General features: G+C 37.3%; 1 protein-coding gene across 1 annotated transcript; it reads right to left on the reverse strand.

Moving 5' to 3' along the window:
- Window positions 1-6,002: 6,002 nt before the first annotated feature.
- On the reverse strand, window positions 6,003-51,956 carry TMEM26 (transmembrane protein 26). The gene is made up of 6 exons (XM_049646129.1): window positions 51,175-51,956; window positions 35,605-35,683; window positions 29,728-29,841; window positions 27,587-27,807; window positions 10,549-10,625; window positions 6,003-7,794 (listed from the first exon to the last, which is right to left on the reverse strand). Exons 1-6 carry the CDS (start codon window positions 51,363-51,365, stop codon window positions 7,370-7,372), a joined length of 1,107 nt encoding a protein of 368 aa, XP_049502086.1. The 5' UTR covers window positions 51,366-51,956; the 3' UTR covers window positions 6,003-7,369.
- Between the last annotated feature and the right edge of the window lie 20,133 nt (window positions 51,957-72,089).

Raw genomic sequence — 72,089 nt, forward strand, 5'->3', positions numbered from 1 at the left:
ACAAGTTATAGAAGTTAGTTGAAACCAAGAGACCTGATGAAATAATTACAGCTTTTGACCCAGCTGTTAGCTGTCACTCAGGTCATTTGGGAACGTTTGAATAATAGGGAAGAACATTCTTTGCCAGAAGGTAGAAACAATCCCCAAGATCCCAGAACCACAACCATCTGAATTCTCCAGCTATGCACTTGGCAGACGCTGAAAATCAGCATCCACAGAGAAAACATATTTTGTCTTGTAGATTCAAGTTTCCTTGCCCGAAATTCTTAGTTTGGATACAAAGACTATATGATATCTGACATATGGTTGGTTTAGGAATTTTCGTTTTCCTCAATAATATGATCAGACTTGTATATGATCCATTTGATCACTCAGCACAATCAATTTTAAGCTGAGTAAATATTTGACAAAACCCTAAACAGCTTTACATACACAAGTTAGATGGACTATGAATATGGACTTGTAAACATATGCAAAGATTCTTTCCGAGTTTTCTTTCAGGGCTCTTCAGTTCTCTATCTCTCCTGGGGAAATCAGTTTGACTCTGTAATTCAATGTGAAATAACTCTGTGGTTTGTTTTGGTGGCTTCATAAATGTCAGGAGGTGTGAAAGTGTCAGACTGGCCATTTCAAAGTTTCTCCATGGTATGCATCAAGAGCCATTGAATTGTTTTGGTTGGTTTGATTTTTCTGTGGTCTTATAGATCTATTCATTATTTAATTTCCCAAGGTTTCAAGCTTCATAAGGCAAGCAGAGTTTCACATGGTTTAAACCTTTGATTCATCTAAAGCGTCTAAAGATCATTCTTAGTTATAATGGCAAAGTCTATATTTTCTTGAGTGAAAATGATTGATGTGCTTTTGCTTTATTTGCAGAATGATATTAGAGTGTCTATACGTGGCAGAAGGCTCTGTAAGCTGGTGAGGTTTGTTTTTTATTAATAATTGTTTTTAAAATCACTAAAATAGGGGTGCCTGATTGGCTCAGTCAGTTAAGCGTCTGACTTCGGCTCAGGTCATGATCTCACAGCTCGTGGGTTCGAGCCCCATATCGGGCTCTGTGCTGACAGCTTGGAGCCTGGAGCCTGCTTCGGATTCCATGTCTCCCTCTCTCTCTGCCCCTCCTATGTTCACACTCTGTCTCTCTCTCTCCTTCAAAAATAAATAAATATTTAAAAAAAGCTCACGGATGTGCAAGTGTTGTTAAAAAAATAAAATCACTAAAATAATGAATACTTAAGACTTTCAAATTGTAAAAAGTAAAGCAGCCAAAAAAAAAAAAAAAAGAATAGAAAAGGTGGGAACATCTATGATCATCAGAAACTTGGGGATCATTTTGTAGGTTTACCAGTCACTTGTAAAGATGAATAACATTTATAAAAAGAGTGACATACTAACCTCATGGTTTGTTCCCGTAGTTTGACCTAGCAAAATATTGAAGTGATTGTTCCTTAGCAGCACTTATGCATCTGCTTTATTCCTTTAAAAAGCTTCACAGTATTATGTAGTATAGCTATTTCATAATTTAATAATGATCCTATGGATGGACACTATGCTACTGCTATAGAAAATACTGCTTTGAATGGCTTTATACCTACATTTTTGTGCACATTATCTGTAGGATACTTCCTTGGAAAGCTGAGTTGCTGGGTCAGATAACAAATGTATTTTTAACTCTGACTAATATTGCCAAATCATCTTCCAAAGAAGTTATACCAATTTATATCCTCACTTGCAATGAGTAAGAACGCCCATTTCCCTTGAGTCCTTCTAATACAACATCCTAAAACATTTTTGAATCTTGGCCAACCTGATAATTGAAAAATGGTATCTTGTGGTTTCGTCTGCATTTGAAAAATGGTATTTCATTGTGGTTTGATTTGCATTTCCTTAACTATTCCTTTTGCATTGAATCATATATCTTTTGCTTATTTTTCCAAAGGATTTGTTTCTCTTATTTGTAAGAGCTGTTTGCTCATTATGAGAAAAATAACAATTTGTTACATTTGTTGCAAGAGTATTTACCTAGTTCATTATTCAATTTTTGAATTCACTTACGGTTTTTTCATGATGCTAAATTTTTTTAATTTTTTTTTTTTTTTGAGAGAGAGAGAGAGAGAGAGAGAGAGAGAGAATGAGTGGGGTTGGGTCAGAGAGAGAGGGAAACAGAATCTGAAGCAGGCTCCAGGCTCCAAGCTGTCAGCACAGATCCAACGCAGGGCTTGAGCCCATGAACTGTGAGATCATGATCTGAGCTGAAGTCAGAGGCTTAAGTGACTGAACCACCCAGGTGCCCCTATGATGCTAAAATTTTTAATTTTACAAGTGGAAATTTATTATTTGCCTATGGTTTCTAGTTTTATATGTAACTTAGAAAACATTCTCACAATTGCAATTATAATATATTCTTAAAATTTGTAATGTTTAACTCTTTGATCCATCTGGAAATATTTTGGACATAAGGGTTGAGATAGGTATTCAATTTGATATTTTAAAAACCTTAAACCACATACAATACTTTGTCACCCCTCTACTCATGATTTATCATATATCAAAACCCTTATGTATTTCAACCTATTTCTTGACCTTATTCTGTTCCTTTTTTTCTGCCTGACAGAACTGAATTCTCTTGGTTATTGTAGCTGTATAATATATTTAAATATACTGAAAGCTCTTTCTCATTTTTTTTCTTACTTTCAGTATTTTCCAGGCTTTCTTTCATCCTTTATCAAAAAGTCTTTAGGATTAGCTTGGGTAATCATTAAAAAGTAAAATCTTATTGCTGTCATTATGGTGGTTGTGTTAAATTTATAGATCAATTTAGGAGAAATTCTTTAAAATATCAAGGCAGCTAACTGTTCTCTAATAGAAATGTAACTTATGATGTTAAATTATCCACTGAGGTCTTCAAAATCATTTTTGAAGTTTTCTTTACATAAATCTTGTACCAAGTTTACTGAGTTTATTCCTATGTACTTTATGGTTCTAGTTTATATTGTAATGGAAATCTCTCATTCAAATACATATTTTATGTGATGTATGTTTATACAGAGAAAAGCATTGGTTTTTGCATGATGTTAGATTATTATTTTTAATACTACCATATTTTTGCATGTTTTTGCATGTTTTGCATGTTTTGCATGTTTTTCTTGGATGTTCAAGACTCAATCTTCTAGAATTAAATAGTAAACTTGACTTCTTTCTAATTTCTATATCTCTCATTTCTCTTGTATAACTGCACTGACATCATTCCCCAGAAAATGATAGTGATGTATTTCTGACATCTTTGGCCATTCAGAAATTTTAAACCTTTACTGATCTGTCAATCTTTTCTCTCATAGCTTCTGGGTTTCATGTCTTGCTTTGAAAGACTTTCCCATTCCCCAATGCTAAAGACACATTCCATATTTTCTTCTAATATTTTATAGTTTTCACTTTTACATTTAGTTCTTTAATCCATCTGGAATTTATTTCTATATATTGCGTGAGATAAAAATCTCACTTTATTTTTTCCAGATGGTTCACAAAATTTCCCAACATCATTTATAAAATTGGTCAGTCTTTCCTCGCTAGTTTGAAATGCCACTTTAGTCACATTCTAAATAGATGTGTTTTTTTTAAATCCAAGTTTAAAAATTAAATGAAACTAATGACAGTAGACAACAAAGACAAGAAATGCAGACAGATAACAGACATCAAGATAAGGTTCTACACAAACTATTTAATGTGTATAATAAAATACAAAGGTCATTCATAGCAAAATAGTATAAATATAAATAATTCAGAGAAAATATTCTCACAAAATATTCTAGAAAGAAGGATTTAGAGGAGGGACATGTGTAAAATATAAGGCTGCAACAGTTGATTATTCGAACATTGTTTAAAGTTCCTCCCATCATAGGGAAAGTTATTTGAAGCCTCAAGGCTATAAATGTTCTCCAGCTGCCTTGTATCAGATATTAGCAAGAGTGGATAAGAATGTCCAGTAAGTAAAAAGAAGTTAGAAAAAACAAGAACAACAAAAGGAACAGTCTCTTCTTATAATTCAAGATTTTTTTTTTATGTGCATCTTTAAGGCCCTGCAGTATATTTCAACATTCCACTTTCCTAGAGCTGAAGTAGAGTGAAGGTGGACAGAGGCTTGGCCTTTTGCCGCTCTATCTCTCTTTTAACAGGAGAATGGATCCCGAATCATTGAAATTAAATGCCAAAGAGAATAGAAAAAAGTCAACGTTGAACTCTGAAACTTGGGAGGAAACCCTAAACCATGTGAACAGACAATGCATGCCTTTCCGGGGCTTTGGAAACTTTCCAATAAATAAAAAATTCACAATTAGTATTATAATAGTGAATCCTGGTACTTCTTGGCTCTTTCTGATCTTACAAGGCCTGAAATGTTGCCGCATGTGAATGGAAGCACTGCAGAGCCAACCGCTAGATCTGCAAGATTTTTCGTTTTGGAAGATTAGAGAGGATGTTATTGGCCCATACGAATTTTTATTTTTTTATGTTAGTTCCAGTTTATGTTATCTGTAAATAAAAATTAACAGAATGATGAAAGACAAAGACAGCTAGACATCTTGCACTATGAAGTCACGTCCTTTGAGACCTATCTTACTAAGGTGAAAAGTAAACCCACGAGATGGTTATAAGGTTTGTTTGCACGCAGCGTTGTTGAAACACGTACACTGTTTTCTCACAAGGAGAATATGTTTTTATGGAGGACGTTTGATCGGTCTTCAATCAAGCCATTCAGGAACAACTACCACAACAATAACCACAGCACCACAAACAAGCCACTCTCTTAGGTGGCCGGGGATTAGTGTGTCACGTGTCTTGTGCAAGGCTGTAGAGAGGGATGGCTTACAACACATTGTACAGTAGGTCCAAATCGTTATCTGATTAGAAATAAAATGGAAGCAAGTCCCAGGCTGTCAATCAATATATGGGCGGTAACTACTGACCTAGCCACTTTACATAGCAAAGGCTGGGATGTTTTCAAACACTCCAACGTTTAGCAATCTGCAATAAAAGTATACAATTAAATGAATACAATTCTAACTCTTGCCATCAGGGGTCCTAGGGATACAACCTGGATTTAGGTTTTGTTTTTAAATAAACGAAATGAATATAGGTTTTTTTCTGCTATAAAAACAGTCGAAAAGAGTGAGCGTACTGGCAGTTAGGTTAACAAATGCTGCCCTTAGCAGATTTTCCTGGAAAACCTTGTACAGCGTGTGTCTATTTTTGCCACTATTCATTGCAGAGTCGGTCCTCTGTGCTCTCTGCCATCCTGGCACTCTAAGGAAAGCAAGACTCTGGACTTCCCATTTCCCAGGCCTTTGGAGGAGTGCTAATTACAAAATACTTTACTTAAACACTAGGAATTCATTCACGAAGCCCAGCCAAGTCTCATTTTTGAAAGCATTTAAAAATATCCTTGCAACAGCTCGTACTACTTTATAGTTTATCTATTTTTAGATGTTCAATGTTTGTTTTGCTGGGAGAAAAAAAATTAAAACATGAAAAGTATGCCATGAGCAACTCTGCAGTAATAAGCAGCACATACATGTTGTGGAGGAAAACATTCAACATAAAACAGTCAACATAAAAACAGATTCCGCGAGGCACTCTTATAAATAGTAGCAGTTATTATTTTGCTTCCAATTGCTAAGCATTTTAAATAACACGCCCTTAAAAGTTGTCAAGTTCTTTATATAAATATAATTTCCTGATCTTAAGGTTCACAAAATTATTATGAAAATTACAAATGTACTCTGTTAGTTTCACATGTAAGTTCTATAATCATCACCTTGTTAAAATTAGAAACACAAGGAAGAAAAGGAAGAAACAGAAACGCGTTATGAGGCACCAAAGCCATGAAGTGGAAAATACCAATTTCTCTGTATAAAAACAGAATTTGCCTAGGAAACTTTTTACCCAGTGCTTTGAGCAGATATCATTCACACAGATTTATAGATAAAATTGTTCTGATTGGTTGTCACACAGCCACACCCAACTTAAGGTCATACTGTGTCTTATCTTTCATGTCCCTTTGAATTCCTCAGCATACTAACAAGCAGGAATTGTGCCTTGAACCCTAAAAGAAGAGTTTTTGGAACTGCTTGCCTCACATGTAATTACTGCTATATAGTCAGGTAACTTTCCACACTGCATCTTAAAAGCAAAAATCATTTCAAAAGGTTCTGAATGACCTCCATCTAGAAAGTACAGATGTGTATAAAGGGTAACGTATGGCTATTTCAACACTGGGGAAGTGAAGTCGTTAATGCAGGCAAGAAAAGCGAATTTGCTGACATCCACAATGCTGTGGCATCTTCTGAGCCCTGTCACTAATCAAGGGCTGTTGGCTGTGTGTAGGGCTGATGCCAGCCTCCAGCCCCAGTACCTTCCCTGAGACCAAAGGCAGGCTGGGCTCCATAGTGGCATCTCAGAGGAGTTCTGCCTACCACTGGCGGACTCCAGAAACTATGGTAACACTTAAAGGGACTGAAACACCTTTATTCACTGCTTCAGTGCTTCCTTGCTTCAACCCACATAATTCGACTTGGCAATGGAGAAAACGGTAAAGTAGAGTTAAGAAAAATACTGACGAATACCGCAAATCATGTTTCAGGGTGGAAATTGTGACTTTGCTAGCATTACCAGTATTTCCTGCCTCACAACCGAAATGGCTTGCTGTGAATTTCGCAGTGCCCAAGCCAAAAGCAATAAAATTTCTGTAAGAGCATATGCGCCATGACAGAATACCACATCAGCCCAGAAAAATGATTTTCCTGGGAAGGTCTGTGCAGCGATGAAGAGAGCTCTCAATGCCATGGAAGCTGGGCAGAGATTTTCACTGCTTCCAGCTCACAGTGAGGTAATTTTAAAAGCACTTTTCCCTTCATTTGTTCTGCATTCACTGAATGTACATTTTTTGATGTCAGGGACATTGCAGAAAAGATCAGATGAGATAGTCTGACAATGGAGCCAAAGTTCAAAGCTTCTCTATTTTCAGGTAACAGCCATGACAGTTTGTCTGCACTAAATCTTTTTGAGGGCATGTCACTGTAACCCTGTCCATAGCTTTTCAAACAGTTCAAGACAAACAAATCACTTAGTCGTTGAACAACTATAACATCTGATACCATCACACAGAAGTTGTAGCGATAGCCACTAATCAAAGTTCTTTCCATTCAGTCGAAAAAAGAAAATTCCTCGGCTTTGGCTTAAGATCGCTTTTTATGTTGTTCCTTTGAAAATTATTACATGCCAAAGTTAAAAAAGAAGGGGGGGGGGTAGATTCTGTCTGTAAGAGGAACCAGAAAGTCGAACGTTCTAGCTGCATGCTGCTATCAGTAAGGAACTACGGTGTGGGGTGAGAGTGCTGAGGGGTGACAGGCAAGGCCTGCAAGGGGGTACCCAAGCCCCCATTAGAGCCACTCGCCCAATCTCCAGGTGAGATCCCACTCACAGCTGGCTCACACGGGCAGCTGTGCTCTGCTTTCAGTCTTCCTGGCCGATTTCGCAAGGAAGCACGGACATCCAGCCCCAGCACCACCAAGCGATAGAGTTGTAACACCACCACAAGGAAATTCTTTGCGGCAAAGAACACCAGCATCTGGTTTATCACTTTGAAATAGGTCATCAATATGAGACGCACGACAAGGAAGGGACCATCTTGTATGAAGATGCTGATTCCAATGTTCCACAGATCGGCACTGTACTGGCAAAAAAACAGACTGGGGAACCCCCTCATTGCCACAGACAAGGGGCAGACGACATGCTGTACTGAGAACACAAGATAGACCAATTAGCACATCCCTGAAATGTATAAGGCAGAATGAAATGGGGAAGAGTCATTAACAATGGGTGCTGTGCTAGTTAACAATTGGGAGTGATTCTATAATTTAATTCTCGGGGGGAAAGGTGACACCACCCTTTACATTTAACACCACCCTTAGTCACCCCTTAACTATTTAATATCCTTAGTAATTTTATATTTAAAATCAAGAATCTGTTATAATTTCAATAAAACACCAAAGAAAGCCAGTCATCATGTTTCTATCCATGTAACAAATTTTAGATCACCTTTTAGTCTGAATCCTGGGGAAAGCACAATTAGGCTAGCAAGAATATAGAACAAGACAAACTGCTGGGTCTGGTCCTTGGGATCTACTGCATAAGGAGACAGCACAGCCGGGCACTCTAGGCCTCAAGCCAGATAGACTGGCTGCCTCGTTTTTTTTAGCAAGATTCTGGCCAAGTTACTTAACCTTCCTGGGCCCACTTCTTCCTGTGAAAACTGAGGTAACAATGATGTCTGTGAGGAGAGGGGCCCCTACTCACCAGTTCTTTTTGTTTCCACTAGCTCCTCTCTGATTTCTCACTTCTCTCTTTCCCTTTGGATAATGAATGACTTATCTGACTGCTGAGTTTGGGAGACAGAACAGAGTATAGATACAAGGCCCAGATCCTTCTGTATCCTCCCTTTGGGATCTACCTGTTTCCTGGTTGACTTAGTCAGCCATATGTATAAACTATGTTGTGGAAATTCGAGTGTTTATAATTCAAATTGAAACTCAATTCATGTTGAACATATTTTTCTAACGGTGGGGGGACAAAAGCCCAAAATAAATGCCATTCTTATTTCACTTTGTCTAATGCCTTATGGTTTTGTTTCACAGTTTACAAGAAACACTGGATATAATTACTGATTTTCCAGTTGAACAAAAGGAGGCCCAATCAACAGATGAACCTTTTTGTTTTAATTTCTAAAATGCTAATTTAATTCAAGGTCAAGGGCATAATATAATCCTTTATAATAATGAAGCCTTCCATTTGGAATTTTCAAACAAAGAATGCCTTCGTCTACTGGAGCCTGCAAATATTATGAAGCTGCTTTGATATGGGTGAACATAATGTACTGTTTGTTGGAAAATACAATAGTGATTTAGTCAGAAGTAACATTTGGTCTTTGTTTTTCAAACAGCTGCATAACATTATCACCCCCGAAAGTTTATAGAATTTCTTTCCCAAATAAAAATTTTCTTAGCAAGTCTATAAACCACAAGATAGGGAAGGGTGAGGATCAGCAGAGTGAATGACAAAAGAAAAACCAACATAAGATCAATAGTGGCCTCTCCTATGATGTTAAGGTCAGGAAATGGTTCTGAAGGGACCTCCTAAGACTGTTATTCAACATCTAAAGTGATGGTACCTTATATTCTGTTGGGAAACACCACTTGATCAATAAGTATAGACTGGGCACATTATGACAAAATGTGTGTGTGTGTGTGTGTGTGAGAGAGAGAGAGATGTGTGTTACTGGCAAAAATTTGTTTGTAATTATTAATTAGTAATGAGATTTGGGGTATTTTTAAAAAGCCACAGTCATTCTTTCCATCTACTCTGGTGACAATTTTGTTTCATAAAGTGGTTGCTAAATTCTAAAATTACCTCTGAAAGTTCTGGGCCTATTAACATAAGCCAAAAAAAGATGCAGAGAAAATTAAAAATCCCTATTTTAGATTAATTCTAATCCTGATGCCAGTGGGTAGGGTGCCATAAAAAAGAAGTTAGGTTTAAGGAAAATGTAATTACTAAATCCTAGAATTTCTTCAGAGTAAAGTGGCATCCTGGAGAATTCTCAAGTCAGAATTCCAGGGATCCTTCCTAGAAGTTAAGGGATGACTCCAGATCAATGCTGTCCAATTGAAACTTCTGTGATGGTAAAAATGTTCTGCTTAATCCACTGCCTACCACAGCAGCCACATGTGGCAGTGGAGCACTTGAAATGAGGCTAGTGTGACTGAGGAACCGAACTTTGGATTTTGTTTAATTTTAATTAATTTTCATTTAAATTTCAATAGCCACATGTAGCTAGCAGGTACCATATTGGACAATGCAACTCTAGGCTAGTATGATATACTTAGAAAACAGTTTCTTCTTGCAAAGTCTCAGGAGTTTATGTATTTATTAAAATAAGGCCAATGGAATTCCAAGGACTACTTCTAAGAAGAATTTTAATTTTCCATGAGACCCCAGAACTGCTCTTACTCCCTTGTGATGTTCTGACAAAGGGACAAAAATGAGCTCCTAAAATATCAAGAAGGAATATTTATATTCCAGCAAATGCGCTAAGCATTTTACAAACCATACCTTATTTAGTCATCACAAGAACCTTCAATCCTAGCTACTATGATTATCAGCCCCATTTCATCGGTGAGAAACTGAGGCACAGATGTCTTAACTAACTTGAGGGAGATTTTCCAACTCATACATGATAGAACCACTTTTGAAGAGAATGTAAACCTGTGCTCTGGTAACGTTCAGTTATCTCCCGCTCACCATGTAACAGGGTGGATCCACTAGTGTATTTCCTGAGTTTCAGTTGACTTTTCTTCTAAACTGAACTGGAATTAACATTGGGATATCAAAATGATTAAAATGATAATCCTCTCAGATGCCTCCTTAGCTTTTTTACAGTTTTTAATTGAGAGTTAATCGTTTTCTGTTTCTTTGAGCAAACATCAAGACATTCACCTGCCAGGTCAAGTGGAAACTGCAGCATGCTCCAGGTCCATATAACAAGGATGGCATAGACTAGGGCAGGGCTATTCCTAAAATGCAGACATAATTTTAAATTAGTAATAAAAATATGATCATTTTTAAGAAATAATTTATCTTTTTTTCCATATTTGAGTATGCACTAATAAACCTCTTGAGACTTGTCAAAACATCTTGGTGATATAAGAAACCCATGAAACTCCATGCATGATTATAATGGAATAATGAGGAAGTAAAAAAAAAAACAAAACACACAAAGCAAAACTGACACTTAAAATCCAACTCCCACATGTGCCAACATCTGTGTAAATTATGGCAAAGCCTCTTTGTCCCATATTGTTGTCTTTAGTTTTACAAAATCATGGAAACATTATTGGAGATAAATGCTAAGAATAATGTTAGACATCGACTCACAAATTCAGAGGGCTGATTTCAAGAATTCTCAAGAAAAAGTGAGAAATTTTTTGGTAAGATCATGAGACTCTAACTTAAAAATATATCTCACAAGGACTGGATGATGATCAACAATGAAAAGCTCAGCATATAAAAGAAAACTATCTTCAGGTCAGAAAAAAGTGGAAAGATAAATCCAATAATCAAAAATTTACACTAGAATATGTAAGTCAAGGAATATGAGAGTTTCTTTCACTATTGTATCCCCAGGGCCTAAAACAGTGGCTGGAAAATAATAGACTCTCAACAAATATTTGTGGAAGGAATTGTTGAATGTACAGAAGAAGGATCCATACTTGGCAAATATACAAATGTCATCGACCTAAAAGAATGGTCTTGAATACTGAAGTCAGAAAGAATAGATGTTATAAAAATACAAAGGATACTATAGAAATGTCAAAGTCGATTTTTTTTAGTGAAAATACAAAGGAAGTTATCAATTTGAGATTAGTGGTATTATAGCAGATTTGATTGCCAACTTCTCTGTCAGGAGGGATTTTAATGTTGGAGAGGAATAGAAAGGCATCAGGGAAGAGTAGTTGAAACCAAAAGAAATGAGGTGATTGTAAAAGATATCTTTAAATGCTTCAAGTATTGAGGCCCTGAAAAATTAGATCTCAAAAACTATGAGCCATCATTATCTTGGCAGTTAATGGCAGAGACAAGGGTGGAGACAAAAAAAATAATAAAGTCTTAATTTTCAAAATGAAGCAGAAGTGTATCTTAAAATACAAAAGGCACACTTACTATTAATCCCTAGTTAGGTTATAAAAGTGATTATTTAGAAGATTTCTGAAAGCCCTTATGGAAGACAGTAATTACTAGGAATTAGCACAGCTTCCTTGAGAACAATTGCACTCAGTAAATACTAAGATCATTCTCTCTCTTTCTCTCTTCAATAGAGTTAGGATTACCAAAGAAGTAATGATAAATAAATCAATATCAGACATTTGGGTTTAAATAAGGCTTGTAAAAAAAGCCTCCCACAGTGTTCTTATTAACAAGATTAAGAAATGTTCTGGGTGTGAGCACAATTAGGTGGATTTCTAAATCTGTAAATGACTCCCCAAAGGGAGCTCTCTGAGGGTTGCTGCAGGCTCTGTCTTTGATTCTGTTCTACTTCACATTTCACCAATGACTTGGTTGCACATTGATGGAAGGCTTCTCATATACACATAAGACATGGAGGTTGGATGGGAAACCATTTCCCCAGAAGACACAATCAGGATCCTAAAAGATCTTGTCAAGTTGTAACTGGATGACCTAGAATAGGATAGAAGAGATACCATTTCACAGCAGCCACCATAAAGAAAGCTCAAGGATTTTCCCTTACTATTATCTAATTATAAGTCCACAGTGTGAGATTATCAGTGATTTTCCAAGATCAAATGCAATCATAGGTCTCTTCATAAGAAGTATAAAGTCTAGAATTTTAAGTGGAGATACCTAGGGAATGGAGTCTATAACTTTTCCATCTTTGCAATGTCAATGTCTATATATAAGAGACCTCCAATAAGTTCCTGAAGTTTTAAACAATTTTGCCACAGTTTCTGAAGCTCATACTATTTCAGGAAGTTTTCTAAGGGTTTCTAAGGGTCACACTCATATCAATTCTACAAAATAGTTACACTTATTCCTATTAGACCAGTGAGGAAACTGAGGCACAGAATTGTAGAAATTTGTCCAAAGTAATGTGGTTATAAGTGTTGGAAGCAGAAATCAAAACTAGACAGCTGGTTTCAGCATCCGCCCTTTTAACCATTGTGCTAAACTTATTTACATAAAGGAAACAGAAAGTTTTAGCCTGCTATATTCTATAATGTTCAGAATATATCTGAAATATTAGGTATTGTGCTTCATGGTTTAGGAGGAAAGTTTATAAAGTTTTTGGTCCAAAGGAGAGAGACTAGGATGGTGAGAGATCTTAGAGCCATGTTCTATGTGGGATAGTTCAAGAAACTAAAAACAAGACAAGAGTCCCTAAAAACTTTATTTCACATACTTAAAGGCTATCATGTGGAAAAGGAATTAAACATTTCTTGTGACTTCAGAGGGCCAATTCAGATTCAAAGGATTTTAGTGGCACCTATAAGAATCCAAATTTTATCACAATAGAGAAAAGTACTTTCTAATAATATCAAGTCAAAATGGAATGAGATGGCCTGGGGTTAGTATATTCTCTATTAGTGAAGATTTTCAAAGAAAGTCTGGACAAAAACTTGTTGAGAAAAAATTCTGGAGAGGATTTTGCAACAGATGTAAAATAGATTGTTCAATAGACGACAACTTTTGAAGTTTCTTCTAATCCCAAACTTCAATAATTCTACCAAAAACTCATGTGCAATTTGTCTGCCAGACAGCAGAAAGCAATGGTGAAGCATGAGGTCTGGTGTTGGGTTGCTGGAGTTCAAGCACCAGCTCCAGCCCTCACTAGAGAGATAGGATGTGGGCCTCCAATCCCAGAATATTTACTGACTACATGAACATGAACAAGTAATTTCACATCTATATGCTTTAGTTTACCTGTCTTCAATATGAAGATAACAATAATAATAACTACTGGATTTTACAGCATAATTTCATTAAGTATGTTGTTAAAATATGTTAAACATGTAAAGCTCTTAGAACAGCACTTGAAACAGACTAATTATGCAGGCATTATTTTTTTATTTTTTATTATCTTATAACCTTGAGACTTTCTCAACTTCTCTCGCCTGCCACAGTTCAGCTTATAAATGGTGATAATGATAGTATCCCCCTCATAGTCTATTATAAAGACTAACTTATCACAATTAAAACCCTTAAAACAGTACTTGGGTCACAGCAAGAGATAAATAAACATTATCTAGTAGTAGTAGCAGTAGTAGTAGTAGTAGTAATACTAGCAGTAGTAGTAGCAGTAGCAGCAGTAGTAGCAGTAGCAGCAGTAGTAGCAGTAATACTAGCAGTAATAGTAGCTGTAGTAGTAGTAGTACTAGTAGTAGTAGTAGCAGCAGTAGTAGTACTAGCAGTAGTAGTAGCAGTAGTATCAACAGCAGTAACAGCAATGGTAGCAGTAGTATTTTTATTATGTTGAACATATTTCTTAAACTCTGTGTTTTAATTCTATCATTTCACAAACTAGGGATAAATAATAAATAAATCCTCGCCCTATGTAAGCCAAATTCTAACCTTACAATAATAAACATATATCTTGCATATACAAGTATCTGAGTATACACAAAATATGGGGAAATGTGAGTGTTGAGAAACATATTAGTAAATTTATGAAAAATAACTTTGGAAAAAATGGCCAGAAAAATTTTGAAGCAGATAAATTTGTATTAAGTCAGATAGTAAAAGTTACTCAGAAAGGTTAAAAGGAAAGTAAATAAATCATTGAGCTTAAATGGCAATCACTCAAAATTTGTAAAGGAATTTTGGAGTGAATTTATCCAACATCATCTCCATTGTCTAACTGTCTCCCCTAATTGTCTCACCTCATTTTCTCATGTGTAATGTCTTCATAAATGTCAACTGAGAAGCTTGTAAGCAGACACTGAACTCTATTCATGAAGAGACAAAAGATCTTGACAAATATAATTATAGATGTGAGTATCACTTCTCCACCTGGAAAGTTAGGGGGATAAAAGACTGGACTTTGGTAGATCAGTGCACCAAATCTACTGGATGAAAAGTAAAAACAGAGTCATACATTGCTAATTTGTTTAACGATTTCTTTTTGGAAGTGTAAATGTTCCTGTAGATAAGAGATCAATGGATAGAATTCACCTAGTTTTTAGAAAAGCATCCAACAAACCTCTTCAGAAAAGGAAAACAAAAATAAAGGAGAGAGAGAAAAATAAGGTGAGAAAATTAAGTATTAACCTAGCCCAGAAAAAATATTTTACCAAGCAAAAAGAGCTAAATGGGCAGAAAACACAGTGTAAAAATAGGAAAATTCTCCTTTGTGTGGTCAAATATAGTGAAATAACTGTAATGTTATGAGAATAGAGTTTTTCTCTTTAAAACTGATCTGTGTTCAAAAAAAGACTGTACATTAAAGATTATTTCTAAATGTGTGAATAACCAGTTAACTCTTCCTGGCAATGATATTGAAATTCAGAATTGTTAAAAATGTTGGAGGATGGCTATAGCAGAGTGAAAAGGTCAGCAAAACCTCTCTACAACAAACATACATACTAGACAAATTGTCAAAAACAACCACTTCAGATCTCTGGAAATCAACCAAAGGCAAACAACAAATTGAGTAACATTTATTTATGAAAAACTGGTGGAGCTTCGGTTAAGAATAGTGAGAGTCTGAGGTATTCTTGTCCATGGATTTTCACACCCCTCCAGCTTGGATATATCAATGAAAAATTGCACTAGACAGAGTTAAACAGGCGAGGAAGACTTTATTCAACTCTGTTGAAATAAGAGAGAAATATTGAGTTCACCCCTACTGAAACAAAAGGCAAGAGAGATTTTAAGCACTGACGCGAGTTAGTGCAAAAGTACTAGAGGACATTAGAAGGGGAGATTGGTCAACATTAGACTATTTGTGTTTGCTAATTGGCTACTAACAAAACTGATTTCTAACTTCTAACCAAGTTAGGCTTCTAACACCCCAAAGAGACCAAGAGATAGGGGTGCTATCTTTTTTGATGATCACATTTCAAAGGGACATCTTCTACATCCATTACAAAGATATTCCTGGATAGTAAAACATGAAAGAGGCTAGGAGAAGACTTAATCTCAAAGGAGCAGAAAAAGAATTGATAATTGCAAGTTTTCTAAAGTAAATGCTATAAGGAAAGGAAGGCCAGAAGTATATACTCAACAACAGACCTTTTTAAAGTTTAGTCAAAAGGAGGGGAATGTCAATGGTGTCTTGGTCAGTCAGAATAGTAGTTTTACCAGAGAGGTCTTGACAATGAAAACCAGAGGTCCCTCATGGTCACATTGTGCTGACTTGGCTTGGAGTGATTTGTGAAATCTTATGCTTAGAGGTGTGGTCAGTAAGAGTAATGAACTTAGTTGGAAATGAATGAGAAAACCTACAGCCTTGCTACTCTGAGGTTGCAATCTCAGTTGGGGTGACTGGCAGACTAACTTGAATTTTAATGGAGAAATTTTGAAAATAAGAGCCTTAGAAGGGCTAGATAAGGTCTCTGTGTATGCCAGACATGTGCCAGGAAGATCCAAGAAAACCCAGGGGAATTAAAAGCTGAATATATATGAAAACTTTCTGAATTTAAATGTGCTATCCAACACACATACATATCCATTGGCAGAGGGTGGAGGTCATAATGGCTTGAAAGTGTTTGATCACAAATCCTGTCCAAATCATTGGCTGATTAGAGTAGGTATAACCCTAATAAGCCATGCTAAAGACAGATAAATAGAAGAAGGAGTTAAAAAAGAAAAAGGAGCAGAGACATCAGTGGCTACAATCCAATGGAAGAGAGATTCCTTAGATTAAGTTCAGGCAATTTATTCAGACAACAAAAAAATAAGAAGAAGCCTGAGTTAAAAGGGAAGAGTCGGGATAAGATTTGGTACAAAATATAATTTAAAATGTCCAGTCACCACCAAAAATGTAAAACATGCAAAGAAACAGTAATGTGTAACCTATACTCAGGAAAAAAAAATCAGTAGAAATTGGGGTCTAGAAGGGTGCCTGGGTGGCTCAGTCTGTTAAGCATGCAGCTCTTGATTTGTCTCAGGTCATGATCTCACTGTTTATGGGATTGAGCCCCGTGTCAGGCTCTGTGCTAACAACACAGAGCCTGCTTAGGATTCTCTCTCCCTCTCTCCCCACCCCCACTCTTTCACCCTGAAAATAAGTAAATGAACATCAAAAAAAAAAAAAAAGAAATTGGGGTCTAGGTGTTGGAATTAGCAGACAAAGGCACCAAAGTAACTATTATAAATATGTTCAAAGAATAAAATAAAACTATGTTCCATGAATTAAAGAAAGTGTGATGACAGTGATTCAACAGATAAATAAAGGAGTATAAGCTGTAAAAAGAATTAAATAGAAATTCTACAGTTCAAACTAGGGGGCCCAAAATGAAAAATTCACTAGGTGAACTATATAATTTGACTGTACATATAGATTTAAGATGATGAAAGAAAGAACCAGTGATGTGGAAGATAAATCAATGAAAATTATCCAATTTGAAAAAAAGAGAGTAAAACAGATGGGAAAAAATAACAGTCTCAGAAACCTATGGACCACACTTAAACATACTTATTTGTGATAGGAGTCTCAGAAGGAGGAAGAGAGAATGAAACAGAAAACATGTTTGAAAAGATGATGGCTGAAAGTTCTTAAATTTGAAGAAAAAAAATTAATTTACAGATCCAAAATAAAAAATGTTGTAGTAATAAAGACAAACAGAACCATACCTACATACATCACAGTAAAATGAATGAAAGTCAAAGAGAAAGAGAAAATCTTGAAAACAGCAAGTTGTACTGGGTAACAACAAAGCAATGGTTAACATCTCATCAGAAATAATGAAGAAACAGTGGAATGATATATTTAAAATGCTGACGGGCACCTGGGTGACTCTTTGGGTTAAGTGTCCAACTTCAGCTCAGGTCATGATCTTGCAGTTTATGAGTTTGAGTCGTGCATTGGGCCCTCTGCCGTTAGTGCAGAGCCTGCTTCAGAACCTCTGTCTTCCTCTCTCTCTTCCCCTCCCCACTCATTCTCTCTCTCACTCTCAAAAATAAACATTAAAAATTTTAAATAAATACATAAATAAATAAAATGCTGAAGTAAAAATTGACAACCATGAATTCTCTATACAACAAAACTATTTTTGAAACATGAAGACAAAATAAACACATTTCTGGACAAAGATTGGGAGAATTTGTTGGTAGCAGATTTGCCTTAGAAGAAACAATAAAGGAAGTCTTTCAGGTTGAAAGGAAATGATACCAGACAGTAACTCACATCCACAAGAAGGAATAAAGAGCATCTTCAAATTGTAGGCGAATACAAGAGAACACATAAATGTGTGGTTATCTTTTCTTCTAATTTCTTTAAAAAATTAAAGTCTATAAAATAATAATTATAAAACAGTATTATTTGGTTTATAACATACAAAGATGTAATATATAATACAATAATAGTAAAAAATAGGGGGAATAAATGGAGCTGTTGACTTATAGTAGAATGTGAAGATTTAAAACGTATATTGTAATCTCTAAAGTAACCAGTAAGAATACAAAAAATCAATTAAAATTGTTTATTAAAAATTTTTAGCTAGTAAGTGAGTAACATAGGAATAAACACAGGAATAAAAAAGACCTAGGAAAGAAAAAACAAATAGCAAAATGGCAGACAAAAATCAACCAAATCAATCATTACATTGCATATGAATGGAATAAACACACTGTAATAAGTTGAATGATGTCTACCCAAATTTCATGTATACAAACTTCAGAATGTAATCTTATTTGGAAATAGTCTTTGCAGATGTAATCAAGTCAAGATGAGGTCATATTAAATTAATGTGAGTCTTAACCCAATGACTGGTGTCCATGTAAGGAGGGGAATATGTGGAAACACTGAAAGAAACACTGGGGAGAATGCCATGTGAAGACAGAGGCAGAGATTGGAGTGATTATGTCTACAAGCCAAGGGACACCAAGAATTGCCAGCAACCACCAGAATCCAGGAAAGAGGCACCAAACAGATCCTCCCTCAGAGCCTCCAGTAGAAACCAACCTTGCCAACAGTTTGATTTGGACTTTCAGCCTTGAGGACTGTAAGAAAATAAATTCTGTTGTTTTAAGACTTTCAGTTAGTGGTATTTTGTTATGGTAGCCCTGGGAAACTAATATACACTCCAATTAAAAGACAAAGAATGGGACGCCTAGGTGGCTCAGTCGGTTAGGTGTCTGATTTCGCTCAGATCATGATCTCGTCGTTCATTGGTTGAGCCCTATGTGGGGCTCTGTGCTGACAGCTTTGGAGTCTGCTTCTGATTCTGTGTCTCCCTCTCTCTCTATCCCTCCCCAGCTTGTGCTCTCTCACTCTCTCACTCTCAAAAATAAATAAACTTTAAAAAAAAGACAAAGATTGAGTGGGACAAAAGATGCAAATCCAATTATATTTAGTCTATAAGGGACACCGTGTAGATATAAAGATAAAAAGAGTTTGAAAGTACAAGGATGGGAAAAGACATCCCATATCGTAAGAGATGATATGAAAAAGTATTGAAAAAGGAAATAGACAATTCAGTAATTAGAGCTGAGGATTTCAATGTCCCATTCTCAGTAATTTATAGAACAACTAGACAGAAAATCAGTAAGGATATAGAAGAATTAAATAACCTAATAACCAACTTGACACAACTGACATTTACAGAAAACTCAAGCAAACAACCTGTAAATATACATTCGTTTCAAATACATATAGCACATTCTCCAGGATAAGCTATATGCTAGGTCATAAAATAAGCCTCAATCAATTTAAAGGATCAAAATAATTTAAAGACTACAACAGAATTAATAGAAAACAACAGAAGGAAATTTGGGCAATCTCCATATGGAAATTAAATAGCTTACATTCTAAATAATCCATAGGTCAAATGATAAATTGCAGGAGATATTGGAAAATATTTTGAACCATATTAAATAAAAAGATAAGATATCAAAGTTTATGGGATACACATAAAGCAGTGGTTAGAGGGAATTCTGTAGCTTTGAATGTCATGTTAGAAAAGCAAAAAGATCTCAAATCAATAATATAAGCTTCCATCTTAAGAAACTAGAAAAAAAAAGCAAATTAAATCCAAAGCAAGCAGAAGGAAGGGAAAATTAAACATCACAGCACAAATCAATGAAATGGAGAACAAAATAACAATAGAGAAAAATCAATGAAGCCAAAAGTTGGTTATTTTAGAACATGAACAAAATTGATAAATATGACTAAGTAAAAACACAGAAGACACAAATGACCAATTCATAATGTAAAAGGGGGCATAATAAGTGACCCTATAGAAATGGACACAAGTATAAGAAAATCATTTTATGGACAACTTTATATAAAGGACTACATAATTTATTTAAATGGGAAAATTCCTGGAAAGAAAAAAATGCAATCAAAACTAACTCAGAAATAAATAGAATAACTGAAGAGGCTTATAAATAATTATGTTGAATTAGCAATAAAATATCTTCCCAATAGAAAAACCTAGGCCCAGATGGCTTCATAGATAAACTCTTTAAAATATTTAAAGAAAAATTAATACCAATACTTTATAAAATCTTTCAGAAAATAAAGAAAGAAGGGATGCTTCCTAAGGTATTCACTGAGTGCAGTATTATCCTAATACTAAAGCAAGAAAAATATATCATTAGAAAATATTACTATAGATCAATATGCTCATGGGCATAGTTGTAAAAATTATTAACAAAATGTTAGCAAACAAATAACAGCAATACTTAGAAACCATTATATACTATAATCAAGTGAGACTTATCTTGACTCAGGACATCAAGGTTGTTTTATCTTCTGAAAACTAGTTAATGTAATATACCACATTTATAGAATGCAAAACACCATTACATAATATTCTTAATAAAAATAGAAAAATCAATAAACAAAACTCAATGTCCATAAGAAAGAAAGAAAAAAAAAAGCAAGCAAGCAAGCAAGAAACTCTCAATACCCTAGATATAAATAGGAATTCCCTCCAACTGATCAAGGGCATCTATAAAGTGTATCTGTGAAAAACCTATACCTAACAACAGCCTTAATAGTGAAAGACAGAATGCTTATCCTTTGTGATTGAAATGCCTACTCTTATACTTCTATTCAACATTGAACTAGAAATTCTAGCCACTGCAATAAAGCAAGAAAAAGAAATTAATGTCATGCAGATTAGAAAGAATGAAAACTATCTTAATTACAAATGGCATTAACTTACATGTAGAAAATCCTAAGGAATTTACAAAACTAATAAACAAGTTCAGCATGGTTGCTGGGTACAAGATCATAATAAAAAAAGTCAATTGTATTTTTATGTAGTAGCAATATTACATATTAAGAAATTAAGAAATTTAAAAAAAAATTAAGAAATTAATAATTTTGTCAAAAAGAATAAAATACTTAAGAATAAGCTTAAGGAAAAGCATAATAAGACCCATATATCGAAAACTTCAAAACATTGATAAGAAAAGTTAAGGAACATCTAAGTAAATGATGAGATGATTCATGTTTACATATTAAAAGACTTAATATTAAGATGTCCTTTCTTCACAAATTGATGCTTAGATTTAATACAATCCTTACCAAGACTGCAGCCGGATTACTTTATAAAATTTTACAAACTGATCATCAAACTTAAATGGAAATACAGAGGACCTAGAATACCCAAAAACTTTTTATAAAAGGACAATGTTAGAAGACTTATAGCATCAAGTTTCAAACTTATCATAAAATTGCAGTATCACAATAGTATGTTATTGGCATAAGGATAGATAATATAGAGCAATAGAACACAATAGAAAATATAAGAAAACTCTTACAGATGTGGTCAGTTGATTTTTGACAAAGATATCAAGGCAATTTAGTAGGGAAAGACTTTTCCACAAATGGTGCTGACATAATTGGTCTCAGCTAGGACAAAATAATGACAACAAAAAAATGACAACAACAAAAAAAGACAGAACACAAACTTAGATCCTTATATTACACCACAAAAAAGTTAAGTCCGATTATTATACATGGAAATAGTTCCAGTTTTGATGAGGAAAATATTTCCTAGATATGGCACCCAAAGCACTACTTAAAATAAAAAAATTGATATGATACATTATCAAAATTTTTAAAAATAGTCTTTGAATGACAAAAAATGAAAGAAAGCTGTATACTTGCGGGGAGGGGGGGAAATTACATTTATGTACCTAAAGAAGAACTTGTGTCCAAATATAAATAATATAAAGAACTCTTACAAATCAACAATAAAAAATCAATTGAACAAAAAATGGATGAAAATTTGAACAGACACTTCACTGAAGGAAAATATAGGATTAGCTAATTAGCACATAGACAGATGCTCAACATGTTTAGTCATTAGGGAAACAGAAATTAAAACTATAATATGGGGGCATCTGGTGGGTCAGTCTGTTAACCCTCTGAATCTTGATTTCAGCTCAGGTTACAATCTCATGGTATGTGAGATGGCGCCCTCCATGCTGTCAGTGTGGAGCCTGCTTGGGGTTCTCTCTCTCCCTTTCTCTCTGCCCTGCCCCTGCTCTCTAAATAAATAAATAAATAAATAAATAAATAAATAAATAAATAAATTTTAGAAACCTACAACATGTTGTATGGAACCACAAAAGACTCTAAATAGCCAAAGTAATGTTGAAAAAGAAAATCAAAGCTGGAGGCATCACAATCCTGGACTTTAGCCTGTACTCCAGTACAGACTGTAATCATAAAGACAGTATGGTATTGGCACAAAAACAGACACATAGAATAGTGGAGTAAAATAGAGAACAAGAAATGGACCCACAAAGGTATGACCAACTAATCTTCAACAAAGCAGGAAAGAGTATACAATGGAAAAAAAAACACAGTCTCTAGCAAATGGTGCCAGGAGAACTGGACAGCAACATGCAGAAGAATGAAACTGGACCACTTTATTAGACCATACACAAAAATAAATTCAAAATGGATGAAAGGTCTAAATGTGAGACAGGAAAGCATCAAAATCCTAGAAGAGAAAACAGGCAACAACCTCTTTTACCTCAGGCATAGCAAATTCTTAGTTGACACGTCTCTGAAGGCAAGAGAAACAAAATTAAAAATTAACTATTGGGACCTCATCAAGATAAGAAGCTTCTGCACAGCAAAAGAAACAATCAACAAAACTAAAAGACAACCAACGGAATGGAAGAAGATATTTGCAAATAACATATTGGGTAGAGGGTTAGTATCCAAAATCTATAAAGCACTTACGAAACTCAACACCCAAAAAACCAATAATCCAATGAAGAAATGAGCAAAAGGCATGAATAGACACTTTCCAAAGAAGACATCCAGATGCTCAACATTGGCTCATCATCGGGGAAATACAAATCAAAACTACATTGAGATACCACCTCACACTGGCCAGAGTGGCTAAAATTACCAATTCAGGAAAGAACAGATGTTGGTGGGGATGGAGAAAGGGGAACTCTTTTGCACTGTTGGTGGGAATGCAAACTGGTGCAGCCACTCTGGAAAACAGTATGGAAGTTCCTCAAAAAATTAAAGATACAACTGCCCTTCAACCCAGCAATAGCACTACTAGGAATTTATCCAAAGAATATAGGAGTGCTGATTCATGGGAGAACATGTACCTGAATATTTATAGCAGCACTATCAACAATAGCAAAATTATGGGAAGAGCCCAAATGTCCATCAACTGGTGAACGGATAAATAATAAGTGGGATATTTATAAAATGCAATACTACTTGGCAATGAAAAAATGAAATCTTGCCATTTGCAATGACATGGATGGAACTGGAGGGTATTATCCTAAGTGAAATAAGTCAGAGAAAGACAGATATCATATGTTTTCACTCATATGTGGAAGTTGAGAAACTTAGCAGAGCACTGTGGGGGAAGGAAAAAAAATAGTTACAAACAGAGAGGGAGGCAAACCATAAGAGACCTTTAAATACAGACAACAAACTGAGGATGGAAGGGGTGAAGAAAATGGGTGATGGGCATTGAGGAAGGCACTTGTTGGGATGAGCACTGGGTGCTTCATGTAAGTGATGAATCATGGAAATCTACTCCCAAAGCCAAGAGCACACTGTATACACTGCATGTTAGCTAACTTGACAATAAATTATATTTAAAAATGAAACTAAAAAGTAAATAAATAAAACCCTGTAATATGATACCACAAGAACATAACAGAATGTTTATAATCAAAATACTGAAAAAATGGTGAAAATGAGAAGAAATGGAATATAAAAATATACAGCCACTTTAGAAAACAGTTTGGTAGTTTCTTAAACAATTAAACATGTACTTAACATAAACCCAGTCATTCTACTCCTAGGTATATACCCAAGAGAAATAAAAAAAGATCTATACAAAGGACTTTAGTGTATGTTCATAGCCATCTCATTCTTAATAGCAAGATAATAGCAGTACACACATATATCAACTATTAAATGAATAAATAAAATGTGGTATATGCATGGAATACTATTTAGCAATTAAAAAGCGGGTAACTACCAATACATGAAACAGTGTGAATGAACCCTAGAAACATTCTAGGTGAAAAAGCTACACACAAAACACTACATATTTTATGATATCTTTTACATGAAATTTCTAGAAAAGGACACTGTGCAGAAAGAAAGCATATAAGAGGTTGCCTAGGGTTCGCTGTAGGAATGAGTGAGAATTGACTCCAAACAGCTATAAGGAATCTAGATTCTGATTATGGTTACACATTAATAAATTTACTAAATATCGAACCACAGAATTAGAATAGTTGAATTTTATGGTGTGTAAAGTTAAGCTCTTAAGAAAAATTTGCAGCATCTCACAAGTCCATGTAAATTCATAACTATTAGGCAAATTAACTTAAAGTGAGCATACAGAAAGAAATTGATTTAAGTTTAAAAAACTGAATTTGAGATATTTAGCCAGGATGCAGGAAAAAGAGCTAGATATCATCGTGGTGTACACATTATTGAAGGTTTTCTCCTAAATCTGTCAGTCCAAATTATGGAATTAAATAAAAATAGAAAATAAAATGTTATAAAAATAGGTAATGCTAAGTGGGTTATAATGAAGTAGCCTCCTTTACCATTGCACGTGAACATCTTTCACAAACACATTAAATTTATTTTTCATGATTGTCTTTTTTAAGGTCAAAGGGGAAGGCTATACCCCAGTGGGAGGGGTTTAAGTCTCTCCTCTGAAGAGATAGACATTTGCAGTGTCTACCCTTGCAGTACAGAAGATACTGGTGACAAAATCAAAACTCAGAAGGTGGGTTTTAAGAGGGAGAAAAAATTCTAAATTCTTTCTGAGTCTGAGTAGTGATGGAGTCGTGTGGGAGGAGACTACAGAAGGTCACTGACACCATGTAGTTATATCAAAAATAAAACGAGAAGAGCTTGGATGGTTCAGTCGGTTAAGCATCCAACTCTTGATTGCGGCTCAGGTCATGATCTCACAGTTTATGGGATGGAGCCCAGTGCAGAGCCTGCTTAGAATTCTCTCCCTCCCTCTCTCTCTGCCCTTCTCTTGTTCATGTACTCTCTCTCTCTCTTTCAAAATAAATAAACATTTTAAAAAGTAAATAAATAAAAACTTCAGTCTGAAACCATGAAACCTAAAAGAAATTTTAAAACAGGGGTGCCTGGGTGGCTCAGTCCGTTGTGTCTGACTTCGGCTCAGGTCATGATCCTGTGATCTGTGAGTTGAAGCCCCATGTCGGGCTCTGTGCTGACAGCTCAGAGCCTGGAGCCTGCTTCAGATTCTGTGTCTCCCTCTCTCTCTCTGCCCTCCCCTGCTCATGCTCTGTCTCTCTGTCAAAAATAAATAAACATTAAAAAAATTAAAAATTTAAAACAATAACCAGGGCATACTTTATTTGATCCCTTCTCATGACATAATACAAGTTTAAAATAAGAAAAAAAAAAGGTTTTTGAAATGTTCACATTAATTTGTAGGTGGCAGGAGAATTTGCTGAATTGAAATTACCTGGATTGGGATACGACTGTGTGTCCAGGATTTCTCTCACTACTTACTCACCATTTGCTCTTCAGTATCCACCTAGCACATTGCCTGGTACACACTAGATAATCAATCTACAGTTGATGAATGAATGAGTACCTCATGATTTTCAAAGTTTTTTGGGGGAATTAAGATTTTAATGACTAACCTATTGAATATTTAACATCTATTGGCAAACACTGATCTGTTAAATGCACCTTGGTGTCATTTCTGGATGGACCTAATAAACAGACCATTAAGATAGCCGAGTTAGTCATTTCTTATGTTTTTATTTTATTTAAAAAATATTTATTTCTTTATTTTGAGAGAGAGAGCACACATGCAAGCAGAAGAGGGACAGAGAGAGGGGGAGAGAGAGAACCCCAAGCAGGCTCCAGACTGATAGCGTGGAGCCAGATGCAGGGCTTGGTCTCACAAACCCATGAGATCATGACTTGAGCCAAAATAAGATTCAGACACTTAACTGACTGAGCCACCCAGGTGCCCATTTCTCGCATTTTTATTATCAGCCCTACAAAACATATTCCTCCTGAATACTCCATTTCCTACCCTATATCCCTCCCATCTCCCTAGATATTTAGCATGTATGTGTTTATTTCTATACAGTTTGGCTAGTCATATTTTTATTTTTATGGCCCTGTCACTGTGCCTATATAGTTACTTATTGTTTTTATGTGCTTGGTCATGATTTTTTCATGTTTTTCTTGTAATCCCATTGTGTCATAGGTGTCCTAAAGTATCTGAAAATTTGTTATACAATGTAAAGCACTGGCTAAATGTAAGGTATTAAAGATACAAAACTGAAATCAACATTTTGAGGACAATGGATCAATTTAAATTGAATTCTTGTTAAAATTCTATGTGTACTTAATAAAGTATAAGAAAAATCAGTACAAATGGAATAGGAAATGATTATATACAGGTAACCTATGGTTACAGATATACTTTGTGCTATAATTGGGATATTAAGTTTACTCAGTAAGTTAGTGCATTTTGCTCAGCTTTATGTTTTGTTATTTGAGAAACACAGCATAAAGTAAAGTGTAGCATTAAAAGCCAGCTTCATTGCAATTTATTTTTATAGCACAGTGCAAAACAACCCAAGCTGAAAGTACATACAGGCACTCAGACTTAAATCCCTAAAGGTAAGAAAGTAGTTCCATAAACAGATGTGATCATGGATTCTGAGTTTATTTGCTTGTGGCAAAAATAAAAGTACCAACTCAATAAGTTTTAATTTATAGGCATCTCCACCAGAAAGCCTTTGGGCACTTTGAACAAAACTGACTAAAAATAAAATTTAGTAAAAAAAAAAAAACCAAAAAAAAAAAAAAAAACCCAACCTAATTTGCCCCATTCTCCACTCACACGAGGGAATATAAATTCTCACCTGGGTAGAGGAGAGATTTCCTTATGTCTTTTCTAGGTGATTTCCTGGAACGGTAGCTATGCTCTGCTCTAGAAGAGAATTTTATGATTGGGGGCATTCCTGGACATTTGAGAATATGAGAGAGGAGCTATGGATGGTGACTCTACCTCTAGGTTTTCTGATCACCACAGCCCCATAGGTTAGCTATGGTCATGCAGCCATGTAGAGCCTTTCTGTTCTCACCCAAAGGAAATATTATTTGCCCATTTTCCTTAGCAGGAAGTTCACGTATATATAAACTGGGCTCGTACCTAAACCTGAACATCAGGAAATTCTATGATTGTATCACCGGTCATATGATAGACTGGAAATCCTTATATTTCTTCTGTAAATAAAAGAATAGACACGTATGAGGGCCTGACCTTGCAGGCTTACTTACCTCACATTTTGTTCCTCCAGGGTCTCACTTGTGAATTCCAGTATGTCAGCAGCTGTTCCCACAAACATAAGGAGAAGTTGAGAGAGTTGGTCCCTAGTGATCCCGCCTCCAATGGGTAGAAGCCATCTTCCAATTATGAGCATTAGCAAGAATGTCTGATGGAGTCCCAAAGTCCAAACTTTTTCACATACTGTAGATAAGTTATTCACAAAAACTTTGGCCTGTGTAACAGAAATGTCATACAGAGAGAAGGACCATGAGCTGCCACCTCGGAAAGTGATGCCATCTTCACCATGGCTTTCAATCCACAGTTTTTGTGGAAGGTCATTTTCATAAAAATGATTCTTCACCTACTAAAGAAAATAAAGCTCCTTTCAACTGAAGACTCTGGAGAAAAAAAGCTAAGATGGTTCTTAAAATGGGGCAGCCTTATAAGAAGTAATTTAAACCTCACACTTGCTAGTAGGATTGTAGCATTTGGTATTTAAAGAGCCAATCTGATGACGTTTTAAAGATCACTTCTCATTTTACTTTCTCTGTAACAAAGTATGACACAACACATAGCAAAACTTTTTAAATACCAAATTAAAATCACAAAAAAATCCTTGTATTTTTCTTTCAGAGATTTCAAGTCTGAATTTAGTAATCTGGGAATATTTTAACATGGTACAAATCCCTTGTTTTTTATTGCTCTAAAACACTGCTACATCAAATGAGAGAATGTATAATAATGTTTATTAATTACGTAAATGTAAAGAAAGAGACTAACTATAGTTACTATTTTTATTTTGAACATTTAACATAATTGAAAAATCTATAAACTAGCAACCAAATTTTATTCTGCCTTTAATCTTGGACTCTCAGAAAAATTTACACCCCTTTCTTGTTTTCTGAATGATATCTCTTGCCCGTTTAACTTCTAAATCAGTTTTAAAATATATTACTGGCCCTCAGAGGCTATAATCTTTTAAAGACTACAGTAATGTTGGTCTCCAGTGGATTGGATAGTTGATTCTGATTTATACAAGTAACTTGACTATGTTTGTGCAAATCTATTTACTCCTCTCAATTACTTACTGATGTACAGGTAAAGGCAGGATAAGACAAGGCAGGATGCTAACCTGATTGAAGCCACACATGAAGATCAGTGATCTTGCCTTTACACACTATTTCATATTTCTTCTATGAGACTTCATATACATCTTACTCAATTCTTTTTTTTTATGTTTATTTATTTTTGAGAGAGAGACAGAGACAGAGTGTGAGTGGGAGAGGGGCAAAGAGAGAGGGAGACACAGAATCTGAAGCACGCTCCAGGCTCTGAGCTGGCAGCACAGAGCCTGACGCAGGGCTTGAACTCATGAACCGCGAGATCATGACCTGAGCCAAAGTCAGACACTTAACCGACTGAGCCACCCAAGTGCCCCATACATCCTACTTAATTCTTATAGGAAGCATACTAGTGGGGTAGTTATTAATACTTTCAACTGTCAGATGAAAAACTGAGATACAGAGAGATTAAGTGATTTTTTCAAAGTGATGCCAGTCAGCTGTGACGGGAGCTTGATTTAGAATCCATGAATTAGACTGAATTAAATCTCTTAGAATCAATAATCTATCTTATTATTGAAACCATGGCTCATTGGTACTGGCCTGGGCCTCGGGTCTCTCCCATATATCATTTCCTAATAGGCCATGGTTAGTTTGACAAATATCAGGCATGTGAAGAACAAAGAAGTAATTCTATTTTGGCTGAAAATCTTCCCTATTTTATTAATGTAAACTCCTAAAATATATACAGGACAGATCCCAATCTTTTAACTATATCATTCCTTTACCAAAAATATGTATCTCCCTTTGTGCATACATTGTCTGACCTAAGTGTTATAGGTTACTTAATGCTGCAAGTTAAATATACCTATTAATATACAGGTATATTAGATATATATGACTATTATGCATGTTAAATGTGTTTAATAAATATAAAAATACAATTGTTTTGCAAAATCCTGAGCAAACGATTAAATGATTGGCAAATTTCCTTAGGAAAGAATGAGCTGCAAGGTGTAGAGCATGTTATTCTCACCAAATGAAAAGGTGATTTGCCAGATCCTTTAAAATACAGTGGAAAAAGCTCTCACCGTCTTAATGAGATCATCTGCTCCATTGGCTTGTTCACTTGACATCAAAGTTTGATTGAAGTTTTCTTTGCTGCTGGTATTTTGTGACATCCCTTCAGATTGGCTACTGCAATGCTAAGAATTTTGTAAAAAGGCAATATGTAAAAAAAAAAAAAACAACCACAATAGGTAGAGTTCCAAGTGGCTTCAATTATCTAAGCAATTATGAGTAGATATGTGGAGTTTACACAGCATGCATAAACATTTCCAAAAATCAGATTATAGTCTTGAGATAGAAAACCACTTTTCAATTAATATGAGAACAGACTCAACTATACATGTTTTATTTTCCCACAAGTCTATGAGGATGTAGAAGCTCCAAGTTCATTGTGCAGAGCTGTAGAATGTTTTAAGTTTTAATTTTAATTCCAATTAATACATATACAGTGTTATATTAGTTTCAGGTGTACAATATAGTGATTTAACAATTTCATACATCACCCAGTGCTCATCTCAAGTGCACTCCTTAATCCTGATCACCTATTTAACTCACCCCCACCCCCACCCCAGCTCCTCTCTGGTAACCATCAGTTTGTTCTCTATAATTGTCCAGTTTTTTTGTTTGTTTGTTTTGTCTCTCTTTTTCCCCCCCTTTGATCATTTGTTTTTTTCTTATATTCCACATATGAGTGAAATTATATGGTATTTGTCTTTCGCTGACTGGCTTATTTCACTTAGCATTATACTCTCTAGCTTTATCAATGTCATTGCAAATGGCAAGATTTCAGTCTTTTATATGGCTGAATAATATTCCGTTGAATATATATACCACCTCTTCTTTATCCATTCATTTATCGATGAACACTTGGGCTGCTTCCATAATTGGGCTATTATAAATATGCTGCCATAAAAATAGGGGTGAATATATCCCTTTGAATTAGTGTTTTTGTATTAATAGGGTAAATACCTCAGAGTACAATTGCTGGATCCTAAGGTAGTTCTAGCTTTAACTTTCTGAGGAACCTTCATACTGTTTTCCACATTGGCTGCACCAGTTTGCAGCCCCACCAACAGTGCACAAGGGTTCGTTTTTCTCCACATCCTTGCCAGCACTGTTCTTTCTTGTTGATTTTAGCCATTCTGACACGTGTGAGGTGATATCTCATTATAGCTCTGATTTGCTTTTCCCTGATGATAAGTGGTGATGTGCATCTTTTCATGTGTCTTTTGGCCATCTGTATGTCTTCTTTGGAGAAATATCTGTTCATGACTTCTGCCCATTTTTAATTGGATTATTTGGTTTTTGGGTGTTGAGTTTTAGAAGTTTGTTTATATATATATACATATATATATATATATATGTATATATATATATATATTGGATACTAACCCCTTCTCAGATATGTCATTTCCAAACATCTTCTCCCATTCAATAGGTTGCCTTTTAGTTTTGTTGTTTCCTTCACTGTGCTGAGCTTTTTATTTTGATGTAGTCCCAGTAGTTTATTTTTGCTTTTGTTTCCCTTGCCTCAGGAGACAAATCCCAGAAAAAAATTGCTACAGCCAATGTCAAAGATGTTAGTGCCTGTGTCCTCTTCCAGGATTTTTATGGTTTCAGGTGTCACATTTAGGTCTTTAATCCATTTTGAATTTATTTTTGTGTGTGGTGTAAGAAAGTGGTCCAAGTTCATTTTTCTGCATGTTGCTGTCCAGTTTTCCCAACACCATTTGTTGAAGAGACAGCCTTTTTCCCATTGAATATTCTTTCTTGCCTTGCCAAAGATTAGTTGACCATATAGTTGTGGGTTCTTTTCTGGGCTTTCTATTCTGTTCTACTGATCTATGTGTCTGTTTTTGTGCCAGTACCATACTGTCTTGATCACTACAACTTTGTAATGCAACTTGAACTCTGGAATTGTGATGCCTCCAGCTTTGCTTTTCTTTTTTTAAGATTGCTTTGGCTATTTGAGGTCTTAGGTGGATACAGACTAATTTTAGGATTGTTTGTTCTAGTTCTGTGAAAACTGCTGTTGGTATTTGAGAGCTGTACAATTTATGGAGTCATAGTTGGGTTTCCTTTCTTGAATCCTGGAACAATTGCAAAACAAATCAACAACCAACGACAGCATTAAAACATGTATGATCTTGGCCAAAGTGTTGATTCTAAGAGTTTATTTCTTGTCCAGAAGGCTCTTTATCTAAAATATCATTTGCTTAGGTCAGTAATCCAATTACATTCAATCTTGCCTGTTAAGCACTGTAACAATCAAAAGAATTATCATGTTCACCCATCAAAATATACATTTTAGTGGCAGTTTGAAAGTCAACTTAGGTTTACGAAAAATTTGACAAAGACCTAAACTAAATGTTTTCCCCCTCTCACTCTTTCATTTTGTGTGTAAATTTCTGCAGGTGGACTGTGCATGATTTTTATCCAGATGCTGGGAATCTGAGGTAGAGAAAAGATTTATAAGAGAGAAAAGGGGTGGCACTTGAAAATGTAGTGGTAGCCACTGATTACTTCACACACTGTTTAAAAAAAAAGATTGAAGATTTTGTTTTAAACACCTGCAGGGCTAACATACTTTTGAAACATACACAAACAGATGCACACAGCACTGCCATCACCACCACCAACCAGCACCACATACCCACACTCACGTATTTGGGTTTAGAGAAACTATTTTTTTTCAAATGCTAACGCTGTGAGAAGTATATTTTTCTTAATTATTTTGGATACTGCATCGATCATTAAATAAACCACTTGAAAAAGTAAAAAGAAATGTCAAGAAGCTATTTTTTTCTAGTCTCTCCCAAAACAACTAGTGTTATGAGTGAAATGACAAGAATAATTAGGAAAAATGGCCATGTGCCATATCTCTAAAAGCAAAAATCCAGCTGTTTGCACACTATTTTTTTCTGTACAACTAAGGCTCCAAGAAAAGATAATGAAGATAAAAAATTCAATCTTTGAACCAAGCAACAAATCCTCATTGCATAGTAGCTTTGTGAGAATCAAATAGGCAATAGGAAACAAATTTTGACCACTTTATTTGCAGGCATGACAGCACAGTGTATATTAAAAATGGTGACCTTCATATGTTTTTTTACATCCTTATCACCAAAAATCCATAGACATATTATTTAAATAAAGTCATCTGCACTGCAGTAGCAAATAGCTTTGTAGTCCATATTAAGATATTACAACCTATCTGAGTCCCATTCCATCCTTGTAATTCTACTTATTACAAAATGATGAAATTTTCCTTTAAGTGGCAACTGCATTTGGACAGCAAAAAACAACTGGTTTGATGCCTACAACCTAACGCAACTTGTATTGTTTTTATGGTAATATTATTTACATTTCGCGTTGTATAGGTGAGTCATGTAGATGTTCTGGGTACCAACAAACCACTTTTTCATGGGCTATGTCTTAAAAACTCTTACTAGTTTCAAAAATATTCCTTTGGGTCAAACCAGACTAAAACACCTTCAAGACTAGAAACTTTTCATTGCTTTAATTTTGCCACTTCGTAAATAGACTTAAGAGTTACGGTCATAGTTGTTTTCAGCTATGTAAACCTAGCCAGATTCAGAAACGAAGGCACAGAATTGATCATTTAAGATTTGGAATCTCTTCATGAAATAGGTCAAGATGTTTTACGAATGCCAAAACACAGGTTAGAAATTTTAGGATGTAGAATACATGGAAAATGTGAAAAGAAACTAATTATTCTTTCCTGTCATGAAAAAAAAGTCAGATGATTTTGATTCAAAACTCCTGTAAAACATAGAACGTGTAACTGAGAAAGGCAGTGTGGGTTAACAGAGCAGGGATCAAGGCCTAGGTGCTAAGCCCCAGAATTCTTACTGATTAGCTGAGCAGGCCTTGAAAAAATTATTTAATCTTTCTGAGTCTTAGCCGTCCTCTTTTATAAAGTAAAAAAAAAAAAAAAATATATATATATATATATATATATATATATATATATATATATATACATACCATGCTTAACTTATGGAGTTCCTGAGTTCATAAAGGAGAAAATGTATTTGAAAATACTTTGGGGAAAAAAAGGATGATATAAAGAAAAGTGGTTATTATCACAACCAAACATTTTTAAATGAATGGACTAAGACAATTGCTGTGCCTCCCTTTTTTCTGCCATTTCTTTTCCTTAGATGCAATTCCACTACTGTTTTGTCTCTCTTTCTCTTACTTTTTTCTACTTCCATCTCTGCCCACCCTGCCCAAATCAATCTTTGGGCATTCATTTTAATTTTTAGTGTCAAAATGAGTCAAATCCATTACTACTAAAGGTCCAATTTCTTTTGTAGTATGAAAATTAGAGAGGTACTGCCTGGGGCTCAAAAATCTTTTTTTTATTAAAAAGAGAGCTTTTGGTTGCATGCTATTTGTTGTAATGGGATTTGACCTGTATATCAATTAACTGTGCAATGCATTTATATTATAAAAGCGTTTGGGGAAATGAATTGTTATTGTGGATGATAGTCATGTTATAGAATTGGATGTGAAGGAAAAAAATGATTCAAATCACCAGAGCTTATTTCCATAACACTGAAAGTTGTAAGTAGTAAGGAAATTGAAACAGTCCCCTAACTCCTCATGGTACAGTTTTAAAAACCATGATAACTTGAACCAGTCTATCTATTGTTACAAAAATATTTTTGCCACAGACATAGAGATAGCCTATGACTTTAATACTTTTTAAATAGGAGATTTAAGGCAGATAAATGTTTTCTTTATGCCTGTTTTATTGGTATGTGCTTGTGGAATTCTTCAAAAATAGTCCATAGAGTTAAATTCCCCTGTGTGTACCTAAAATTTGGAACATTTTCCAGATGCAGTTTGAATATCTGAAACATACACAAGAGGCTTAACTTTACTATAAAATGATTGACTGTAGGAAAGAAATCTGTATAGGGGCAAAGTCTTATCTTGACTAAAGCATTTTATCAGTAAAGGTACTAAAATTATACCATAGCTAAAGTTCATCTGTAACCTAGTTCCTTTATCCACGCTCTGAAGATGTGAAGTCTGGTCTGGAATCTGATGGGATCTGCCATCCACAGTATGGAGCCTTAATAACAACAGATTGTGAGACCATTCCAGAGCCTGAGACTTAGGGTTGCCCATGTGAGAAGCAACTCGCTTAGCAGCTCTTTCTTTATATATAGATTAGGGACTCTTATTGGAAACCACTGTTTATTTTTTAAATCAGTGTGGTCCTCATACATATAGTCCACCTTTCCCAATGGTGGGTGCCATACTCCTCTCCTTTACCCTGAGTGTCTGGCTCCAGAATAGAATTCCTATTTCACTAAAACAGATCATAGGACTTTAGGACTCTCAAAAGGGAATCTTTTGTAATCTGTAAGGCCTAAATTTTAAGATAGACTATTTCAAATAGACCCTCCAAGTTTGACTGTATTTACATAGCAGGGTATAGACAATGGGTTTCTATTTTGTTTTTTCTATTTTTAAAAATATTTCAGAGGATGCTGGATTATTGAGCCCTGCCCATTCTTGGTACAATATAGAAACTCATTAAATCTGTAAAGTTTAAAACCAAATTTTTACACACATCCTGCCCCCCCCATATAAACTCTAGCATATTCGGAGGTTAGGGGGTGCTTAGGAACAAGATCTCTAACATAAATTGTTAATTAATTATGCAATGTTAAATCTTAAATGTAACATTTTTATTAGTTTTGACAGATTGTGAATTCACTTTCTTTTGCTAATGGCCTCTTACTTATTCAATTTTTGATAACTCCAATTCCTCTGAGACATGCATTTCTGAAACAAATTGGATTATAGTATGAGAGTAGTTTATTGATGAATTTTCCACTTTCCTACTTTCCAAAAGGCCATACCTGGGTCTCATGGTGCATTTCAAGAAGCCATAATGATGGAACAATGCTAATCAGATAGATAAATATGGCTGGTGAAAACCTGTGGAAGAAGAGAAAAAGATAGTTTAGTTTTTACAAAAAAAATTTAAAGAAAACAAAACAAATGCACATACCCTGATCACATCCAGTCAATCCTCCTTATCTCAAGTGTTCATTTCAATGGGGAAAAAAGCATTATGTGATTTCTGCCATATGGATTATAGAGAAACAAAGTAACTGCAAAAGGCACTAGCAGCTGTCATTCTCACTGAATTTCTAATCCAATTAATAGAAGTTAATTTTAATATGGTTTAATGGGACACTGCCAACTAGTTGCAGGCACAAACTGGATATTTTGTGTTTAATATGTTTTACAGATAGCAAATATAGCAACAATAAATCTTATTGGATTTCTCAGCATTGCAATTTCAGGAAAATTGGCTGCATTTTTTAATATTAACCTAGAATTCTGAAAGCTCAAATAGTAACATCCTGCTAGAACACAAAAATCAGATGATAATGAATAGGAATGAGCAAAATCTACTGACTGTATCTGCTAGGCCTAGTGAAAATAAAAATGCAAACAAACAACAACACATGAAGTGCTTGGTATTTTTTTTAAAGCTATCTACATTCATTATTTCTGGCTCAAAATTCCGAGGGCAGTTCAAATAGTGGGCCTTTATAATAAAAAATAATCAGTTTCAAATATCAGTTTTGCCAGTGACTCTCAGTTTGCTTCCTAATTCACAAAATGGGGACAGTCACTGTATTAGTCATCTTGGACTGCCATACCAACATACCACAGATTGGGTAGTTTAAACAACAGAAACTTATTTTCTCACAGTTCTGGAGGTTGGTAGTCTAAGATTGGGGTTCAAAGATGATTGGGGTTTGGTGATGTCTTTCTTCCTGGTTTTTAGAAGACACCTTCTTGCTGTGTCTTCACATGGCCTTTCCTCGGGGCACATGTACTTCACAAGGAGAGAAAGAGAGATCTCTCTTCTCCTCTTAAAAGTCTATCAATCTTATTGGCTTAAGATCTTACCCTTATGACCTCATTTCCTAAAACCTCTATCTCAAAATAGAGTCACATTGGGGGTTAGGGTTTCAACACATGAATTTATGGGAAACAGAATTCAGTCCATAGTGGTCACATTTATCCCATAGAGGTCTTTATTATACTTTCTGTAAAGAATGCCTAGCAGAGGTAGGCACACCATAACAGGTAACTACTATTAATATTTTTATAAGACATTATACAATGAAAATGTGTCCTTAGAACTTTGAAATAAGAGAAAAATAGCATACTTTCCAAATTTATTTCTTCAAATTGCACTTCATTTTAGATTGGACTATTGCTTTATAGACCATCTCAAAGTCAAAATTGTAAGCTAATGTAATTTTATTAAAATACTTATAGTATATGCATGTGGTGGTTTAAAATGACATAAAAATTAGAAATGCTAATTCCTCAATAAATATAATTATTCAAGATGAATTGGTATTAAAACCATATTATTGTAACCCAGGAGAGAAAAGTGACCAGACCTAAGTGGAAGAAAACATCTAGAATGGACTTTTTAAAGAAAGGCTCTTAACCCTTTCACTAATATTGCCTTTTAACTTCTGGGGAGAAGAAAGAAAGGACAAAAGAAAGTGAATTCTTTAAAAATCAGTATTTAATATAGAAATTCCTCCATCTTTGATTTCCTGCAAAGAACCAATTTTGAAACAAAGGCTATAGGTCATGATATTATTGAAATCTTGGCAGATGGCTGGGCGATGGAGAGATAGCAAAAGCCCCATGGTTGAACATCCGCCTAAAAAAGGGGGGGGGGAATTAATTCCTTGACCTTACATATCAAGGGAAACATCAGGAGAGAGTATTTCCTTTGTGTGACTAAGAAAGGAAATGATTTCCAGTCGCAAGGACATTTGGGATATGTAAATGTTTGTTCTGCTATGTCAAATGTCCACTGGACTGCAGTTTTCTTGACTCTCTTGGGATTAATTTTGAGATTGACTCCCCTAACAATGCCATTACAATAATATCTAAGGAAATTCTGGACTGAACATATGATAGCTCTTAAACAAGGTTAAACAGATAACAACAACTCTTAACATCTATGCATGAGGCTTATTTCTATAATTGAAAAATAAAATACTATCCCATTTCAAGATACTTCCTCTAATTAGGAATCTGGTTATATCAAAACACCAAAACTAAAAACTTCAAGATCCAAGATTTTCTATGTTGCCTGCCACAGAAAATCTAAATTCTGTAATCTGATATTCAAAGCCTCGATATTCTAGTCTTTCCACTTCCCTTTTCTCTTCCTGTGTCATAGCCCCAAAACAAAATAAAATGTTTTCTCTAAAGTTCCCCTCACTTCAGTTCATCTTCACAGACTTTTTTGACATAAGTGAAAAGGAGATAGAAAGAAGCAATCGCACCGAAAGCCCAAGAATTTATCCTATTCAACTCAGTCCATAGCCTTTCTCCTCACATGTCCCATCCTCTTAACCCTACACCTGAGAGGATTTGCTGGAATTTCAGGAAGCTTCCAGGTAGAGTTATTGATGAAATGCACAGCACCCCAAGGTAAATAATAGCAAAGCAGCATCAGGAGGTCCCTTCTCTCCTTCCTCTCCTTCTAATTCCCTGCAGCAGGCAGTGGTCATTGTACAACTGAAATTAAATTAAAACAACAGCAAAACTTATGGAGAAAATAGAAGTCTCAATTATCTAGGGAAGTGTTAAAATGTGTCTAAATATATTGTATTTTGGATATGAGGATTACATTTTAGCCATATATAGAACAAAGTGTTCCATGCTCCGTTAGCTTGATTAATCTGAGAAGAGAGGTTCTGAAATGGTTTTAGAGCAAATGTCCTCCCAAATTATGACTGCCTGCTATGGAATGCTGTCCTCTTACATCTCTACCCATCAACATCTTACCTGTATTTCAGAAGCATAGCAGGAATTAATCTTAGCTTATATTTCTCCCGTGACCCAACATATTCTCCCCTATTTCATGGTTATGTGTATATAAGCCTTAGCTTTCCTAATAAAGTCTCCTTGAAGGGAGATTTTGAGTCTTCTATATATTTATGTCCTTTCCCTCTTACTTCTCATTCATCTTTTCCTCTTCTCAGTGGTATCAGGTGTCTTACTAAGTCTTTAATAAATGCTTACTAAGCACATCCTTAAATGTTTAATCTGTGAATTTATGAATAATGGGAGGACTAAGCAAATGGAGGGAATGAAGGGTACTAGCATCTACCTGACTTTTATTCCCATTCCATGAGATCTAGTATGCTCCCGGAGTGTGTCCCTTGAGGAATTATTACACTGCAGTAGAAATTTCACAAACCTAGGAGACCCAAATTTGAATCTTGTCTCTTCCAGGGTAGTGGAATTCACTACCTTCCCTGCGACTCAGTGTCCTCATCTATAAAATGGAGACCATAACACTCACCTCCTAGGATGGGTGTGAGGATTAAATGAGGCAGTGTGTGCCACAGGCCTGATGGCGTACATGCTTAATACATGTGAGCTACTCCCTTGTCTAGCCTCCGTTCTACAAGTAAACTCACAGCTACATAACTGGTACCTACCCAGAGGGCACCAGTTCAGAAGACTGTTTCTTCAACCAACTCACAATCAATCCTATTTTCAAACTATAATTCCCCAAACTAAAGCTATTTAAGACATCTTGAATCAAAGGAAATTGTTTGCGCTGCTGAGGACAAACTCCACATTCGATGTTAAGGCAATTACTGTTATACAGTTGTGGTATACAAGCATGGCCATTTGCCCATGATGACCTACAGAATGTTGCACGGTCGGGGCCTGGCCTAACTCTTGGGCTTTGTTGTTTGCCATTTTTCCTCACTGTGCTCCTATAACATTGCTTTTCATTCATTTCTGGAAAAAACCTATGTGTCTTCCTAACTCAGGTCTTCACACATGTATTTCTCTCCCTTGAAATATCTCTTTACTCCCACTTTTCACCCGTGTATCTCCATTTCATAGCTCATGTCAGGTATATGGAACTCTACAGAAAAACTTTCCTTGTCCCTCCAGTCTCAATTAGATTTCCTTGTCATGCTTGTCTATAGCACTCTTCACTTTTTCCTTATAAGTCCTCAAAATTTATGACTGTATGTGTGTGCATGTATATGTGCATGTTTCCCATCAGTTGTCTCCTGGCAGTTGTAGGTAGTATAAGCACAAAAAGTGTGAGTGCATCATTATACCCTCAGGTCCTCCCACAGTACCTGGCCCGAGGTGGGTTACCCATAAATATTTATTGATTTGATAAGGCCTTGGTTGATTTTTCTGTTTTCTATTTTCTTGACAATCTGTTGCTGGTTTAGCTAGAAATTTCATCTTAAAATATCATCATAAATGGAATCTTATCAGAAGTTTTACTGAAGAAATTAATTATTCTGTTCTTATATGAATATAATATTGTTTTGCTACTATGAAAGATTTAATTTCAAGGTGACACTCTAGCCACTACTTATTAGTTAGAAGGTTTGCTATATTCTTGATCATGCATTGTCAGTGCAATTCACTTTTGGAACCAAGGAGAATCTGAACTCTAAAAATTAAAAACTAGACCTGACCCCACCTTTTTCTATGTAATTAATCAAATTGTGTGCCTTTTCTTAGGAGCTACCAAATAATTTTACTCCAGTCTTTATGTCTTAATGGCATCAGAAGTAAGTCAATGCCAAGTATTTTGTACGAAGTCTAATACCATAGAAGGATCTAGCCAACCCAGAAATAACTTAAGTCAGGTTTCTGGATACTTGTTTTTAAATATAAGATACACTATTTATTCACAAGCTAACAAAAACTGATAAACTTATGATCAAATTCAGAAGATATGTCCAAGCGGGAAATTTTTATAAAATGTGTACTACCCCATTACTAATCCACTATCTGCCCTTAGAGACTCAGCTTTACTATAATACCAATTCCTACTACTCTGTCAGAATACCGAATGTGTGCAACATTAATACTTTAGTGACAAATTATTTGAATTAGCTATTTTTTAAATTAATATCTTCCTAAATATATTATATCTCTACACAGAAGTTTGGTATTTTAGTTTTGGTTTTGAAACTTCAGGGTTTATCCACCCTATCAGTTCTCATTAAAGTACATGGCAGGAGTATCACCTATCTTGAAGGTTTTTTTTTCCCTCTATTTGTTTATGTGCTCATTTGTTTACCAAGTAGAGATGTTTATTTCCTACATGCTAGACACTTCCCTGAGCTGTTAAAGGTCAGGGAAGCTTTTTTTCAGTTCGTTTCATCCAAAAATATTATTTATCATAAAAAGTTGTCATTTCAACAAATTACAGTATTTTTCACAAAATGATTATTTCATGACATTTAATAATTTGGCCCTACAAAGGGATCTTATTTACCTTAGTTCACCATTAGTCTAAAATCAGGATTCCATTTTATTTTTTCTAAAAATGAGTTAGTGCTTCCTTATTGAGAAAGTAAGATTCATTCATCTCAGAAGCATATCACAATATAAATAAGCAAATAGAAAAATTAACTATCCTATTGCCCACGACCCTGTTTAGCTTTCCCCTCTGCAAACAATGAGGATTCTAGTCTTCTAATCATACGCATGAATCAGAAAATAGATAATATTTAAGTGAAGCAAAATAATGCTCCAAGATTACTTCAATGTGGATCATGATTTTACTTGTATCTCATTCTTCAGTATTCCCTACTCTAGAAAGGTGGATTGGAGTTGTAAGGATACTAGTTTCACAATCTCACGTTCAACTGCCTTGAGTATCCTCAATAAAATTTCCAGGGCATTTTATAATAATAGGCCTAATTTCATGGAAAGCAAGAAACTGGGTCAAGATACCCTTTCACAAGCCCCCAAAGGGTATCTCACAGTTTAAGGATTGTCTGCCCTCTTTCACGCAGACTGCTTTCTCCAAGTGGGCCTTAACATCCACGATTTCCCTCTGGGCTGCTCATCAAGGGCTTTGTGTCAATACAGAGCAGGAAAGAGTGGCCAATATGACAGCCTCAGCATAAACCTCCAAATGTGCCCAATGCTCTTGCAGACCACTGAACCTTGGGAAGTCACTAGTTCAATTCCAGCCCCCACCCTTTTGGTGGCCTTCTTAACTAGCTTACCATAACCTCACAATCACCTCCCTCCCAGAGCCCTTTGCCTGTGCCCGCCCACTAGGGAGGGGAGGAGGCCAAAACTAACTGGGCATTTACTCATGAGACCTGCCCCTAAAAGGAAAAATTTAACAAGGAGTGTGCGTGTTTTAATAGGTGCCAAAATCAGATGATGGGTTTGTCTGTCTGATCTTATGAGAGAGCGGACTAAGCACAAGAACAGAGAGCCTGGGAGGAATTTCATAAGGGCTGGAAATACCCCCTGCAGTGGAACCATTCTTCATACCTCAAAAGCCATTTAAAAAATGCCCACTTTTAGACTTTGCAAAGAGAATACTTCCAAAGGTGAATATTAGGGCTCTTAATTGTAATTTTCATTGATTGCTGCTGCTGGTTGTTTTTTTTAAATAAAGTCATATTCCCAAATTATGATATAAGCTGGCAGCAAAATTAGTACTATATACTTCACTTAAAATTTTCCAAAAGGTTACCTAAAGCAAGAACAAGCTTTATTAAAATTGAAGTCGCTCACGTTCAAAACTCAGCAGTGTGCTTTAGGACGACTAAACAAAATCTGCATCAATTTTAGGATCTATGTATTATTTCTCTCGTGGAAAATTTCCGAGGCAAAGAAAATCATGGCATCTTCTTAAATGAATTGGTTCCAACTAAAACCCTGCCATCATGATATTGCCTCCACCTGAAAAGCCCTTCTCTCTTCTCTACACTCTTGTAAAACCCCCAGCTACTACAGAAGCTCGTACATAAATCACTTACCTGAGAAATTTTCCTTGTCTAACAAGCCTACTGTACTGATCATATCTTTATTCTGCAGACATTCTGCAGTCTTGGGCTTAATTCGTGGAAAATTATTTTGTTCTCAGAGTGTTGTTTTCTCCTGTTCCCATATAACTGCCTCTATTTTATATTCCTTCAAAAACATCATTATAGCACTTAGTACAATAAATGATTGTTTAATGATTAAGTGAACTTAAATGTTAATGACTACAGGAATTGTAATGGTCTCTGAGAGGATAAAATGCATGATGGATGGTATTTATGTAATGCTTTAGCTTATTTCATTCTATAAAAGACAGTGGTATTTATTTCTGGTCTGTAGAAGAGATTGTTTCTTTACTTTGGGACCCAAAATAAAGGCACTTGAGATTTTTCCTCCTCTTCTGTTTTGTTTTACATCCTATTTTGATTTTACAAGTATGTCTGCTTGTGCAAGTATGTCTCTGAGCCACGTCCGTGTGTAGTCTGGACTTTCCCAAAGTCTGCACTAGGCAAAATCATCCCAGTGCTCATTTTCAGGTCCCCCAGAATTTTACCAACCCAAGTTTGAAAAATAGAAAAATACTTTGACCCTTTATTTGCTATCGGGAATCCTTGATCCTAAAAGTCTATGTAGTTGTATTTTCCACAGAGAAAACCCAATCTGATGTTGAATGCAGAGCACAAGAAATAGGCTGATGGAGTTCAGTGCTGGGATGGAGACTCCTTCTCTGAGGTTTTGCTTCCTCCTTTGCCAGGAGAAGCAAGAATAATACCTCTGGGGTTATGGTGAGGACCAAATCAGGTAATGTGGACAATGTGAATTCTTGGCTCAGTAAATGTGAGGACTCAGTGGATGCTAGAATTGTTTTTTGATTTTTTTATAACTAGTTGCGACCTTAGATAAGTGATGGAGTCTTGCTGTGCAGCAATATCCTCATCATAAAATGGGAATGAAGATTAAAACTAACTCATGGGGCACCTGGATGGCTCAGATGGTGAGGGGCCTCAACTCAGGTCATGATGTCACAGTTTATAAGTTCAAGACCCGGATCGGGCTCGCTGCTGTCAGCACAGAGCCCGGTTTGGATCCTCTGTCCCCCCTCCCTCTGCCTCTGTCCCACTTGTGCTCTCTACCTCTCAAAAATAAATAAACCTTAAGAAACTTTAAAAAAAAGATAAAAACTAACTCATAGGGTTATTGCGAGGATTCCCGGAGATAATGGATGTAAAGCAGGCTTGCAGTATTGTTAGTACTCAGTAATTGATAACTGTTTCCATCCCCATTATCACCATCACCGTCCCCTTCATCATCATACTCATCACTACTGTTAACGCACTGTCAGAAAATGGCACAGCCAATTTATCAGGAAGCTATTCGAGGTGGATTAAAACAGGTGTGTGAGATAGGAGGCTAATTCAGGGAAATAAGAAAGCAAAGGAATACTGAAGGACCCAACAAGGGCTGGCAGCTGCACTGATGGTAGAGAGGACTTTTTCCCCCCTAAGGAATATTAATTGTTATTCTGATAAGTGCACAACATTGTTAGCTGTATGCCAGCTGGCTCTGTGAGGTCAGACAAATAGAGGATAAAATATAATACCCCTTCCTAAACAACTACTGTGGATTCATACTCAGAGAAAAGAAACAAAATCAGGCGGCGCCTGAGTGGCTCTTGTCCGTTATGCATCAGATTTCAGCTCAGGTCATTATCTCACAGTCCATGAGTTCGAGCCTCGTATGAGGCTCTGTGTTGACAGCTCAGAGCCTGGAGCCTGCTTGGGATTTTGTGTCCCCCTCTCTCTTTCTGCCCCTCTCCCGCTCATTCTCTGTCTCTCAAAAATAAATAAACATTTAAAAAAATTTATAAAATCAGTCCCCACACTAGCATTTTATACCAACAATCTGTATGTCCTTAATATTATTTCCATGTGACTTTCAAAGAACACTTTTTGATACTTGCATATAAAAACCCTATTTTATTTCAAAACAAAACACTGATTTTTTTTAACAGAATAATGTAGATACCCTAGATCTAACTCTTCTGATAACAGTCCTTCAGAGGACCTTCTGGAGTAGTGAGGGATGTGCACGTGAGGCAGATAAACCTTGATGGAAAAGTGAATGTTCCACTGTTGGAAAAGAAGTTAAACTATTCAGATTTGTCCTGATGCTGAATGCAAATAATGGCACTACCATGAGAAAGGGAAGTGCATGGAATTTAGAAGTAAAGATATATTTATACTGACTCACGAGAGCTGCCCACACCAATTTGCACTTTGCTTCTCTTCCTGTCAAGTACAAGAAGTTACAAAATATTATAACCATAATTTTCAGTTCTAAATGTCTCAGTTGAACATACTCATGGAAAAAGCATGGGCATTACTTAATGGTTCAGTTTCCTGGGGGTCCCATTCTTTTAGAATTATTATTAATTATGCAGACACAATTATTGCTTTCGTCCCAAGTCCACTGTGAAATAAAAGAAGAAAATACGCCTTTTTCTTGGGAGTGAAGCACGGCTAATTCTAGTGAGGGTAAGACTCTTCTTAACCTATGACTCAGATCACTAAAAACAAAGTCATTTGCTGCTAACATTCAATGTGTGCCTCCAAAAACATGCAAATTTAAGTCATCCTCATGCATTGGGCTCAAGGTTCAGGATATAAAACACACACACACACACACAAACACATGTGAAGACAACAAGTATTGTAAAACTGTACACACACTGCGGACAGGGCTGATAAACCCAGTGCACTGTCGGAAGTGTTACTAGAATAACTAAAAAGCTAAAGAGAGGTTTCAGGAAATCGGGACAGCAAGTGCAAACAATAAAAGAAATAGTCTATCTGCAGGGAGAATTTCCAGTGTGCAAGTTGGCCATATGGAAATCACAGGGTCTGCTTCTAAACCCTTTTATTTCATCCTCTCTGATAGCCAAAAAGATGAGCAGGAGAAGAATGCTTTTATTTCCCAACTTTCTCGCTGGCATTTTTGTAAACAATTTTGATGAACAATTTGTCGAACACTACAGAATTACATCAGACAAAGAATTTCTCCTACACTACCCAAGACTCCTTCAAGATCAGGCTTCATATGGCATCTGTCAAGTCTAGGTTTCCATCTCTGCTGTTGAACCTTCCAAATACAATTGAGTATTCAAAACAGATTTCATTGAGCTTTTGTTTTTTTGTTTTTTGTTTTTGTTTTTTACAAAATTGGTTTGAATTTGAAATCAGTTTAGGATAGAAACCCTTCTGATTCTTAATTCATCTTTCCTATTTTGAGTTCGGAGATACCCAGATATTTGCTAACACATGATGCTTCAGATAAGATATGGTAACAGTATAAAATCCAGAGGGAATTTTTCTGTGTTGGCAAAGGACATGGGGAAGAGTAGAGATAAGGAAGAGTAGAAAAGAAAGCAGGTTTTATTTGTCTTCTGGGGGTGTGTCAGAAATGTCCCAGGGCACACTTAACTCTTCCCTCTCTCTTTTGTGTTTCCCTGGCTCTTCCCACACTGGCTTTTCCTCCTAACAGACTCAGCTCAGATGCTGCCTCCCCAGTGAGACTCTGACCACCCACTGGAATCTTCCCCTGCTGCTTCATCCATCTGGAACTCCTGCCACTCAAGCCTCCAGAGTTCTGATCACTCATTTGTTACTTACTAGCTCACTTGTTTATTATTTACTTATTTTCTGAGTCCCCTGACCAAATGTGAGTTCCCTCCGGGCAGGATTTCACCCGTTTTATTCACTTCCATATTCCTGACACTCAATGTCTAACACATATTGGCTGTTTCAGATATTTTTGTTGAATCGAGAATGATAAGGCTGTGTGCTTCCTCTGGAGAAATCTGCTCAAGTCTCCCTACATTCACCTCCCTCAGGATGTCCTTTACCTACACAGCCTTTGCACTCCTGTCTCTTACCCATTTTTCCTGATCCAGCTCAAATGCCATGACATCGCTTGTCTCTACCCACCCCATCCCCAGTACACTTCGTCACATCTTTTCTCCGCTAAACTGTTGGACTCTTAATACCTCTCCTCCTTCAGTTGATTTCACAGCTCTGTGCCTCAGTCTCCTCATCTAAAAATGGGGGAAAACAGAGAAACAGAAAATCGTTGTAGTTGCTATTAGGGTCATGTGGGCTAATCTGTGTAAGACACTTAAAAGAGCCTGCACATCAACAAATGCTAAATATTCATAATTATTCTTATTCCCACACATTTGAGCACTTAATCAAAATACTACCCTTTATTTTAAAATCTCAAGTGTGTTTGTTTTCAGTTTCTTTTGCCTATTCACACAGTGTCTAGCATAGTATTGCATGTACTTATTAGGTGATTCAACAAACAGACATCTGATTAAACTCAATAAAGGAAAAAGGAAAGAGAGATAATGAAGAAAGGTGACCAAATAAGTGAGGTATTTTATTAACTCAATTATATTTACCTTATATGCTTAGGATTCTGAGGAAGAAAGCTCAGTGCTTAAAATTCTGTACTTTTACCAATAAATTAAACTTAGATTTCTATTTATTCTTAGATACCTCCTGCTTTCATGTGAACAGGCTTCAAACTTGTCACAGTCTTGGTCATTTCTCTAACCCTTGAAAAATACCTGATCGGTATTGGCAAAAAATCAACAGAAACATCGTCTTGTGCTTGACTTTACCTAAATGGTAATCCATGGATCTATTGAATTGTTAACTGGACCATAGAGAATAAAATCAAGAAACAATACAGCAAGTGATACTAGTCTCCATCTTAAAGAAATATAAGTGAATATGCACATGAAATCAATAAATACCAGGTGAAAAGGAGCGAATTCTACTAGCACACATTTATTGAGCTTAACAGGGGATGTGTCCGTTGGCTTGCCCTCTCTATTCTATAGGATTCCAACACATTAAACTTGTCCAACTGTAAGTTATTAGTGTTGATGTAATGTTGCTGTCCCCCGACAGCTGAGCTCAGCAGTGCTAGTTCCATGTTTCCTTTCCAAAGGATAGCTAAAGAAACATTCTTTGGACAAGTGTAATATGTTTGCTATGTTTTAGGAAACTTTGTTCACATTTTCCTCTATAGCTCAATGTATCATTCCATGATTTCTGTGAGTTTGATTTACTTGGGGCCACGTGCAGATTTTAGTAAAAAGAACAATGTTCAAACTAGCTCTGAGTAGTCTAATGGAGTTCATGGATCTGATGTTCCAGAAAAGAATCATTCACCTCTTGTGTATACAGACCTTAATCTACCATTCAGGCATTATTTTATTGGTTGATTGAGTTTAAGTATGGGAAGGATTCATCTTCTTATTCTTCTTCTTGACTTATAAATGGATAATTATTCAATTGATACAAAGGATAATTCTTTAACAAGTTTTTTAAAAATTTAGCCTATAATACACATAATTCTGTAACTTTATTCTCCTGACAACATACCATAGACATCCATCTAGGTCAATAGCTAAACTCTAGCTCATTATTTTTAATACCAGTAAACTATATATAGTGTGAGTATATTACAATTTTTCAAACAGTCATGATAGATAATCAGGTTGTTTTTAGCTTTATTTTCTACGTACAAAATGGAAATTAATATTTTGTACATATGCCTTTACATATGAGTACTTTTGGATCTATAGGGTAGGTTCTAAAATGTAAGGCCAATGAATCAAAAAGCATATAACATATAGATCTGCATGTAGATAGATGGATAGATGGATAGATCTGCATTTTCCTGTATACAGATATAGACACTGTCATAACATGCACTTATCTCTTTTTTTATTTCATCAGTCTTGATTTTCTGATTGAAACTGTTTTTTAACAATCAAATATAACAAAAACTATGCCTTGCCTTACTCAGAAAACTTCAGCCCAGAAAAGAAATATGTCCCAAATCAAATCCTTTTTCATTGTTACCATATTATATCAGGGATAATTTTCTATATTTTTCTATATTTTTTAAGCATCCCATCTTCTGACTTTTTTCCTTTTGACAGAATAGTGTGTGAACTTTGTCCACCACAAAAAATGACCACATTTGCAGACTCATAGAAAAAAGCATTTGGTAAGATCAGTAGAACAAAGCATTATCAACCACATTTCTATTTACATTATTTATAAGGACTCACTTGTTCCTGAAATTTTATAAGCCAAATCTACTGTTTTCTTTGCTTATTTTAAAATGTTAGTCTAGATATGGAGCCAGCACAATTTTTCTGAATTAGTGCTATAATACACAGTATACATCATTGGACTGTTCTGAAATAAAGGTGAGAATATTTTTTTTACTTTTTGATTCTGAATCAATGGTTTATTGGCCAGTCCCTCAAGTAAAGTTGTTGGACTTGTACAGACAGAAAATGTGTCCAGTTGACACAAAGTGTTTTTTAATAATAAGAAAAAGAAGAAAAACCCTAGGATCTAGAAAAAAACACTCCTTTTTTATTCATTGACTATCAAATATATCATTTCATTTGATTTATAACAACCTATATGTATTTATAGATGAGGAAACTAAGGGTGAGAGAAGTTAAGTAACTTGCTCAACACCTCAAAGCAAGTAAGTGGGAAAGCCCAGATTACTCCATTTTTCTTCTGATCTTGAGACCATACATGACTACGTCCCCAGTTCCCTATTTAACTCTACACATTGATCACCCATTTTTGCCCCAATCTCTTTCCTCTCTTAGTGGTAAGTTACATACCAGTCTGAATCAGCTGCCAATGATGGTATAGACATCGGGGTAAAGTTTCAACTGGCTACAGTATTTCTATACAACTGAAGAGGAATTTTGACTTAACATGAGCTAAGGCCTCTGGTTTACTCTTGGAGGGAGTATATTTGGAGGGAGTATGTTGAGGGAGGATATTTTAGGGCTGGTTGAGTTGGTCCTTCCTCTAAGGTTGACATTTCTCCCAGAAGCTGTGATAGTTGGTGACAAGATTATCTTTCATGGAACACTTTTCAGCCTCAGACCTCATGCTCCTGTTACAGAAGGTATTTTCTACCCTAGCATCTTAAAACTGATCAGTAAAAAACTAAATAAATCTCACATGACCTGCTGCGTGAACACTTTTCTCTGCTTCTGTTTCTTTAACCCTAAGGCTTATTGGGGGAAGCTAATGCCATTTTTTTTGAGGTTCTTAAAAGGTACATTGGAAAGTACCTCAAATCTCTCCTGCTTAACAAGCTGTTCATAGTGAGAGGGAGGGGTAGTAACATTCCAATCCTTATTTTGTTATATTAGGATTCTACTTGAATAATTTTCTCATTGATAATTCCAGAAATTTTTCAACAGTGGAAAATTTAAGCAAGATTCACATCGTCTTAAGAGACAACAGGACCTCATCCTTGAACTGTCACGAAATACACAGCCTTTTGCAGCTTAATCTATAAAACTATAGAGAGGGGTTTTCTTCCCCCTTAATTTGGTGGCTAACTATAATGCCATCGTGTATGTAACATTTGAATTGACTAATAATATTTTCTTGTAGATTAGGTATTTTTAAAAGTATCGACATATGAAAACACAGACTTACTGGTGGTTTTTGTTGTTTTGTTTTGTTTTTGTTTTGTTTTTACTAATGTATATAGCATACATTTTACTGAATTTTTATGTGACCATAATTTTAGTTTTTAAAAATTAATATAGGAAGAGGCCTAACTTGGAGAACTTTGGGATGAAAACCTCCTGGGAGTGGAGGGATGGAGGTGGAAACTCTTTGTAAATGGCAAAATAATCTTTTTCTCAATTCTTCTATTGCCATTCAAATCTTCAGGGAGCAAATAAAACGTCAGGCAGTTCTTGCAGGTTGAGGTTGCGTGGCAACCCTTCTTTGACAAGATGAACTTACCATTAACCAAGCTCCGAAGGAACCAGGACACCTGAAGCGGGTGCCATGCCAGGGCCCCCGGCTAAAGGAAGCGAAGAGGCACAGACGTGCTTCGAGGGACTTCTCACCCTGGGAGATTGTTCTATGCACACAAGCTCTCACAAAAGTCGCTGGTGCCCAGCGAAACGTATCCCCACACCTGCATGCGAATGCACACGCACACACCCCAGGGAGCAGGGCCCATGGACACCCCCTTGCCCCACGACTCCCCAATGAACACGCACACAGCCCAGGGAGCAGGGCCCATGGACACCCTCTTGCCCCACACCTCCCCCTCTCTGGAGCCATCCCCACACCTGCATGCGAATGCACACTCGCACACCCCAGGGAGCAGGGCATATGAACACCCCCTTGCCGCACGACTCCCCCTCTCTGGAGCACCTTCTGTAGAGCAGGCAAGCGCCTCCTTTCTTTTTTCATATCTCCCAAGTTACCAAACCTGGGACCGGGTGACACCGGGCAGCAACTGAGCCTTCCCTGTGTAGCCCTGGGACCGCGAGGTACTCCGGCGGGTCCCAGAGATGCGCAAGGTCTCGCGCTCCTTGGAAGCTCCGGGCGAGGACAAAGAGGGTCCGTACCCGAGTAAGGAATCGGCGGGCTGCGGGGAGATGGGTTCTTGGGCTGCCCGCGAGCTGTAGGGCACAGCGCCCAGGGACTCCGCGCGCCCGCCCTTTCCCGGGGTGCGCTCACCATTTGTAGCCTCTGCCGCGCTTGAACTTGAGGGTGAGCCCAGTCTCCAGAAAGAGCAAGAGGTTGAGCAGCGCGAGCAGCCAGTACAGCGGCTCCTTCTTCACCTCGGTCACTCGCCAGACCCCAACCAGCGAGTGCAGCAGGAACAGCAGCCGGGTGGCCAGGGCGTTGAGCAGGACCAGTCCCTCCATGCCGGCCCGCGCGCTCTGCCCGCCGCTGCCCCCCGCCCGCGCCCGGCCGCCCCCCTCGGGAGCCCCGGAGCCCGCCCGTGGGCGGGGACGTGACAGCTGGAGACCCGCCGCTGCCGCAGTCCCGGCTCAGCCTCCCGCGCCCGAAGGGGAGACAGCGGCTCGCCCCTCCCCCAAACTTCCTGAGAACTCTCGGAGAGGGGAGAATCTAAACCCAGCACGTCTAGACTGTTGGGCTTTCCAGGAAGTCTGGGGCTGTGCCGCCGGGGCTCCGGGTCCGGGGCGTTATTCCCCAGCGCTGCCCACTGCCCTCCCAATCCCGGGAGTCAGGCTCCATCCCGGCCCTCAAGCCCATCCCACCCGCAGGGGCTTCCCCCAAACTCTCCGAGGGCTGGAGGGGAGTGAAGGTCCAGGTGCTACGGAGTCTGGAAAGGGAAGGGGGCCACATCTGCGGCATCTGCTCCCTGGCTCTTCTGCCGAAGTGGTTTAATTCACTCACTCTTCTTACAGGAACACGCTCTCACAGTGACTCTGAGATGGAACCCAGGAGGGCCAAAGAATCCGCTGTCCAAGCAGTTTTAGAAACGCTGTTCCTGCGCCGCTTGGAGAATGAAAACTTCACGGGACGGGAGGGAATCCGCCGGGGCTTTCTGAGAGCTCCCCGCACCGCATTTAGGGGGCAGGTGGTCCAGGTCACTTGCAGTCTTTGGGCACGGTGTTACCAAAGCAAAGGGATGTTCTTTATTAAGTCGTCCCTACTCTCACGCCCGCCTCCACTAATTTCATCTGAAAGAGGGAGGGTAGTAAGACAGGAAGACAGAGGGGAAAGTGAGGGAGGAGGTAGAAGATAAAGACAAGAGTTGGACTGGAGGGAGAAATTCATGCAGCTGGGAACTGCGCCCTGGGGATCAATGACCAATGAATTAAACTCTGGTGTTCCAGCATCCAAGGCGAAGAGGACACTGAAGTCAGGGTTTCCCAAAACACCTTCATGATTTAAAAAAAAAAAAAAAAAAAAAAAGGTTTTTAAGTTTGTTAGTTAATTAATTAATTAATTTATTTATTTATTTTGAGAAAAACAGACAGTGTGAGCAGGGGAGGGGCAGAGGGAAAGACAGAGACAGAGACAGAGAATCCCATGCAGGCCCCACACTGCCGCGCAGAGCCCAACACAGGGCTGGATCCCAGGAAACATGACCTGAGCAGAAATCAAGAGTCGGATGCTTAAGGGATTGAGCCACCCAGGTGCCCCATGATTTTTGTTTTCCTGTTTGGTTTCCTACCACCTGTATCACTATTTATTTTACATTTTTATTTAAATGAACTCAAATTTATACTGAAATAATTTTAAATGAAACTTTATATCACTCATAAATGGAAAAAAAACAGTATAGTAGGCCATAGATGGAAGGTAATTACAAAATTAAAATAAAATGAAGCTAAGTTATTGGAATCTCACTAAGTATTAAGTACTGTCTTCTAAGGCTCTTGTACCTCAGCACCCCTCTTTCTGGGGAGAAAAATAAATGGTAGTCATGTTACTACCAAGCAGGAATGTTCTCTCAACTGCATTAGTAAAATTGAGAGAAAAACACAAAAGGAACATTTTTCTTGGTTAGGTTTATTCAGCTTAGAATCATCCCATACCTTTCTTAAAATTAGTTTGCAAATTCTGAATTCTATGATTCATGTGTTCATTAGGTGAAAAAAAAATCCAGTTGCTTAGAAGCTCAGTTATTTCTGATAACTGTTATTAGGAAGATTTTCTTCACCCTGTGGATGTGCATTCTTCCATATCTTCCAGGGAACCCAGCAGTGAAATCTCTGGGATCGCTTATTATAGTGCTTTTCATTGTAGGCAGATAGCACAGTGACCAGTGACCTCACACTCTTCAGTGGCACACAAGAGCACTGTGCACTAGGGCAGTGGGGGGCAGGGTGGTGTGGACCCCGGTGCCCTACAGCCAGGCCAGCAGGCTGTCTTAGACTCCTGGCTCGGTCACTTCGTAGTGCTATAAACTTTATACCTCAGTTTCCTCATCTGTATATGGGGTACTAAACTCATCAATTCATAGGGCCATTGTGGGGATCAAATGAGTCAATCCATATAAAGAACCTGGCAGCTAAGACGTGCTTGGTAATCACTGATGATTCTTGCCTGGACCAAGAAAGTTAGTTCTGGGAGTTGGTCTTTGACGATCTGAGACAATTAATACTCAGAGTGGAGCAATGAATGTGACCCTCGCAAGGCCTGTCAAATCCCGGCCGAATGCCACCAGGAACACATTTGTTGCTGAACAAGTGAGGTTTACTGATCTTTGAAGGAAAGAGAGCACAGTCTAGGGAGAACTGAGGGCATCTCAGGAAGAAGGCATTAGAAAGGACTCACTAAGAAGCGCTTGAACTTCTGTTCAGTGATTTGAGGACAGCTAAGAAAGTGGGGTGCTACTCTAATTGGATGCTCCCAGGAAGTGGGGTTAATTCTATGATGGGGTGTCTTAATAAAGCTTATTTAGTTAGGGGTCAGTTAGGTCAGTTCCATGGTTTGGGCAATGTTCATATTTTGTCTGAGTTCAGACAAAATTGCCCAGTAATCCTACTTCTGTCTCACTCCATCAGCCTCACAGAGTGGCCCTGCTTGATGTTCATGTTCTGTGAAATTTTTGTCTTCACGGGAGGATGGAAGGGCCTGGCTGCCTCTCTCCTCTTTCTCAAGCCTCCTGGGAAGGGCTCCAGGAGAAGGGTTTACCAAGGAAGGGAGTTGCTCTGCTAGCTTCCAAACATCTATATTGCTTCTTGATTTGAAGGTTTAGATTCAGCCTAAGTTCCATTACCTGGGGGTCTGAAAAACAAAATTGTCATTAAATATAACTTTAAGATTATTTTAAAAAATATTGTTCCTAGGCTCATTTTAGAAGACTGGAGGCTTTGAGAACTATCTTGAGATCTCCAATCCAAATAGATCACACATCTTTTAAAAAGAAAACAAGCAATTAAAAAAAAATCCTACTCTTCTTTCTTTTTATAAAAAAAAAAGTGTACTTATTTATTTGAGAGAGAAAGAGCATGAGTAGGGGAGAGGCAGAGAGAGAAGAGAGAGAAAATCCCAAGCAGGCTCAACACTGTCAGCACAGAGCCCGATGAGGGGTTCGATCCCACAAAACATGAGATCAGGACCTAAGCAGAAGTCAAGAGTGATGCTTTTTTAAAAAAATTGTTTTAAGGTTTTTATTTCTTTTTGAGAAAGAGACAGAGTGCCAGCAGGGGAGGGGCAGAGAGATAAGGAGACACAGAATCCGAAGCAGGCTCCAGGCTCTGAGCTATTAGCACAGAGCCCAGCGTGGGACTGGAACCCACAAACTGTGAGATCATGACCTGAGCCGAAGTTGGACGCTTAACCGACTGAGCCACCCAGCACGCCCAAAATGTCTCTTCTTGAAAAAGCAATCTTAGCCTCATACACCCAGTTCTTGTGATATAGGGTTGGGTTGCATGTAGTGGAACCAGCTCACCCTATTGTCCCAGGGGACAGCAGTCGCCACACTTCTCTTGCCCTCTGAATGCAAAGTGAAACCGTTGTCAGGCTTCTCTGTCAATTAGAGTGATTTTGCTTGTATGGAAGAGTCTCTTTCATGCTAACTCAAGTAAAAGGAGTAGTTACTGGAAGGTCTAATAAGGTCTAACAAGGAGATGAAACCCCTTGGAAATCAAGCACAGAAGTACAATAGAGGCTTGAGCAAACTGGAATTGTAGGATAGCTGTGGACTGGAGGGGCTCTGGGATTTCCTAGTTGCAGTTTATAGACCTTTTCACAGCAACTCTCTGCCACTGTCCACTTACAAGCAATCTCTCCACATTCTGAGTTCAAACTCCTGAGAAAAGGAATTCACTGAATTTTTTCAATTCTAGTTACCAGGCCACACATTGGACCAGTGAGTAGGCTATTGATGGACTGTAATTCAATCATTGGCCATTCCAATGCAAAGCCCAGTGTTGATGCTGCTTTCATCATCCTTCACCATGGGGTTCTGGGTAGGACAGTTTGAGCAGAGGAGGAAGGGCCACAGCAGGCATATTGACTGATGCATCTAGGACCATCCGTCCTTTGGCTGATATGTACACATCCTATTTCTACAGTGTTAGAGATGACCCTGATACTATTTAAACATTGTAGGCACAATTATGGCCTCCAAACAGCAATGCAATCCAAAATCATATCTGCCTCCAGAAGCCACCAAAGCTGCAGTTGGGTCTCAAAAGCCACAGCTTCCAATTAATGTTCATTCCTCCCTTGGCTCCATTTTGGTCTTTAGACATCACTCATATACATACACACACATACATACATATGTATGTATGTATGTATGTATGTATATGACATGATGCATGGTAAAAATCATACACTGTAGGAAAGTACACTTCCACTCCCTAGAGAAATTGTTCACAATTAACACCTTCCATTTGCATTTTTCTTGGCAGTTACAATTATATATTTTAAAGTATACCTTATATTTCTCTGTTTCTTAATTTGCCAACTCACAAAATTTGAAAGCTGGGGAGTCTGATACTCCCACAATATTTTCTTTCTTCTTCAATCCACCTCTACTTCCCAAATTTTGTTAGAGATGATGTTGTCTATGGAAACAACATACTGCTCCCTAGATATAATTAAATATATTGTATTGGTCTTAAAAACTGAAAATCAACACAAAATATTTAAAATATGTAGTTAGTATTCAATGTAATTTTCATATGCAATGTATGTTTTCCTCAGAACTTTGAGAACATCTATTATTTTTCAGAATCTAGTATTACTGATAGGAAGTTTCATGTACATCTCATTGTCTTCTCTTTGTAGATAAGTATTTTTTAATCTCTGGAATTATTAGGATTTTTTCAAATCCCAGGAATGTTTATCATTTGAATGTGTGTAAATAGATATTGGACTTTTTCCATTTACACTACCCTACAGATTAGTCTTGTTTCTTTATTTAGGAAAGTCGATCTTCTGTTATTTCTTTGATAATTTCTTCCCTATTGTTTCTGTTTTCTCCTTCTGGAATGCTTTATATGTTCCATTTTTGTCTTTTTGATCTATGTTCTGATAGAGCTTCCTAACTTTCTCTTCCCGATGTCTGACTTAATCTTCGGATGATTTTATCTTATTGTTCAACTCTATCAGTGTTTCTTTTGGCCAATTTATTTTGTAACAAGCCTTTCTTATTAACTGATTAATTAATTGATATCCCATTTTTTTCATAGCAGCTTGTTATCATTTGATGGATGCAATAGCTTTTAAAATTCCTTTACTATTACTCATAATTTTATCTTTCCTGATGATCATTTCTGCTTTCACTTCATTGATTGCTCAGTTTTTATTCATTCCTTCTTTCACTTTCAGGGTTTTATAATCTGGTGATCTTCAAAAAATAGGATGATTCTTTGTTGTCCATTTATATTTGCAAACAATGAACTAGGCTGGCCAGGAGACAAATTTGGTAGAGGTGTTCTGAGTTGCTCTCTACTGAATGAGAGAGTCGGTTATGGACCTAAGGACTAGGGCAGGATACATTTGTCAGATCAGCTTCCCTGTGGGATTCAGTGAGGAGAAGCAGACTGTGGTGTCAAGGTAAGGAGAGTTCCTCTGAGAGCTGGTGCTTAGGGTATTCATTCAGTCCTTGATAGAGCATCCTTGATTTATCTTCTCTATGTCATTCCCCAGCCCTGGCTACTGTGAATATCCATATCCACTCCTCATGAATGCTCTGATTTTCTTTATACTTTTACTAGGAGTCTCACCCCACTCCCATCTTTCTCAAAAGTACAGCTCTCAGATTTTAGCTTGACATCATCAATGACTCTGAGTAAGGAAGCAGAGAAGATCCTCAACCATTTCCACTGTCCTGAGTAGAGTTAATGTGTAAATCCCTTGAGAATAACTTCTGTTTGCTCTTGCTGGTATGACTTCAGCTTCTATGGGGCTCTCACAGAAAGCCTGTGCTCACTTCTGCTTAGCTCAGGCTATTTTCTTCCCTTCTGGTTTCTCCACTGACACCAATCCTGCCTGTCCAATTCTATCTTCCTGAAAGTCCTCAAAAGTCCTGGTCCACCCCCTCACACTTTTCCAGTACTGTTTTTATTGTGTCCTCTTTGTTTTTAAAAATTAATTCTACCATTTCAAAGGTGAAATCTTAGTTTCTAGATCAAAATTTGAATCCAAAAACTCAGATTTCTTGGCTGTTCTGAAATATGTGGATTAAATAGAACAGCAACTGTTTCACATTATGTATAATAGTGGAGCAAAAGGAGAGTTCTATTAAGTTAGCAGTAATAGTAATGATTACTCTTCTTTAAAAAATTAAGTAAATTTCAGTGGTAATTATCAATTTTCAGACACTTCAAATTTTTTTTAACCTTTATTTATTTTTTTGAGACAGAGAGAGACAGAGCATGAACGGGGGAGGGTCAGAAAGAGGGAGACACAGAATCCGAAACAGGCTCCAGGCTCTGAGCTGTCGTCATAGAGCCCGACACAGGGCTAGAACTCACAGAACTCACAGATCACAGTGAGATCATGACCCTCAACCAACTGAGCCACCCAGGCCCCCCATTTTTCAAACACTTCAAAAGCTAGCAAGGAAGATAAATCTAAAGTGTAGGTGAAGGACTTGGAGGAAGGTTGCCTTCTTCAAACTGCTTTCTTCAGGCTCTGGCTTCACCTCCTAAGTGATGCAGTTGTAGGCAAATTACTTAATCTCCTTGAGCCTTGGTTTCTTCTCTATAAAATAAGAATAATGATAGTACCTTTGTATTTATTGTAAGGATTAAATTGGTTGATATTTCAATAGTGCCTATAAAAATGCCTGAAATATAGCAGGCACTCAGTAAATAATTGTTGAATAAATAAATGAAGATATGCATGAGGGTTGAATAAACAACACCTTAAAACAGAGTTGTGTGACTGCCCAGCTGGTAGATACCATAGCTGGGTCTTCTTCTAGGGCTAGCTGCTTGTAAATGATACGGTAAGTAATAAAGCTGGTAAATGTCATTGGTATGAGCTCAAGGCCTCATTCCTGAAGGAGATGACAGATAAGTGGAGTCACTGCATGGTTGGTTGTGAAGATAACAGCAAGTCTGACAATGTTGGTGTTTTTTACTGCCTGGAATAGTGTGAGACTCATCTGCCAGGATTGCTGAGTAATTAAGATTTTGACTCTGGAGTCATAGGTCTTGGGTTTGAATCACAGCTCCTATTATGAACTGAATTATGCCCCCCACCCCAGTCTGCATATTAAATCCTAACCTCTAGTGCCTCAAAATGTAACCGGATTTCAAGATAATATCTTTAGAGGTGATCGAATAAAATCGCAGCCATTAAGGTGGGTCCTAATCCAATTTGACTAGTGTCCTTCTAAAGGGAGGAAATTTGGGCACACGGAAACACCAGGGATGCACAAGCACAGAATAAAGACCATGTGAAGACATAACAAGACGGCAGTCATCTGCAAGCCAAGGACAGAGGCTTCAGAAGAAACCCAACCTGCCAATCTCAGACTTTTTGCGATCCAGACTGTGAGAAAGTAAATGTCTACTCTTTAGACCACCCCATCTGTGCTGTTTTGTTACAGTAGCCTGAGCAAACTAAACACTTCAAGCATGTGATATCTGTAAACGTGGGTGGGTAGGTTTCTCTCTCTGAGCCTCAGTTTCCTCATTGGCAGAATGAGGATATTAGTAGGACTTAATCCATAGATTTTGAGGATGAAATGAGATTGACATTTAGCACAAAGCCTGCCTCACAGGCAGAGCTAAATATGTTAGCTATTATTATTATTATTATTGCTATAATTATAAAAAGTGATCTTTATTATTGCTGTTATTAGTGTCTTCAGAGAGACAGTTATCAGGTTCCCTCCCCATCTGATTGAAAAGTGATTCACACTTTTGTTCTGAAACAAAATGTCACATCCTTTTGTAATCACAAGCTTATTTTATGGATGAGAAAACAACCTTCTTTTGAATGATTTTTGGGGTTTGGTAAGAAAGCCTGAATATTTACAAAAGTAAAGTATGACTATCAAACACAATATAATCAGCTTGAAAAAGAAAGTTTATTCAAAACATGAATTTAGATCATGATATTTAGTTTATGTAGTTCATGTACTTGATTCATTTAAGTGGGCATTTTGACCCATTTTAAATTTTTTCAAACAAGCCTACGGTTACAGCTAAGATTTGAATATACTCTATAGTATTTAATCATGAAAACTTATTTTAAGTTTTTTTTATTGATGTGTAGTTGACATACAATATTATATTAGTTTCAGGTGTACAACACAGTGATTCAACAATTATATACATTATTTGGTGCTCACCCTGGTCATTGTAGTTACCATCTGTCATCATACAAAGTTATTACAATATTATTGTCTACATTCCCTATGCTATACTTGCTATTCCAATGACTTGTTTATTTTATTTTATTTTATTTTTAATTTCATTTAAATATAAGTTAGTTAACATAGTGTAATAATTATTTCAGGAACAGAATTTAGTGATTCATCACTTACGTATAACACCCAGTGCTAATCCCAACAAATGCCCTCCTTAAATGCCCATCACCCATTTAGTCTATCCCCCTGCTCAACACCCCTCTAGCAACCCTCAGTTTCTTCTCTGTATTTAAGAATCTCTTATGGTTTGTTTCCATCTCTCTCTTTTTATTTTATTTATTTTATAACTGGAATTTTGTTCCTTATTTTCCACTTCATCTATTTCACCCATACCCCTATGCACCTCCCTCTGGCAGCCAGTAATTTGCTCTTTGTATTTGTGAGTCTATTTCTACTTTTTTGTGTTTGTTCACTTGGTATGTTTTTTAGGTTCTACATATAAGTGAAATCGTATGATAATTTTTTTTTCATCTGACTTATTTCACTTAGCATAATATCCTGCAGATCCATCCATGTTGTTATAAATGGCAAGATTTCATTTTTTATGGCTGAGTAATATTTGTGAATATATACTACATCTTCTTTATTCATTTATCTATCAATAGACACTTAGGATGCTTCCATACTTTGGCTACTGTAAATAATGCTGCTCTATAAACACAGAGGGACGCGTCTCTTCTTGGTTTAGTGTTTTTGTTTTCTTTGGTCAATACCAAGAAGTGGAATTACTGGGTCACGTTAATCATGGAAATTATTAACCATAGGAACACTAACATGAATTTACACTGAAAAGCATTGTAATGTGTTACTTCCTATAAATGCTTCTTCTAGATATGATTTAGAAGGTGGGTAGGGTGCCGTGAAGAGATTGATGAGGTGGCAGTCCTAATGCCTTAGTTCTAGCCCTGCCTTGGGGTCTTTCTTTGTAAAATCAAGCTGAAAGGGCCAGCCTTGCACACTCCATGATCCTGAAAAGAATCACATGAGGAAATGAACATGAAGATGCTCTGTGAAAATACATTGGGGTCAAGGTTAGCATTACAATGCCAAGTCATGATGATAGTATGTGCCCTTGATGTGATGTGATGAGAATGGCACCTTATCTCTGAGGTCTTCCTCCCCAAAGCCCATACTCCTAGTCCAACCATGAGACAAACTCAAAATGAGGGACATTCTGTTGGATACCCTACCAGTATTTCTCAAAATTGTCAAGGTCATGAAGAATAAGCAAAAGACTAAGAAACTCTCACAGACCAGAGGAAGCAGACAAGATAACTAAATGTAATGCAGTTCCTTGGATGGGGACAAAAAGCATATTGCTGGAAAAACTAGTGAAATCCAAATAAGGTCTACAGTCTGATTGCTAGTAATATATCAATGTGGGTTCTGTAGTTGTGACTAATGTAACATGGTAACATAAGTTGTTAGGAAGAAAGAAACTGGATGAGGGGTATATGGGAAGTCTTTGAATTATCCCTGAAAATTTTATGTAATCTAAAACTATTACAATATTAAAAAGTTTATTTTAAAATGCTTATAATATTTTATTTGGTTATTTCATTTTATTTCAAAGTAGCTTAAAAATTCAAATTCTCACTTTAAAAATATCAGATAAAGGAATTATGTGATAATGTGAGAATACTTTCAGAATAGCAGAGTCAATTATTCGTTTGTCATCTCCCATAACTAGAATCTCTGCTTTATTATCATTGTCATCGACAAAATTATCTCAGTGCTGAGGAGACCACAGAGCTTATCATTCTTCTCACTTTGCAAACTGAGGCCCAGAATGGGCAGGTGACTTGTCCAAAATCACAACTCATTTAGTTTTTCGTGGTGGTAAGAATGTGAAAGAAAATATTTTTTTATTGCATGTAAAGTACTAAGAAATATGAATATATACATGTGTTTGTGTATAAATATGTACATACATAATATATATCATATAGTGAATTATGTATATAATCTTTCTTTTTAATAGAAATAAAATGTAAAAGCATAAGACAGTCTCCTTAGTGAGTCTGTTGATCTGGTGGGGGTGTTGTTGTTGTTGTTTCCTTAAGAGTCTTAAAACTCTTAAGGAAACACATCCAGCTAAGTTAAAGAAGGAAGTTTGAGAACAAAAACAAGTAAGTAAAACTGTGTCCCCTTTTATGTGACAGGTCTGCAGGAAGCATTGAGGATTTAAAGGGGATCAGACCCAGTCTCTAACCTTGAGGACTTCATATCCTGGTCTAGGAAGCAAACACGCAAGTGGCTTTACCCTAGAACCTGACAAGCACAGGGGCAGACATAGGTGCTGAGAAAGCTCCAAGGAGAGGCACCTAGCCCAACTACAGGACCAATTTTAAGGAATCCTTCATGGAAGAATGACCACCCTAGATGCCTTAGAAGATAATTGAGGAGTTAGCCAGATGGAGAGAAAGGAGGTAGGGATACCAGGCAGAAGTAATTTGTCCTCTGAGATTGCAAGGAAGGAAGGAAGCGTGTGAGTTTAGATAAAGCAGGGGTTGAAGGGCAATGGGAAGTCAGCCGAGATCAGCCTTGAGGACACCAGTCATCACAGTGAAGTAGGATCTGAGACCGTGTGCTGAATTGAGTGGGCAACTTGGGGAGAGTGAAAAAGATTTGGACTGTGGCTGAAGGAAAAGTCAAATGTAAGAAAAGGTAAATAAAGGGCTAGTGAACAATTCTGAGCTGGTTTGAACACAAACAGGGGAATAAGCAATTTCCTTTGGCAGCGTTCAGCTGTCCAAGTGTAGAGAAGGTACAGAGGAAGTGGATCTTTGGTTCAGTACTCCCAGGCAGGATGTGCAGACTATAGGGATATAAAGGAGCCAAGAATGGCTGGTATCAGTTGTTCAGTCATCAGCTGTAAAGTCCAGAATCAGCAGGGCAAAAAGGGATATTGAAGAAGCCAATGGACTAAAAGAAAATTGAGGTAGCAAGACATTTGATGTCTCTCTAGGGATAAGGGCAAGTAAAAAGAAATCTCTTAAAAGAAAATTTAGTAGAAAATAAGACCAATCAATGTATGAAGCTTCTGAGTAAATAAAATGAGATGCCCAGAGAGTTGAGAGAGGCAGAGGCCGTTCAACCCAGGTGACACTGACTTCAATAATACTTGAGGGTAAAAACTCGATGGGTGCCAGGAGAATGCATCCTGGGTATTGGTGCTGTCGGGGGTGCAGAATGGCAAGGCAGTAAGGGATGGAAATGTAGCAAGAAGAGGAGATAGGTGGAGATGCCTTCTGCCTAGTGACCAAGGATTACAGAAATGGGAAGAATGGCTAGAAGGGATTGCTTCTAATGTGGCCAGGAGGGAATCAGTTCATGTTGAAGGCATGGGCTTTGGGATCAGGCCAACCTACCTCTGTTAACTACAGGCAAGTACATTAACTCTCTAAGCCTCCCTGTCCTCACTTATAAGAGCTTTGCTCTCAAAGGCTATTGTGGCCCTAAAGAAGGCCAAGCGCTTGTACCACAGTAAGTGGGAGATACATACTAGGTGGGAGCCAGTGGGTTTTTTCTCAACTTTGAGTGTGGCTGAGCGTCCTCCTGGTGGCCTGGCCTGTGTATGCAAGGCCTGCACACAGTGGGCAGAAAGCCCCAGTGGGCAGAGAGCCCCATGCTGCTGCCCTGGTGTCAGGCAGGGAGAGTAGCAGTGGCAGGTTCTGGTATAACTAAGCGCTCTGGTTTCCAAACCAGTAAGCAAGAGTTTAATATTGAAGGCTGTTTTGAGATACAAAACATGGGAGAGGCCAACATCATAGATCATTTCTGTAGATATGTGTTCTAAAAACAATTCCCTTTGTGTCCCTGATTGTTTTCCAAAGGGCTAATCTCTTGTCCACAGGTAGGGAGGAGGCATAGACACAGTAGGAAATAAGGAGAGGGGAAAGAAGTTGAATTGAGGAAGTGGCAGGAATAGAGATGAGGAAAACCTGTGTGGAGGCAACACTGTCAAGTGAGCTCAATAGAATTCCATGGCTCTGGGTTTAGATTGTGTTTATAAGGAAAGGGCCATTCATGAGATCCATGGGGTCTTTAATTCTCATTATATATAACATGTTGGTTATATTTATAAAATAGAATCATAACTACATCTGGAACCTTTACACAGAAATTAAGGTTGACGTATGTGCCAGATTGATTTATATTCTCTGATAAGATGGTAAAGTAAAGATTTATTTTACTTTGCACTCTTACAGCTTGGATTATTATTCATACTTTATTTTGCAAATTGGTGGTAACCCAACTGCAGCCAAATCAAGAGTTCACATGCCAAGTTTTGGTCTGAAAAAGTTTTTACATCCAATATATATTTGGCCACAAAAATAAGGAGATCGAATAATAGAAGAGAAAAGAAAGTGCTTTATGTACTTTGGAGGTCAAAAACAGATGTGAATAGGGTTCTCATGGAGTGTGGCTAGCTAACATCTGGTAATCCCTAATGCATTTCACTGTCCATTTGTAAGTTTCCCCCAATGTTTAATATCAACAGCTATATAGGAACGTAGTGACTTGCACAAAGAATAAAATTTATAGATATCAAGGACAAAGCCAGAAAATTACTCTGTTCTTGGCATCCATCCTTCCTGGGCAAGGACTTCATATTTTCTTTCTGTTGATGCTATGTTTAATAAAGCTATGTGATTGGTTCGGTTGAGATTGAGCTGAACATGTTTTGTTTTGTTTCTTCTCTACGACTCAGTGACAAAAGAAACATAAAACCTTCTGCTTACTTTAATCACAGACCTCAGGTTTCTTCTATGAAATCTGAAGAAGAATTGAGAAAACATCCCCAGAAGGACTAGTTGTACCTATAATGGGGGAGGAGGGTGAGAAAAAGGTGGTGAGGAATGTGGATAATTTAGCTTATTTTCTTCTCTTGGCACACAATCCGATTTCTTGTTCCCTTTCAAACAACTCTCTTCTACAAAGACAACTCCCATTTGCAATGAAATTTGCAGATGACAGCTGACCTGTCTGCATTTCTGACCACAAAGGTTAAAGATGGTGGGGGTTGTGCTTGCTGCAAAGCAGATGAAGAAGTTATGATTCTTATTGCTAAATGCAGTCACTGAGATTGGATATATATTCTCCATCTCATCCACAGATCCATATTGCATTACATAAATTAACAGTAATCTACACATTCCTTTGACAGAGCAGGCTGGGCTGCAGAATTGCTGGATTTGTAACTAATTCAGAGATGACAGCAAGGTATCAACTTGTGTGCCTACTCAGGTCCACTGATAGTGTCTGCCAGGAATAGGAGACATTAGAAGAATCCCAAAGTTCTTCACAAGCTCTGTGGGAAAGTGCCTTGTTGGTAGGTTTGATATGTTTGCCAAAGAGTAGGCATGGAGGGTAGCAGCATATGATCCCTGGTTTAACCAAAAGAGTTTTTCATAATAAGATCTGTTTCCTAAAGTTGGGAATTTTAAATTTAAGATCAGCATACAGTAACAAATGAACATGTGTATTATGCAGTAATAGTAATACATCCAATCATATGATGATGCTTTGTATCTTCAGAAGAATTTTCACATGAGACTCTAAAGTGATTTCATGAGATAAAACTGGGATGTATTTTTATCCCCATTTCCAAATGAGGAACTGAATTTCAGAAAAAAATAAGCAATTCATGCTAGGTCATGCAGCCAGTAAATTAGAGAATTTAGGAAATATTTTGTCATCATTTGAATATTTTGTAATCACTCAAATTTCCGACTCAAATTAGGAGTCAGAAAACTGTAAGAACTATGGCTATGATTTTCTGATTCCTAAATTGTGCAACAACAAACTGTAACCCTGACTACATAGGAGACATTTACAATAAATGTGTGCATACACGATTAAATGACAATAAGTTGGAGATAGCTGACCTTTGAAAGGTAGGGATTATTGTATCAGTCAACTTCTCCAGAAAAAAATACATAAAGAGATTTATTATAAACTGCTGATTTGTGTGATGATGGAGGCTGGCAAGATTAAAATCTGCACAGTTTGTGTCCCAGTTGGAATCTAAAGAATGGCAGGCTAAAGAACCAGGAAGAACAGATGTCCCAGTTTGAAGGCCATGAGACAGGAGAATTCACTCCTACTTGAGGGAGGTCCAGGCTTTTGTTCTATGCAGACCTTCAACTGGTTGGATAAGGCTCACCCACATTATGGAGAGCAATCTGCTTTACTCCATCTATCAACTTAAATGTTAATCTCATTTAAAAACACCCTTACAGAAAAACCCAGAATAATGTTTGATTTGACAAAAAATCTGGGCCCATTCAAGTGGACACATAAAATTAGTCACCACCAGGGGCGCCTGGGTGGCTCAGTCGGTTGAGCGTCCAACTTCAGCTCAGGTCATGATCTCGTGGTCTGTGAGTTCGAGCCCTGCGTCGGGCTCTGTGCTGACAGCTCAGAGCCTGGAGCCTGCTTCTGATTCTGTGTCTCCCTCTCTCTCTGCCCCTCTCCCACTCATGCTCAGTCTCTCTCTGTCTCAGAAATAAATAAATCTTAAGAATTTTTTTTAAATTAGTCACCACCAGTCCACCCTTGTCAACTTGTCACCCTGACATTTCTCCTTAAACCATACTTAATCTTAAAATAAGGCAAATAGCAAGATCGTTCTTCTACCTAACACAATATAACTATCCTGGGTACAACCCAAAATACTCTAACCCTTTTCCCAGAAGAGGAAACAAAGCCCTTGAGTGATATTTACTCTTCTCTTTGATATCTCATAACTTAAGTACTTGGGAAGTTAGATGTTATAGACTGAATTCCCTCAAAATTCCTGTATTGAAACCCTAATCCCCAATGTCACTGTACTTAGAGAAGACTTTTAAGGAGGGAATTAGAGTTAAATGAGGTCATAATGGTGGGACTCTAATCCGTTAGGACTGGTATCCTTGTAAGAAGAAGAGACACCAGATCTCTCTCTCTCTTTCTCTCTCTCTCTCTCTCTCAATCTGTACATGCACAGAGGAAAGACCATGTAAGGACACAGCAAGAAGGTGGCATTTGCAAGCCAGGAAGAGAGGTCCCATCAGAAATCAACCCTGGAGACACTTTGTTCTTGGATTTTCAGCCTCCAGAACTGTGAGAAAGTAAAACTCTGTTGTCTAAGACCCCAGTGTGCATTATCTTTCACAGCAGCCTGAGCTGACTACTACAGTGATCAAGCCTAACCTGAGATATTTGTTACTCTCACAGAAGAGGGAATTTATTTGAAGTATATCAGTCCAATTATTGTCTGTATGTCTTAAACCATTCCATTAAACTTCCAGTCTGGGCACAAACCCTAAATGAGGCTTTTTTTTATAAAGGGTATCTGAAGACATACTTTCCTGGTATTTTGAGGGCTGGATTGCAAATTATAAATTTCTAAATCTTCCCATGTTTCTTCAACAAAATTTCTAATAGTAGGAGGATGACTATGAAAGAGAAGAGTCAGTCAATATTATGGGGTGTGTACCATATGTTGAGCCTGGTAGATAAAATGGGGAAAGACACACTTTATCCCCATCCTCAGGTACTGTTCTAGTGAGTGCCTTAGGTTCCAGGGTGGGGATAGAGTATTTCTTCCTCTGAATCTTTTTTTTCTAATTTTATTTATTTATTAGGTGGGGGAGGGGCAGAGAGAGGGTGAGAGAGAACCCAAAAGAGACTATGCACTGCTAGCACAGAGCTCAATGCTGGGCTCAAACCCACAAAACCGTGGGATCATGACCTGAACCAAAATGAAGAGTTGGATGCTTAACCTACTGAGCCACCCAGGTGTCCCCTTCTTCTGAATCTTTAAGCTGTCATGGTAAAAAAAAACTGATTTTAAAGGGCTTATTTGGAGGGTCAAGCAGAGAGCCCAGCTATGTGAATAGGCTTAATTGGAGGTTATTCCTCTCTGGCTGTGGGAATGATGCACTTATCATCTTTGGCCATCACCAGGAGTAACAGATGCCCTAGTTTGATCACCTTGACATCTCGACTTCATGCCACCAGCTGGGTTATAAAAAGTGTGATTTAGGTCTGAGGAATTTGCCATCAAAGACAGCATGTGTGTGTGTGTGTGTGTGTGTGTGTGTGTGTGTAATTTAAAATTTACTTAAATTATAGTTACAGAGCCAACTTCTAATTTGTTGCAAGGCCCATGTTTGTATGGAGGTGGTTTTAATTCTTTGGACTATTTTTTGACAAAGTTGAAGAGAGAGCTCTTGAAATACTTTCAATGTTAATATAACACCTTTATGCAGTATGTCTTAAGGAAAAGCCAAACAAAGGCTGGTCTATAACAACACTAGGTGTTTCAAATTTTCACTGTGCTGCATTCATAGATTTTGGAGATGGCCTATGAAACTGTAAATAAAAGCAATACAATTTTTCTGTGAAACAATTTCTGAACTCTCCAATAGGTACAATGTTAGATTCATTTAATAGATTGGTACAGACTTTCCTTGGGGAAACTAAAGGTTTTTTTTTCCCCCTCTTTCTGTATCAAAAGTTGATAAAGCAGAAATATTGCACAAATTCCATGGCTACAGAATCTTTTCTTTTTATTGAACAGCAGTTGTGGTTTGAAGAGTAACTCTCTTCAGAAAATTGTGGAGACTTCATAGCAATGGCTGCAGCTATTTGGACTTGCCAAATTACCTAATGGAATAGGTAAGCTTTATGTCTTTAAAATGACCCACTTTTTTTTTCTTTGAAGCCTCTGGTACAGAATTTTTCAGCCCATAATATTCTTCAATTGAGTATTGAGTATGAAATTGACTGTAATTCTTAGTGTTTCATCTTTTCAAACCCTCAATATAGGGGGAAAAATTGGAATTTTTTAACAAGCCCAAGATCTAAGAATTACACCAATGCTGCCTATGTTTCCCATAGACCCTTAGGAAAAATCATATATCAACACAGCTACAGCTAAGTTACTAACTTCTATCAACTTCTACAACAATGACGACAACAAATTCTCAAGGTTGTGGTGGTAAAATGAGTGATGAATGATGAATGGAAACAGTAGGGAGCAGGTTAACAGACAGTGGTACTCTTTACAAGAAGTTCAAGAAACTTCAAAAATAGCCTATGATCCAATCCAATCCAATTTTGAATCAAGGACATTTAAGACAATTTTTATCATTTTCTAAAACTACTAAGAGTTGAAAATTTACTCACATATGAAGATATCCTTAGTGGAATTAGCTAAACATAGATTGTGATAAAAGAAGATCTTGGTATGGCTGACCATATAAACCTATCAAGAAATTTGGAGGCCAGAGTTGAGGCTTGGGCATGTTAGCATCAGAGGTAGATGACAGGTCCCTTTCCTCCACATTTCAAACTCCCTCTGTATCCTTTTGCCTCTACTCCCAGCTCCCAGTCTCACTCCAATTGGACCCAAGGAAACTTGTTCTCCTGCCTTTGGAGAAAAAGAGACTGTTTATTCTTCCCTTACTACCCTACTCTCACACTGCACATTCCCCACTAGTAAACCTAGTCATGCCCCAGGCTTCTGTGGGACCCATAAGTCTCAGAAACTTGAATTCCATCCACAGCAGGGATGTAGTTTGATGGGAGGTGAGTGTAAAATGAGAGACACATGGTAGGAGAGCTACTACAAGGAGGGCCCTGAGAGAAATCATTCGCCAAAACTGATGAAGGTTTCTGGCTCTGTGAGTCAAACTCAGATGAACAGTCTGAGCAGGTGAGGGAAGAACAGTCCTGTGTGCTCTACAAGGTGGTTCTGTAACTCCCGCCCTGAGTCACCTGCATGCTTTGGGTGAGTACCACAACCAGCCATCACTAAGGAAACAGGTCACTCCACCATGGCACATCACCTGGAAGCATAGGTGTGAGAAGGGAAAGGCATTCTCCTACTATCTTTTGGAAGAAAACCAAAGAGCCAAAGGCAAGTGGCGATGGAGCTCCAAAGGCTGTGTGCACCTGATGATGCTCCAGATGAGGATATCAGCAGGTGATCAACACCACCACATGAGTAGCCAGAGCAGGAGCCCCAGTCTGTCGAAAGGACACTGACACTCAATAAAGTACAAATGATATGCAGGGCATCCACCTGCCCTCAGGGACTTGAGGGAAGACTTTTGGTGACTTTATCTGCAAACTGGAGAGCTACAAAAGCCACAAGTCCAGGCAACATTTGAGTTTCTTACATCTTAAAACACATTTGATCAAAACTTGTTTAAGATTATATAGGGCGCCTGGGTGGCTCAGTCAGTTGAGTGTCTGACTTCGGCTCAGGTCATGATCTTGTAGTCCATGAGTTTGAGCTCCACCTTGGGCTCTGTGCTGACAGCTCAAAGCCTGGAGCCTGCTTCGGATTCTGTGTCTCCCTCTCTCTGCCCCTCCCCCACTCATGCTTTGTCTCTCTCTCTCTGTCAAAAATAAATAAACTTAAAAAAAGATTATAGAGCAAACCAAGGTTAGTTTAAGAATATATATTAGACCCTTTACTACTTCTTTGATGGACCACCTGCTCCCTTTATCTTTTTATTTTTTCATTTGGGTTGTTTCAGTTTTAGTCAAGAAAGGGCAAAAGTGAGTCTATTTAATTTTTAATTCTACACTTTTTCATAGCAAAAGAGGACCTTGTTTTAAATTCTGCACTCCTGGGGCGCCTGGGTGGCTCAGTTGGTTAAGCGTCCGACTTCAGCTCAGGTCACAGTCTCACGGACCGTGAGTTCGAGCCCGGCGTGGGCTCTGGGCTGATGGCTCAGAGCCTGGAGCCTGCTTCCGGTTCTGTGTCTCCTTCTCTCTCTGCCCCTCCCCCATTCATGCTCTGTCTCTCTCTGTCTCAAAAATAAATAAACGTTAAAAAAATTTTAAATTCTGCACTCCTAATCAAATACTATCCCTGTGAACTAAAACTTGTGCCTTGACGCCAGAACCCACCGTAGTATAAAGACAATAGTTGAATTCTGGGAATAGGAGGTAAGGAGAAAGAGTAGAGGGTTGAGGATTTAGCCTTTGGGAACGCTTGTAGTTAGGCAGTGGAGGGACCCTAGGAGAAGCAAGAGCTCAAAACCAGTCCCCAACCCAGTTGTTTATAGTAACCAGTAAAAATACTGATGCTTGTGTATACTTTAAATACAGAACAAAGTGGACTTACATGGACATATATAGAGATGTACATATATGAATGAAGAATTTCTTTCTCTACATAAATCTATATAGATAGATGATAGATAGATAGATAGATAGATAGATGATAGATATCACAGATGCATATATGTGAGGTAACAGCAAGAGGCAGGAGAAAATAAAATTTATTTTATTTTAAAAGAATTTATTCCCTCTGATTCCTTCCAGTGTCACCCCATTTCTACCAGTGACTCTTTCTGGGATTGCTGCTTCAATCTGATGGACTTTGTTTCATGGCTCAAAGCTTTGTCTGGGCTTCTTGTCCTTGTTCCTACATGTAAGCTTGAAGGAGATAACAGCTTCCCAATGTTACCAATCCCCGGGTGCTTTAGCACCTTGTATTGACTCTTTTATTTTTTACCAACACCTTTGTAAACTGTTTCTCATTAGGCTTGTCTCAGTTAACCTTTTGAGGGTTCCATCTGCTTCATGATGAGACCCTGAGTGTGATAGGATCCATGTTCTTGTTGATTTTCCTATAAGACATCCAAGTGAAGATATAAATAGGCAAGCAAAAATGAGTCTGGAGAAACCCTAAGGCTGGGAAAGTTTGGGCTAGGGAAAATGACATTTAAGAATCTTCAGCATACAGATGCAGAAGGGGATAGGTATGACCTTTTAGTCTTGGGGAAAGCAAGCCTCCCCTCTCACAGAACTGCCCACTGTCTTGAATTACCATCTTGCTGAATTCAAGGCAGTCTTGGACTGCCCCATCCTCACGTTCAAGAAGCCTGACATCTCGGATTAAAGCCTAAACTAATTACCATCCTCCTTCTTAGTGTCTGTCAAGACTAATTTCTCCATGCCTCACATCACTGTTTACCTTGCTTATGAACAGAAGCCCAAATTTCCCAGGCATCCACTTTGGCCAAGGCTCTCATCTCCTTACTGCTGTGTAAATCCCCATAATATGAACTGATTCCTCTCTCCCCTTCAAACTCTTTTACTTGAAGCAATTTTAGATTCTTAATCATATATTTATTTAGTCTATGCCCATAATGGACTATTCAAAAAGATGGCTAACATTTGTCCAAGAAGAGCACAAAATAAATTCACTTAAACCATTTGTTCATAATTACAATAGACACAATGCACTTCCTCACTGAACAAA

The sequence above is a fragment of the Panthera uncia genome, chromosome D2 (assembly GCF_023721935.1).
Source record: "Panthera uncia isolate 11264 chromosome D2, Puncia_PCG_1.0, whole genome shotgun sequence".
Classification (NCBI taxonomy): Eukaryota; Metazoa; Chordata; class Mammalia; order Carnivora; family Felidae; genus Panthera; species Panthera uncia.

Bases quoted from the DNA above. Each gene is read 5' to 3' on its own strand.
- TMEM26 (XM_049646129.1), bottom strand. From the start codon at position 51,365: ATGGAGGGACTGGTCCTGCTCAACGCCCTGGCCACCCGGCTGCTGTTC. The intron at 35,684-51,174 runs GTGAGCGCACCC...CTTCTTCCACAG, and splicing joins CGCGGCAGAGGCTACAAATG to GTTTTCACCAGCCATATTTA. The intron at 7,795-10,548 runs GTGAATGTCTTG...TTGTGTTCTCAG, and splicing joins GTTTCCACTTGACCTGGCAG to TACAGCATGTCGTCTGCCCC.